This window comes from Melozone crissalis, unplaced genomic scaffold (genome assembly GCF_028551555.1).
Source record: "Melozone crissalis strain CALT ecotype California unplaced genomic scaffold, PUWL_Pcris_2 ptg000039l_1, whole genome shotgun sequence".
NCBI classification, from domain to species: Eukaryota; Metazoa; Chordata; class Aves; order Passeriformes; family Passerellidae; genus Melozone; species Melozone crissalis.
The window spans coordinates 7440994-7492307 of NW_026535817.1; the positions used below are offsets into that span (position 1 = coordinate 7440994).

The window sequence follows — 51314 nt, forward strand, 5'->3', positions numbered from 1 at the left end:
TCTTCAGGCACACAGGTCTACGTGGCTTTCAGTGGTCATTTTCCACCAATGCTCTTTGCTTCCTTTCTAATTCAAGTCTCTCACCGTTATTGATCAAAAGACAGAAACCCTTAATAATTTCTTCTTCAGCAAACCAGACAAGGTTTGATTTATTTACATTACATCATAGCACTTGCTATCAAATGCAACTCCCATGCCTTAACTGAGGATGCAAAAGATGAGGAAAACCAGGATCCTGTTGGTACTACACAACTTGCACAACTCAGTCACAGGTGACTGCTTGTTTCATGTGGCTGTGGAAATGCACCTGAGGGCTTATTTTTGGCAGATACTGATCTACTTTAACCAAAGGATTTTAAGTGTTTCAGAAATGCTTTTGTACATAGAAACCCTGTGAAACAGTTCCAAGCACCTCCTCTTGGTCCCTATCTCACAACACTGAGATTTGCTCTGGTACAAAAGCATGGGCAGGTGGAGGAAAACACGAGTCAATAGTGAGAGACTAATGCAGAAAATAAGTTGACAAGAGCAGACTGTGCAGGCAAGGACCACACCTCTGCCTGTGGCTCTGCTGTGAATGAGGTTAGATAGCTGGGAAAGAAAAGCCAGAGACAGAACTGCTTCAACATCAACCAAATCTGGTTCATTACAGAGGCATTTCTACAGCAATACTGGGTGATGTATCTGGAAGTTTTGGAAGTTTTGTTTTTGCAAGGGATGGAAGAACACACAGGTTTTTTTCTACCTTCAAAGAGGAAAAATCTCATTTCACAGACCTAAGAGGACTCTGATATGTCTCAATGTGTCAAGCACAATGTCTCAAGTTTTGCTTTGGGCAGTTCAAAGAACTAAAATGAAGGTTCGGACAGGAATGCCAAAATTTGAACAATACAACTGAAACTGAGGGAGAGCTGGGAGAAGATTTTGAGATTTTGGAACTGACCTTGAGAGGAGCAAGAGTGAAAACCCACAGTATTTCAAAATTATACTTGCCACTTTGTTAGATCTCATTATGCCCTGATTTAATACCACAAGGTTTATGTAAGACAACAGCACTTTGCTTTTGGACTAGAACTGGAATCTCAAACAAACCTCTCTGTGAATCCAGGAGCGACACGATTAATTAATCTCAATTCACTGTCCCCAAACAGTCCATAGGTCTCTGGAGGAACAGAAAATTGCTAGGGAAAGGCACACACTTGAAAAGCCCAACTCTCATAATTAAAAGAGCAGCAGCTATATTCACTTGTTCAACCTTCATTCACCAGTTGCTGAGTTCCAGGATTAGCCTTTAATTGCATGACCTTGGAGATTTTCCCATTGGATTCTTGCTATTGACAGAGAAAGCATTAAATTTATTCATCCTTCTGACTGTTTGCATTATTCTGTACAACAGATAAATCCAGCATGAGGTCTTGTAAAAAAATCCACAATCCTTTATGTGCTGTACTCATCCAAATGCCCTCATTCCTTACAAACACATTTGGTTTCAGACAGCTGTTAGGCAATATTGTGCTGTTTCCCCATGTTACTCATAAAGTACAGGAAAATTATTGGAAGTGAAGATTAACAGTAGTGATAATCACTCTGCTGCCTGATATAAAAGCTTTGGCCAGTGTGATCTGCAGAGTGCTTGCATCTCAACTTGTGCTGGCTGCAATCCACACCCTGAAAAAACCTCTTCTATCCCCCAAAAGCAAACCCCTTCAATTTTCTGTTTAGAATAAATCACTCCAAAACAGGCTTAAGGATTTTAGGAAGAAATATTCCCTGAGGATGATGCCAGGTTTTCACAGCAGGGTCTTTGCCTATTAACTCTTTTTTGTTTGACATATATGACCTCAGCTACACATCTTCTATTTAATGCAAATTTGGGGAATTTCGAAGTCCAACATCCAAATTTGAATCCAGAGGAATCAAGCATGGTCTATTTAAGCAGTAAAGTTTCTCACCTGTGGCTGGAGACTTCTGAATTATATCTTGTTGTACTGATATTCTCTATTTTATATATCTAATCCTTTTCAGTGTCACATCACACCTTTTAGCAATCTTTGCCCTGAAAAAGTGGGTGTCTCCTGCTTCCTGCAAAAGTTCATTCCAGTAACTTATAGAACTTAGGTTCATTCCAGTGCTCATGACCTCTGTATGTTTTCCATCTTGAACAGACCTTAAAAACTACGTTGCAAATGCCAGTGCTATCCTAATGCATTGCTCTTTTCTGTCTGATTTAGTTGCTGTGGTAAAGGTTCAACGTGGTTGATCGGATACACAATAAACAAATGTTCCTGTGAATCTCACTTCAATTCTGAGTAATAGAAGCCCCCACAAGCCAACAGATGTCTTTAATACACAGGCAGAACCAGTTAGGCTGAATTTCTTTTATTTTAAGAAGCCTCTTTGCAGACCTGTTTCTTCTCATACCAAAGAAATGCAGAACTGAAGATACAGGCTTTTGTTTGAAGCCATTGATGGAGGCAAATTGGTTTTTTTCCTTTGGACACTCTCATGTTAGTATTAGCATTTGCAATTTTATGGATCAGTAATTTGGAAGGAGAAGCCCACTAGAAAAAAGGTAAGACTACAGACTAGTGTCTCTAGTTTTGGGAAGACTTTAGCTCTTGCTTAAGGGGATGTTCCTGCTCTGCATTTCTAAGAGTGGAATCTGGATCTGCAAAAGAGCAGATCTTTCTGAAGAACCTGATGTGCAGACAGGTATATTCTGGATTAAGACTGATGGGTGCCCATATAGTTTATCTATTTTTATTCTTTTTCGTGGAGGTTACCAAAAGAGAGAAAAATATCTTGCAGTGGTGAATACTTCTACTAAAAATATTAAATTTCTAGGATGTGTAGACAGACTTGCCTAGCACAGCAATTCTTTTTGCATCTTTCTGACAGAAAAAGTGGTTAATAATCTCCTGCAAGTCTTTTTTCCCCCTAATTTAACTTTGTCTATATTAAATATTAGTGAGTGGTCTGCCTCTCACAAGCCCCTCCAGGAAACCATTTTCTCCTTCATTATTCAGTCAAAAAGATGATGTTTGAGAAACTGCAAGGCTGTAGCTAGAGACAGAAATCAAAATTAAGGATCCCTTCCGTAGTCCACTTAGATCAACACTTCTGCATACGTACTGAGTTCTATAATGTGCATCTAAATCCAGTGATTTAAAGGAAACTACTCTTTCTGGCAAAAGCTTATCTCTGGAAAAATAAGTATTCTTAATTGGAGCTAATTTGAAGTGAAATCCTAGTGGAGATTAGCCAGGCTGTAGTTATTCCTATAAGCTAGAATTAGGGTCCTTGGGGTGTTGTCTTCATAATAACAATGACAAAATCAAATGTGGTACGGTATATTCACGTTCCCTGACTCCCAGTTGATATCAATCTGCAGCCAGACCCTGTGCAATTTCCAACAGTAGAAATACACAGCCCAAACCCCTCTGATGCTCTTAGCTGCTCACACAAGTTCCCCTCTGTGCTTAGCACCCAGGACCTGTGTGCTACTCACTGACATTGAGAACAGACCCTGTCCCAAGCCGCTGCAGCCGACAGCAGGAAGTCTGCTTTGGCTCTGCTAAAGCGAAGCTGAAAGAAAGCCAGACCTGATTTTTCTGGCTGCAGATATGCTGAAAGAAATCAGTGAAAAATCCGAGGGCAACCTCAATCCACACTGTGGCTGTGGCCTGCAGCAGTCACCACAGCTGCTGTGGTGTGCCATGAATTCCCCCTGCTCTGCTTTCCTGCTGCTCACTCGCGCTGCGGTGGATTTTCTGCCCCAACCCTGCTCACCCTGGCAAAGCGGCACGGCCAACAAAACCATCCTGGATCATCTCCAGCTGCTTCTGATCAGTGATTGCCCCTGGGCAATTCCACACTGCTTAGGAAGAACATCCCATGCAATGACAGACAAAGCAAAGGCCAGCAGACAGCCCAATATTTCTGCGTCACGGAGACTCCGTAAAGGGCAAATTCTTCCATTTCTAAAAACAAGAATTCTTCTCTTCTTATTCTAGGTCACTTGTGGAACCACATAGATAACAGATCTCAAAAATATGTCACTAATGATAAGGTCCGGGGCTTTCAAAAGTCTTTCTGAAGACAGGCATTTTATTTAGGTGTCTAAATGGAGGAGGCAATTTTCACCCACTGTTTCCAAGACTCACTTCTGAAAGCACTGGCCCTGCTATCACTGTTATACTTGGCTATAGAAAAATCAAGCAGGCTGCTCTGGGTGTTGCACCAGGGAAAGGAAAAGTGCAGTGGTCGTTGTAAACACTGATTTGCTCAATAGGTTGGGACCAGCCACAGCACCCTGCATGCCACAAACATTGCTATTTTCTGACTGACTGTGACCACACAGGACTGAGTCACCTAATTCATAGCTGCCAGTGCAATGTAGGCAGCTCACAGGCTGGAAACAGCAGCCTGGATTTTATCCCAAAACACACTTCCCTGCTCTCTACTCCATGGAAATTTTTGTTGCAAGCTATTGAACAACTTGCAAATAACAAAGCCTAAGCATGCACAGGCAAAGGATGATTTTGCAAAATGTAGAATTGGCTGTGCTGTGGATTCTGGAGCTTGGCACCTGGATGGTGCTTCCCCACAATCTCCTCTGTGGTTCAGCCGTCCCCAGGGGAAAATTCAACAGTCACTATTCCAGATGGTAAAATAATTACTATTGGCTGCAGAAATTATATGCCACTGAGCCATAATCAAAATATTGTTTTGTTTTCAAAGAACACTTCAGCTCGAAGACCACTGAGTCCATCTCTGACTGTGCTGTGTCTCGACACACGGGAGGAAAAATACATAGCCTTGTTTCCACTTTTCTCTGTTCTCACCTGAATGACTGGATCAAGGTTGCACAACCGCAGACAGAAGGAAAAAGATCACTGAACAGGAATGGAAATGTGAAATACGTCAAATGGCATTCTTTTTTTTTTTTTTTTTTCTGGTTGTCAAAGTGCTCAGAGGTTGTGGCCAACCAGGCAAGAACAGGCAGGCTGTCTGCAGAACGGGACATTTGTCTCGGTGAAGTCCTAATGGGGTTTTTCTGGGACAGTCACATATAAAACAGCGAAGGAATGGCTCAGAACTGCGATCCCCACCTACAATGTTTCTTTTCCTTTACACTTACGGTAACGATGTTTGGGCAACAGTTTGCTTTTTTCAGTTCCCACCTACGATTCATTGTGAAACTTGGTAAGATTGGCCATGTTATAATGTACTCCATGAGTATGTGGATAAAGACATTTTTCTTCAACATCTTTTTGCTGTATTCATGAACCTGTCCATTGTTTGGGTCATTCCTTAGGGGACAGAACATAGGTGGCATTGCTCTGGCAGAAACCTTCGGCTATCCCTCTCATGTTTATCACTGTGTGTATGAAACGGATGATTTCTGAAAAAATTAGTCTGAAATCAAAGTTTCTACACTAACCCTCAACACAGGTGTAAAGGAAAGAAATTTTTAAAATTCTTATTTTAGGTTGCCTAGGCCTCTGATTCATATAAATGTAAATTTAAGTTACCTTCCCATTCACTGATGTTAAGTCACTTTATTCAATTCAGAACTTCATGGAATATCTGAGTCCTAGTCTGCTTAGTGAACCTCGAACTTAGGCAACAAAGTAAAAACCTCTTATGCCATTCCCAGCTGCATAAATAATACCTAAGGAAGCATCCTCTGACAAAGTCTTCAGGAATAAACATTTCCAGTAGACAGACAATATCATTTTAAAGGCAGCCTTGAAAGAGAACCTTTGACATCTGACAATCTATTTTTTAGTACCTGTGGATTACCTGCTGCTAGAAAACTCTCACGTGGCTGAAGACTGCTTTGGCAGAGGAGTTTGTCTTTAATTGTCTGTAATTAAGGCCAAATCTACAAAATACCTGTCTATACTACCCTCAGAAATACAAATCTGTGAGCGAATTGGTGTTAGAATAAAAATTCACTATTTGCTGTTCATGTATGGGATTGCAAAATGTAAGGCAAAATAGCAAAGTGACAAAAGATCAGCCTACATCACTTCATTAAAACAAAGGTACCTTCAAATCCCTTATTATGCTGCCTTGTTCTTCTTAGAACACTGCCTTATTGTCATTCACAGGCTTTGTGTTCTTGTGGGTAGTTACAGCTTTGGTCATCTCTTACTCATCATCTGGGGAGAGATGTACATTACCAGGGTACATTTCTAAGCTAAACACATGGCCTGGGCACCCACAGAAAGCACTGGTGAATGTCCCCAGGGCCCCTTTGGCCACAAAGCAGCACAAGGTTTCACACACTGACACGTGTTGGCAGGGAACAGACTGACACCCAGGTGTGAGCTCAGTGACCACAGAGCCCTCAGGGGTTTCTGGAGGTGCAGTTTTGACACTTGCAGACAGAGAGCTCCTGGCTGGGCTCAGGTTTTGGGTCACTGAGGAAATGGGGGCACCTATGTGCATGTGAAAGGAAATGTTAGTTCCTACCCTGGTAGGAACTGTAGTGCTCATGTTGCTGTAGCTTTTGTGACCAATGGGTGTGAGTGAATCCAGGTTTGTGAAAAGAAGCTTTCATTTCTGCCCTTAAGAGATGGTTGCTTACCAGTGCGACAGCTCATAGACTTAAAATACACCAAAAGCATGAACAATAAATATATTATTTTCTCTCTGTGATATATTCAGCTTGAAATTCAGTTATGGACAGGGGATTTCATTTTTTCCCCACATGAATATGATTACTCTTAGAATACTAAGAAGAATATCTATTATACACTAGAAGAACAGTAAATTCCCCCAAACAAAGGACACTAGTTTAATAATGTAAAATGATTTCTAAATAAGTCATAAATACATCATGTCTACTATCTTTGCAGTAGATGAGGTTAGTAAGTATATGAGATGTAGCTCTAATAAAGTGTGTCGATTGTGAAAATTTGGTTAATCTTAGCATAATACAATGGTTGGAAGGGACCTTAAAGCTCATCTAGCTCCAACACCCCTTCCATGGGCAGGACACCTTCCACTAGACCAGGCTGCTCAGAGCTACATCCAACCTGGTCATGGAACACCTCCAAGGATGGGGAGTGCATAACTTTTCTGGGCAACCTGTTTCATGCCTCACCACTCTTACCGTAAAGAAGTTCTTCCTAAATCTAATCTAAACCTACCCTCCTTCAGCATAAAGCCTTTCTCCCTTGTCCTATGCACTTGTGAAAAGTCCCTCTTCAGCTCTCTTGTACCTTTACATCCTAGAAGGTGCTATAAGGTTTTCCTGGAGCCTTCCTTCTCCAAGCTGAACAACCAACGTCTCTCAGCCTGTCCTCACAGGAGAGGTGTCCCAGCCCTGTGATCAAATCAGTGGCTCTCCTCTGGATTGGTTCCAGAGGCAGTTTGGTTGGCAGTGCTAGCAGAACCTATCTGGGGAAACTGTCAGCACGTGGAGTTTATGTGCAGCTGCAGATCTCACAGCAGCACTGCTGCCACTGTGCCTGTGCCAGCATGGGAAGTGTTGCCCTGCCAGCAGCACTGCTTCTGGCCACACTCAGCACTGATCCGTCTTCATACTGCCCCTTCCCACCACTTTCATAAGTATTAATTAAAAGTGATTCATGAAAAGCTTTCACCAGGCAGCAGCTGATTTCTAGTCCAGACATCCCTCAGTGAGAGAGCCAAGGAGCTCGGCCACCCGACCTCGTGTGCCCTTCCTGCAATTCACAGCAAATATGTCAGCACTGCCATAAATGTCACACCTCCTGTGACAGGCCTTCATGGCAGCCTCAACCGACTTTTGTCACCCTCTTAGTCACCCTTCCTCCTGGAGTTACCAGGCACTGCACTGACCTGCAGGAACCAGGGCCAGCAGCCAAGCAGGAGGGGCTCAGGAAGAGGCTCCTGCCACTTCTCTGCTCCATTGCTCTCACCTGGGTAGCAAAGTTTAGTTACTTCTCAATCTTCCCTGCAACCATTTTGAAAAAAGCCCGTTAGGGAAATGGAAATTTTTACAAGGTATTTCAGTAGCCTTTATTCACTATTGCACTTAAGTTTTTTATTTAAATCCAGTGCAATTTGTTGTGAGCTCAGGAACTTCCCTTACCGTCACGGACCAATCCCCCAAATGCACCCTCTCCCACCAGTCCAGAGTCAACTTCCACCAAAGCTCATCTGTGGACTCCCTCTTTGGGGATCATTTGATTACAGAAAACCGCTCACCATATAGAACTGGAAACATACTTCTGGTCTGATTTGATCAAGAGGGACAGGAACTTTGGTCCAGGTAAGGGAATCACTATCCTTTGAAGCCACAAGGAAGCCAATGTCCCACCAGATCCAGGCATCAACCCTGCTTGCCAAGCCTTACAGAGGCTGCAGAAACAGTCACAGCCTTTGCCCAGGTGAAGGGAACTACAAGGACAGATCCAGCTTGAGGGGACAGAAAACCAGCTGGGGTAGCCCTGGCAGCCTGTGGCACCAGGCACTACTCCTGCATCCAAAGGAATGCATGACAAGCATTGATGTTTTCTGTCTCCAGGTTTGATGTTTTCTTTTCACCCCTCTGCTGTAATTTAACTAAAGATGATGTTACCAGTGTGCCTAATTGTACTCAGCCTCACAAAGGTCTTGCCCTGATGATTTTGAGGTTCCACAGCTTGTCACATAAAAAAGCAGTGCCTCACACTGGCTTTAAGTGTGTTGCATTTTGACTGGACTTATTGTTATGTTTTATTATATATTTACTTTTACTTAAGTTTTCTATAGTCTGACATATGCTTCAAATACTTAATGAAAGAAGCAAAAATAACCTTCTAATTCACCAACAAAGTCATCTCCCAGAATTAATCAGTAAAAGCCATTTTCAAGTAAAATGATACCACATTGCCAGAATGACAAGCACAGAATTGCCTCACAGAACTGAATAAGAGAAACCTCATGTAGACTTTCTACTGTGAATCATCCTTTTTTTCATTATTTTTAGCTAGAGGCTAAAGATAGGGTGATTCATCCTATTCTGAAATTGTTTTATGTTTCAATACACTACAACTTTGTTTTCTGCAACATCTTTTAAGCAATACTGGGAGATCAGAATAAGACTTAAATCACTCCCAGTAGAAGAGAAAAACAAGTCTGGGGGCAAAAGGAGGCATTTTCTAGCTGAGATTTTAGAAGGAGTGGAGCAGCAATGAGGCAATGAGGCAGTTTTACAAAAAAAATCACTCTCAAGGCAACCAAAATTAATCTGTTTTAAAAAAACCCAAGGTTTTTGAAGACATGGAGAGAAATGGTCAGTATTAGGTGAAAAAGAGGAAATTGGGAGATATGCGCTTCACAAACAGTGAGGCCCTGGGAGCTGTTCCTTCACCAGCAGGGGAGCACAGGGCTTGTGATGTGGACAGGCCATAGCAAGAAATGAGCAGGATAAGTCAGGTTTGGGAGAGCATCTCTTGCCCAAAATGAGGATATCTGGCTTTGAGACTTGTAGCAAGGAAGCTGAAACAAACCCACAAGTTTTCTTGCCCAGACAGCCTGAGTGACTGTGGGTAGCCACTAGCTGTGACTAATGCCACAGAGATTCTTACCAGTGCCAACACCAGGCAGGTCCTGCTTCTTACAGCAGGTCCCACACGGTTGGCACTGAAGGCACTCACTCAGGTACCTCTTACCTACAAATTCAGGAGGAAAATATTGCCTGTACATTTAATTCTCAGAGCCTTGGGTGAACTAATGTATTTGGTGAAGTCATCCCAGGAAAACTGCTTGCCAGCCTTTTTAGTGTAAAGAACTGTCTTTAGCTCCTGGCTGCCCTCACAGGCAGTTTTGTAGCATATAAACAACAACAAGAACAAGGTATTAATGAGGTCAAGCTGTCAGGTTATTTACTTCCCTCCTAGGTAATGGGCTATCAAAATATAAATCACCCCACCCTAGTTTCAAAACACCAACATGCAGCACTAAGGTGGGGCAACCCAAGGGCATTCCCTCCCTGCTGTTTTCTTAACAAAACATTATATTCGTGATCTGTGCCCAAGCAAGAGCAGTTGGGCACAGAAACAATGTCTACAAGACCCACCTCAAAGAAAATCTTGATTGCTGCTTTATGTCTTGAAGCTCTCAGGGGTCAGGGATTATGGGCAGCTTCCCTGTGTGCCAGCTTTTTTCATTTCTAAGAGGCAACTGAGCTTTATCCTGCATTGCCGTGCACTCTATAAAGCAGCCAAGAAACAAAAAGGATGAGGTCTATTTTTTTAAAATTGATATGAAATATTTTAAATTTACTTAGATTTCTAAAGCAAATAAAGTGCTTTGACATTTGCAAGGCTGCTTGTTATGGAAGCAGTATCCAAAAGGAAACAAGCTCATTCTCTTGTGCCAAGCTAAGTTAGAGAATGTGACCTCCTGGTGATTACTCTTAGCTCCTAAGTAAATCCACCAAACCTTTCCCCTGAGCCTCACATCTCCCTAAATCTCAGCCTTGGCAAGGAGGGACTATGCAAGGATTTTGTAAAATCTTTTGTAAGAAGACCACATGGGTTTTGAATTGGAAGCCCTCAAGTCATTTAATAATTTAGAAATAATATGACAATAATTTAGAAATAATATGACAATTTGTCTTTCGAGTTACTTCCTACCGTATCCTCTTGATGAAATGAAGGCTGTACGCCTTCACAATTTTCCATTTAGACAGAATTCCACCAGTTTAATCAAAGTGAAACATTAGGTACTGTTATGGTCCTTTTACCTTCAGATTTCCTTACTGATAACCCACATACTATCCGTTAACCCATTGCATCATTCACAAGAATAAACAACCTGGGCTCTGCATACAGGAAGCTGAACAAAAAGGAAATAGACAATATTAGTTTTCATGTACATATTTTCACCTCTCAGAGATCAGACTGACATAGTTTTAGATCAAGGTGGTCCTTCAGATGTACCTGTTAAGTTCCCTATGGATACAAAAAGGCACTTCCTGTTTTTAAAGTTTCAGCCTTTTTCATTGAAACCACCATTACCTCACTCCCACTAAAGGATGGAAGCGATGGTCCATAAAGGTAGCAAAGGTCAGATTTATGCCCCATTCACAGCTATCATCTGTACTGCAATATTAAGGGTTAGGTGCTCGTGTAATGCCAAAGATCAGCACCTTGTGTGTTCAAATGTACACAATGGAAGGGACAATGGACAATATACCCATTTACTTGGGGACACAGACTACAAAATCCAGATTTTTTTACTTAATAAGGAAGTCTTTCCTCAATTTCAGTAAAAAGATAGTGTTTAATACTCTGCTCAGCAGAGGTGGAAGCCATTCCAGACTTTAGTTTAGCTCCTCACTTCAGTCACAGAACCACATACCCTCTTTCAAGGTACATAGGAAAAGGAGTCAGTGAACTCCTTCCCAATGGAAGATGCAAACAATTATTCATGAGCAACAAATTAACAATGAGAAATCGTGGACTTTGTCCCTGCCAGAAAAGAATGAATGTGATTTAGTGTAACCAGAGAATCCATAATCAAACCAGTTTTATCACTCTGAGTGTCCCAGTTCCAGCAAAGATGGAGTTGCCCTTCTTCACAGCAGTGCCATTGGGGCTGTTGGTTGGATTTGTGACTAAAATACACTCGCAAACACACCAGTGCTTTGTCTGTGGCTGAACAATTCTTGCACAGCACCAAGGCTCTCTCCAGAAGGCAATTTGCTGCACACTTAATTTTGGTCATAGAAATAAAGACTGATTTTTCAGACCCTCCAATAAACCTTTAGTGGGATTGAATCACATTACTTGGTCCCTACGTTATTTCAGGGGCTGTTTATGAAATATGCCACTGATTTTTGCTGAAATTATTGCAAAAAAAAGATTGTGACTGATACGTTTGTTCTCAAATTCTTTTAAAGATTATCCTTCAGTGAATCAATACAGGCAGAAGAACATTGCTTGGGGCACTTTGTAGGAGAATTCCTTGAAATGTAGTGGACAGCAGGCTGAACAGTGAGTCAGTGGAGCTGCTGGGAAGGTCAGGAATAGTAGTGCTGTCCCAGGGGTAGGGAGCTCTGCTCCATACAACATCCAGCCCCAGATGTGCTGGGCAGAACCTGCCTTCCCAAGGCCCTCTGTGTGCACTTATTTGACCTCAACCCCACAGAAATCATTAACCTTCCCCCTGAGAAAGCCCAAGGAGATCTCTTGTTCCCAAAAGTGAAGGTCCTTTGTGCAGCAGCTATTTTTCCCTCTGCTTTCCATGCCACCTCAGGAAATAGGCACTTGTACTTTGAACACCTCCCTCTTTTCCGATAAAACAGTTTCCCTTAGCTCTAAGATACTTGTCACTCTCAGGATGCTGAGTGGAAACAGTGTCCTCTGCAAACAAACCCACAACATAGAGACAATGAAATATTGTCCCTCCACAGCACTGGACAGGAGATAGCTTTTAAAGATGCTTCTGCATTGTTTTTTCACTGTAGCTCTGGTCTAAGTCAGCCACAAAGAGAGAAGAGGTGACAAGAAAGTGAAGCAGCTGAACTCACAGGTGTAGGGAGTTTCCACCTATCTCTCAGCAGAATATCTGTATTATTATTTTCTGGGGATAAGTGTACTCAGAGCTGCTGACACTATTCACAAGTCCACTAGAGAGCAGCTATGCCTCACACTCAGCAAGGTTGTGTTTTAATTCACTTCTCTGACATTTATTGCACTTCACTCAAATGACTAATCAGCCCTGGGAAGCTTTCTCAGTACTGGAGTGAGAGGCAACAGAGGTGTGCATTCAGCTGCTCTGATTTATGCACAGATATGTGAATCCCCACCCTGGCACTGAGCTGCTCTTGTTCATTGCACAGTGTCATTCTTGAAGAAATCTTGGCTCACAGGAGAAGAAAAGTAAATCAACACCCTGGAGGTGCAAGTTCCCTTGAATCCCTTCAGTAAGGAATGTGCAGATTTCTTGGAAGAAGTCCAGGGCAAAAGGCAGCCAAAGGGACTGTCATTCCAGGCAATGGATAAAATGGGAACAGAAAAAATAGCTAAATAAGGCTCTTTTACCCCATTTTCACTAGGTGCAATAAAGTGCTGTGTAGGTCTAAAGAACTAATAAGGCACAGCAGTCCACAGCAACCCATATTAGGCCATTTTCCACTAACTTATGGATGATTTTAAGTAACACTGAAGATTGGTTTACACTAATGAGAAGACAATGTATTGTATGAAATACAACTTTATACAGAGAAGACAATCTAATGTACAAAATACTGGCTTCTCCTGACCATCCTCTCAGTCTTAATAAAAACATTGAAGTTTTCTTTCTTTAAACATCAAGGAGTAGCATAAATATAATGATCGTTTGAATTCCAAAAGTTTCACTACTTTTCTTTTTGTAAGAGAAAAAGGAAACTACCTGTCCAAACAGGTGGCAATCCACATTCCCTAGCCCAGTAAGTTAATGAAAATTGTCCTGGCCCTGTTAGAAGCAGACAAAAATTATTAAGGCAGAAGTTCTTTTACCTTCAACCTGCATTATCCCTGCCCCTTATGAACTGCCTTGAAGTGCCTGGGTATTTCTACTTTAGCACACTGGCTTACTGACCTTCTTTTTCTGTATCAGATCCTGCATCAAGCAGGAAGGACAAGAACCAATCTCAGGCTTTTTATACTGAAGGTCTGATTTTACTTGTGTCCTTTTCCTTTGCCCACCATTTTCTGGAATACTGGTTACTCACTGTATATAACTCTGGCAGTGTTTGTCACCTGTGAAAAAACAAAAATTTTTCAGAGCATGTGTACTGAAACATAAAGATCTAAGAAAGCACAGAGAATGACTAAAAATATTAGGCTGATCATCTAAACAAGGGAGAGCATCTTTTTAATTTGACAGAAACCATACAAAATGGCATAAAACACACTGCAACTATTGAGATGAACAAGATAAAAAAAGCTCACTGCAGGTTGGATATTCTGCTTTAAACAATAAGAAAGGTTGATTTCCTAGCTTTTAAAACTATTTCAAATAAAACTCCATAATTAAATATAATTAATGGACAACTGAAATGATCATATGAAAGCCTCAGCACAGAATATTTTTATATTTCTAGTTATTTATTAGCTTTGACACAAATTGGTCGAACTTAATAAAAACAATCAGGATATGATGAACAGAGCTGAGAGGGGAAGTGTGCACTGAACTAGGTCTAGCAATAAAGGAAAAAACAATGCAGCTCAGACAATGAGTAAGGAGAGCTTCCATGGCATGTGATTATATCAGAGGGTAGAACTGTTTCATCTCTGCACAATTTAAAGGCAATTTAAAGCAAACGGTGACATTTCTCTCAGTGTGGCCAAATCAGTCGTGGAGAGGGCAATGGCAAGGGAAAGAGACAAAAAAAATCTTCAGGGTCTGTTGCTTCTCTACCATACTCTGCATTTTTCACAGCACATTCTTTAACCTTTCCTTGCAGATCCAGCACAAACAGTGTTTGAAAGCGCATCAGCCTCCTTTGATCTCCGGGTATTGTTTTGGAAATTACATCTTTGTCTCCTTTTTTCTGAGATTCTCGTGAGCTTTCCTGTCCTCAGGTTAAATGTTTCCACTTCCCTTCACATTTTTGCCCTTTGTGCAGCAGTATCAAGTACAAGCTTTTTGCAGCCTTTGGAGTGCCATCAGCATCTCTTCTGATTTTTCAGCTGTGCCCTCAACATAGGGGTTCAAAACTGCAGCAGGAGAGATTTAAGAGATGCAGCTATCCTGGGAGACTCAGCTACCAAGTAGAAGAGGCATTGACAGAGTTTTTCCATAGGTTGAATAACAAAGTAGTTGTGTAATCTTTATTATAGTCAGAAGAGGAGAATCCAGGAGTGGAAACTGAGCTATATGGGAATGAATGATGAATCCTATTGCTTCAGAAGAAAGCTAATCCTTGGTTATCTGTCTGCCTGCATATATTGCAGTGATAATGGGGAAAATGTGATTTTCAAAAGCTACCATTGCTCTGGGCTAGGATCTTCAGTGCCTCCTTGTTTGCCTTTTGGTTTCCCACGAGATAGCTCAGAGAAACAGGACTGTCCTGCTCAAGGAACAGGTATCAATTGTAAAGTGTGCAAGAAGCTCAAGCAAAATGTCCTTGACCAGAAGAGTACTTTTAGAGACCAGTTTTACTATTTTCTTGTATATTCACTGACAGATGCAGACACCACATTTGCTGTCTCCGATTTATGAAAAGAAAACACAAGCAGGACAAGAAACCTTAATTTGCCAGTCAAACATACAATATTAGAGTAACATTTTAAATTTTTTTCCTTGAAAAGGAACAAGTCTCCAGGATGGACCAATGAGATAGTAATGAGGAATTAAAATTTATGGTCTTCTATCAATGTTTTGATATGGAAATTATGGAAATTACTGAAAATTATTAAGATGAATCTTGCAGTCATCCCTCTGAAATAGCTAAGTGGGTGATCACACTTTCAATCTTTATTCAGAAAGAATGCTTTGACTAATGTTTTCAGACAGATTTTGGTACTCCCACAAACACACTGAGTCGTTGTTTCTTTTCACACAAATAGTAATTTCACTTACATATCAGCAAGAAACTTTGTTTTATTGACTTGAATGTTATTTCTCTTCTCCTTTGTTTTCAATCCAGAGGTCTTTGCTCATGTTTAATTCATTCCCATAGGCTCACTCAGAGGGAATGGTGTACATGTTTCTGGGAACTTGCCTGAAAGAGGCAAAACTGTTGTTGGTGAAAACTCAAAAGTTTGGGCAGTCACTGCTGCCAACAGTGAAGGGAGTGGGCTTTGCCAATATTAGAGGTTCAGGCGTCCTGTATTGCTGCAGCTCAGCTTTCTGGGGAGTTATAGGACGGGAGGCACTCACCAGAGCAGAAGGGAGGAGAGTGAGGGAAGGAGTAAAGGCTCATACAGGTGGTCCATGGCTCTCCTGGCTCCAGTTAAGTGATGATTCTGTCATCCTGAGAATCAGTTCACTGAATGCAGTGTGGAACTCAACTACAGAAGGAAAAACACCCAAGTGATCAAGTGTCCCACTGTGTTTTGTTGGAATTGCTACTGCTTCTGCTGCAGCTCCTTCTGTCTTACTTTTAGATTCTTTAGTCTTGGTTTTTAAAAATTTATTTACTTAGACCACCTTTTCAGACTAGAGATACTGCTGGTGACCTTAAATGGTACCAGCACCATCGTTTACTCTTAATTATTTTACTAAGCTGTTTGGGGTTTTTAAAATCAAATTCTCAGGTGGAAGATTTTTATTTTATAATTCCTCTGTCATTTTCCACAGTTACTTACTCTATTTGTCTCCACACTTAAGAAAACGCTTTCCTCTCGCATCTGGCTCTCTGTATTTAATTTAAAATTTCCTTCCTAGACCTTAATCATAACCAAGAATATCTCGACTTGTCTCACTTTTTGAGGTCAAAAATGCTCACAATGCATCTTAAAACATTTCCATTACCATTTCTACTGAATGCAAGGAAAATATGTTGACTTCATTAAAACAAAAAGAATAAAATTGAACCAGAGATAATTTTCATAAATTAGATGTACAGATTTCACAGCTCAGAAACAAGGATGTCGAATGTGTCCAGCCTATAGAGCCTCCTACACAGAAACCACAAGGTTTCAACGACAAGTCAGTGAAACCACAGCATTCAGCTTTTTATCCAAGACAAGCTCTACCCAGTGGGTGCTGCTGCCCTGGTGTGCTGACTGCTCACACAATAGTTTTTCCAAGGCTCGCTAAAGGTGCTGACCTGTGAAGAGAAATGAAACTCATTATATGCAAACAACTCTGCTATATAGCTTCTCAAATCTGTATGTGTGTGCACATAACAGATACATCTGCAGGCACAGGCACACACATCCATCCCTGCATTAGATACAGCTACTTACAGATGAAGAGACATCTGGAAAAAAAGAAAAAACAAGAAAGACTGTTTTTACAATGTTACTAGCTTATCTGTTAAGGATAGCATGAGCTAGTTACCTCAGCATTCTTCAGCCTCCTGTAAACAATTAAACAGCAGATCTAGTAATGAAGTTAGAAGTCATAACTAAGTGCATTTCATCACCAGAGCAATTAATGTATGAGAACAGAAGAGTATTCCCACTTAAGAGAATTTTAGACAAGTATAGCTACTTCTGCATCAGGGCTTTTATTGATGTAACTGCCTGAAAAGTAACAACAAATCCTGCCTGAACAACACCATACCTTCAAGAGTCCTAAATGTGCAGAGTTAAGAATCCCCTAAACACTCTTCCATAAAACAATTCTGCCAGAATAATGAAATGGTGTCTGCACTGGCACCAAACTGCTGTTCCTGGAATGATGCTCCTGAGTGGGAGCCACTGGCCCCCTCAGCCTCATGTGCTAAGGAGGCACTTGTTGCATAGCAGATCACAGTTGTGCTCAGTAGTAAAGCAGTAGGAGGGGAGTGTCAGGCTTCTAGCAACTCATTTCTATTTGCAAATTTGTCAGGTGTGCTAAGGAGAAAATAGGATTTATAGTGAAATGAGTGCAATTAAAACAAAGCTAAACAAACGATCTCTCAAGGTCTTTTCAAGAGGGATTTCACTGTATTGACCCAAGGCCCTTGTAACAGAGGCTCCTCAGATTGTGACAAACTGTGACAGAGAGTAGCAGTGACCTGAAGTAGAAATTTCTTTAAATGGCTTTGCTGCTGAAGAAAGCACCTGGACTTGTACTCCCTGAGAACTGCAGACATGGCTTCTGCCTCAGCCTTCACTTCAGCTGTGCAGTGTGACACAGAAAAGCCTCCCCTCTGCTGAAGTACAGCACATCTGGAGGCTGATCCAGTGGTCTGCAGCACACACAGCGGTGGTGCTCAGGGCAAGCTGAGGAGCTGGTGTGCAAGCAAGGGCTTGGAGTCACTCCAAAGGGATCCAGACTGCATCCTCCCGTGCAATGTCACAATGCTCCTCTGTCCTCACTACTTCTTGCTGTGCCAGAGGTGCCCCAGCACCATGAGATGTGACACTGTCCCTGGGAAGACACATAAGAAAGGGCAGGAGAATAATGTGACTGAGTTCATAGGATTTGGAATCAACACTATCATTAAAAATAATTCTATTAGAAACTGAGTATAAACAGTAAACACATATAGATAGAAGAATGAGGGTACAATCTGTGGTATTTTGGCAGTACCTGAAAACCAGAAAGCAGAACTAGTCAGAAATAAGTGGTATTCAGTCATCTGCTTCTACCAATAACAACCATAATAAAAAGGAGAAAATTGCATTTTATGTTGAAGATCACTTTATGTAAAAAGTATTATAAAGACCAAATCAGAGCAGATCTGCTGGAGGAGGGAAAAGGGCCCACAGCCCCTCAGTGGCTGTGCCCTGTGTTTAGCTTTTGGCTGTGTAAGGAGGAACAATGCACTGCTGTGGAGATCCCACACAAGCTCAGAAGCCTCACCAACCCCTGGGGGTGACTTCCAAAAGAATCTGTAACATCAAACATTGAATTCTTTTATCAAAATTGTAGTGTCATGCTGATCACCATGCAAGGCATAACAGGATACAGGGAGCCCCAGCTGCCAGTGGAATAGTTAGCTGTGTACAGACCGTGCACCACACACATCTTGAGCCTGTAAACGGTTCAGAGGCTGTTTTATGCTACTGGTATTGTAACAAAGAAATGTGTCAGTCTCTTCTGACTTCTGCTCCTTCTGTTCACTAATAGTAGTAAATGAACAAGGGAAGCATCTTGCATTGTTCCATTCTGCATCCTCCATTCATTGTCCAACACCTGCATGTACCTTTTCTGATTTTTCTTGCTCAACATTTGGGATGAACATGACACATGCTGTTGGGTTTCAGCATTACCACACCCCTGCTTTTCACACCATAGGCTTATCTCTTACTGGAATCATTGGGAGATGTGTTGGGAATGCTGGGAAACAGACAACACTCCTGTGGTAGAAAGGTGGTGCTCTGTGGGCCATCCTTCACAAGGAGACCTGCCATGCATCAAACCCCTGAGCAGCAGAAGTCCTGGCTGCCACACAGAGCAGGAGCAATGACTTGCCCCAACCTCTCCCCATCTGTGGCTTTCAGCTGAACAACTGCTTTCTGCCCTCAAAATTTTAAGAGAACTGTGGTAGCCAAACATCCTGTCAGCTGCTGCCTTGTCTTCTAAACGTGGCTGTCCTCCGGCATTGAGGAAAGATTATGAGCATGACTGTAAAGAAGAATGAAGCTCTCTATGAAAGCTGGAACACAGCTCAGGCACAGCTCTAAGCTCTCAGTTACAGGGATCAAACTGGTCAGGCCTTATGCAGGAGTTTGTAGCTGAGATGTGAAAGGAACTGCATGACATGGCTCAGTGCAGTGGCAGAGGAGCTCATTTGGTCACACAGTGAGGCTCCTTCCATCCCACATGCAGAGAAAGTTGTGACCCAGGAGGTGGGAGGCTGCTCCCAGCACTAGAGGATACTTAAAATCATGTGCCCACAAGAGGACAGCTCTGAATATCTGGCTCTGTGCAGGGTGGGTCTAAGCTTGTCTCAGGCTCGAGGTGTTGACAGGATGTTTCCTCAGTACAGTTTGTCATTAGTAGTTGGTAAGGACACAAATACATCAAACTATGTGCCTAAGAAGCATTACTGGAAAGAAATAGGCTACAAGTTAGCCCTGGAGGAACATTATGGAGAATGTAAATAATTTTATATTGCTGCCTATTAATATTTTAGTGTCTGTGTCTCCACATTCAGAGTTATATTACTCTCATTTTTTATAGCAAATACAAGTTAAGAATAAGGTTTTTTTCCCAAGTTAGGTTTTCTCTTTACAAATACAAAACAAAGTTCAAAGACCAAAGAACTACACTGAAGCTTATAATAGGAAAATAAGACTACAAGAGAGTAGAACTGTCTTGCAAAGCTATCAGAAATATTTTGAAGACAAGTTTTTCTAAATCTGTTTTACAGGAATCTTCTTCCTAGTCTCCCATTTTCCAGTATAACTCTCTCCCCTTATCTCCTACAATCCCTCAAGTCACGGACAGTACATACATGAAATTTCACAAACCTAAGTTATAAAAATTCTTTGAAAGCAGCCCTGTATATTGCAGACTTTTTTGGCTGAGCCACTGCAATGACTAAGCCATGGGAAAAGCCTCCATTGAGCTCTCCTGTAAAGGAAAATGTGGGTGGGGAACCGGGCTTTCGGGGTCGAAGTCATGCAGCTCTTGGGTGGCACCATCGCGAAGAGGAAAGAGGAAAGAGGAGGGCTCGGCCCGGCGGGCTCGGCCGGGAGGTTTCTCACATTTCCTCTTTCCAGCCATCCCTGCGGGGCCGGGCCGGGGCAGTGCGAGAGAGGCTGGCGGTATTTGACTCAGCGTGTTCCTAAGCCACAAGAGAGCACTGACGTATATAAAGAAGTTGCTGCTCGCTCTTATCTGATAAGGGGGATATCAAGGAGTTTTCTCCACTGCCTAGACAATAGAGGAAGTCCTCCTTTGTCCCTGCATTTCACTTTCTCTGTCAGCATGGCTTCCTTGATGCAGTTCTTGTGGCCTTACAGCCTCTACCACAAAACAGAAGTCTACACAGCAGCTCTAGAGACCTGATATGCAAACAAAAGTTACCACATTCTCAAGTGCCCGTTGTTCATTTTCCCATTTACTCCACCAGCTTTAAAACTGATCTCTGATGTAACTGATTTAATTTGGAGTAGTTTAGACAGAGCAGTCTCACCTCCCATGATTTTGGTGGAGATCTGCCTCTGCCCCTGTAAGCCCTGAGCTTCTGAAAACACATGGAGAGTTACCCTGTGCATTAACTAAAGTTTTGAAATGGTTCTGAACTTGTCTGCACCAGCAAAAACCTTCACTGATCTCTTTGCATGAAACACTGCCAAGCACCTCAAGATGTCACAGCTAACAGAGTCCTGTTACACATCCAAGTGGGAAGCTCCCAACCTATCAACCAAATAAAGATGTATTAATGGCTGACAATGCCACCACGACCACCTACTGTAGCTGAGCTCAAAGAAACTTTCCAGAAGAATCCACAGTTGAAATGCTGGCAATAAGAAGTAAAAGTAAACATTAGCACCAGCCTGTTTCTTTACCATGAACACTTCCAATCGTCAATCAAAAACTGGATTAGAGGATAAATGAATGTTCATCCACATTATCAGGCAACAACCTATGTAAAAGTTATGGTAAAGAGGAGCAAGGCAAGACTTCTCTTTGTGTAAAGAATACCACTGTTGGAAAACACCTCTCTGTTCTCAGCAGCCTCAGGCAGGTGTTAGACAAAGAAAAAATAATTCCGCAATGCTTGACAGGAATGGGATGGAGGGAGAGAAGATAAAAAGAAGTATTGGTCACCATGCGGCTTCTCAAACCAAAGATGCTGTTGACTTCCTTTAATGAACCCTAGCCATAAATTAACAGACATTTCAAATAAAAGTTAATTAGATCCTCTGTACTTCACAGTGCAGCTGTGCTGCTTATCTAAAATTATTTTAAGATGAATCCATAGGGGGTTAGAAAAATCATCACATTACCTTTCCTTCAAGAAATAAAAGTTCAGACTATGTGATAGAAGAAAGTATTTTTTCTTACTTGTTTCAGTTCTCATTTTTCAGAATTTCTCTTTTATTGGGTGTTAGTAGCTATCTCTTTCACCAGGAGAGAGTCTGTGTGTGCATGCATGAGACTGAGTGCAGTTATGTGTATTTACACATACACTTTCAAAATTTATTCCTTTAGGCTATTAATTTTCTGAATGGTGAAAAATTACTTAAGCACATAAACAGTATAGAGTAAATAATCATTTGCACATAAAAAAGAAACATGCCAGAGCATGTTAGATAGAGCTGTCACCAGCTTAAACACTCATTTTTAAATGAACAATGAACAAGTGAGCCAGCCTGACATCCCAAATTCACCCACCAGACAGATTTATACAGGGAATTTTATACCATGTCAGAATACTATCAGTTTACCAGACATCCAACTGCAGTCCAAACTCTGTGTAGATTTTGTGAAGCATCCCCAAAGCCATCTGGAATCTTCAGATTTTCAAAAGAAAATATTTAATTTGACAGGTACATGACCATCTTTTTATTCATCACAACTGAAGGTGCCCAAGTGACTTTAACTGCTCTCTACTAATTCCACATAGGAACCCTTCAGTGCCATTGATAGTAATTAAATAATGATAATACAAAAAAGCAATTTAAAGCTGGCTTTCTTCTCTTTGTGATGAAATATCAAGATCAGGGATTTTAAAATCAACTGATTCCTAGAGCTGGAAGTCCAGCAAGTCCCTAGTGCCTGCACAGACTTTTGTTTGGACTTCAAACATTCTTCTACATTCCCAAGGAAATTCTCAGCTGCTGAAGGATGTAACTGAATGTGTTTAGGTGCCACAAGCATTGAATCCCTGCCACAAGCAATAGTGTCCCTTGGGACTGGCCCACCAGGATTTAGTCCCTGCCCTTGGTCATGGCTGTGCTCCAGGGATTCATCTCTCCCAGGACAAGATATCTCCCTGCAACCTTCACTCCCAGTGGACATGCCCTCCACAATGCTGTTCATGTATCTGCTACTGGTTCCAAGCAAATATAAAGCAAGTTTCAGCTGGTTTAAATGCTAAGATGAGCTTTTACTCACAGCTCTAACACAATCCAAGCTGAGAATGAAAAAGCCACAGTTCATATATGTCAGGAGGAAATAGCTGACAAACACTCCTTGGAGCCATAAAGTGAGATAAATAAATTCAAATTTTGAAAGAAGTCCTGTCATATTTCTCCAGAACAGTACAGAAGAGCTGTAGATGGACGGAAGAGATTCATTGCTGTATGACACAGGAAAAAAAAAAGGCAGAATCTTTGTTTACTTAGGCCTGTGGTTTCTAAGTACTAACTTTTTAGTACGTTCATTTCTTGACTCAAAGTGAAAATGGGAATTCACCCTTTTCTCTTTTTTCCTGCCCAATGTGCAGATGGGGCACATTTTCTTTCACTCCATCAATCCCTGCCCCCCCACGCACAAGCCTGCATACATGCACTTAGCCAGTGGAAAAGAAAAAAGGGTTACTCATTAATCCATTCTACAAAGCTTTCCAAACTGAAATGGGTGGGTTCTCCATCTCCAGCAGGGAGCAATATATAGGTAGGTGCAGAGTTTACCTGAGCACAGCTCAAACTGGAGTGTTACACTTGAACAGCACAGCTTTGCTCCTGGCACATTTTAAAACAGAACTTATCAGGATGAAGAGAATGATTATTTTCTGCATGCTTTTCTTCTGCTCCACTATGATGCTGACTGCAGCTTCACCCAGAACATTAAAATACAAACAGATTAAAAAGAAAATTGAAGACTTACAAACAATGGTGAAAGATAAGGTAAGTGATGGCATTTGTCATAATATTGAAATTACTTTCAAGCACTGGACATTGCTTAGTGTGTATCTTATGAGAGACATCACTTTCAAATGTTAAAAATTTTCTAACTTAGATTTATTTGTTTTATTTTAGGATGCTGAATTGCTGCATACACCAGAAAACTTTGTGGTGAGGCTGCTTTAATTTTTTTTTTCAAAATTATATAATTTTGATTTTGTGCTGGTTTATTCTATTGACAAATGGGACAAGGTCTTGTTCTTCACATCTCTGACCTAGTACTCTTAATGCAAGCTAGACTGAGTAAGGAAATACTTCCTAAAAGTTCTTTTCTGGATATTTAATAGCAGAAGTGTTTCTATTTTGGCATTGGAATTACTATTTTGCTTTTTTATGTGTATCATAACCCACCAATAGATCCAGAGTTGCACAAATTCCATTTAATTAACAAATAGTGCTAAGAGTGAGGATTCAGAGATACCCAGCCAAGCAGCAGTGCTTTTGGGGATGCAGGTATTTGGAGTGGAAGTGCCTCCAGCTGCCATGAGCTCCAGCATGGCTGAGCTGCCCCCCTTGCCTCCCACTGCAGCCAAATGGCAAGAGTGGCACTGCAAGGCCATGTCAACGAGTTCCTCCTCTCATGTGCACTCACACTGCTCTGAGTCTGTTCGTGCAGGGACTGTGCTACCACCAGGAAGACAAAACTGCACCTGCCAATATTCTCTTCAGATTATAACCAGTTAAAAATACAAGGGCAGCTCCCTGTGAACCCTTTTTTAATACAGATACATATTTACACATTATTTAGTGCTGATATTTTGCATCTTCCAAGGTTAAGATCTTATATACAGTGAGTCACCAGGTTTGTGCACTCTCAAAAGTGGTAGGATGCAGGATGTACTGTGAATTTAAATGCTCATCATAGTAAAATCACATCTTAAAAATTTAGAGGGTAAATGCATGCTGCTTTGATAATCCCTCAACATGCAACTGAGATGTAGAGCAACCTGTGACTACCTAATATTATACTTACGTTATCAGCTGTCTTAAATTTTTGAGCCCTATCTTGTAGCGCAAACAATTTTGATTGACATGGAAAAGCCATCACCATGCACTACTATGCTGTAAAAGCTGCAGACATTCTTAAAAATTTATCTACTCAGGATTCTAAAGTCCCTTGCAAGCAGCTACAAGAAGAAAGGAAAAAAACTCACCTCATTTCACACAGGTTTTGGTTAGCGTCTTCCTAGGCTTTACAGCTCGGTGCATGTTCAACTTGCCAAAAAATATACAAAAGCATGACCAAACTAGATGCATTCCTTTGAATTGCTAGAAACAACTTCAGTGCACAAACTCATTGCTGGGCTTTTTCCACTAAAACTCTTTCTAACCTGTGGTGTCAAAGTGAAAAGGAGGAGATTATTAGTTGTCATTTTAATCCAGCGTTTGCTGCTGCCTCTGAAACTAAGCAAATACAACAACTAGTGACTAATTGCTTAATGAGGTTGTTGGGGTTTTTTTCTTAAGAAAAGTCATGCTCACCTCAGGAAGGAAAACAACAGCTCACTTGCAGCTGAAGGCTTTACTGTCTGGTTCTGGGAGGTCCTAAGTGCCTCCTCTGAATACTAGAGAAGACAGAGAATTCTCATATTTAGAAGGTATTGATACAGGTTCAGCTTCTAATGTAAAACATGTAAAAAACCATTAGTGGGCTAATAATAATTATCACCAGCAACCAAATCAACAAACTTCTCATCCTACAGGGTGACTGAATATGTAACCCAGTGTGCTAAAGTGGCACTCGGTGATTAGGTGCCATCACAGCCTAGTGAAACTCAATTTAATAAAAAGTTGCTCACAGAACTGTATTTCAAATACCAAAATATTTGATTTTTTTTATTATAACCTGCTCATTGCAGATTTGCATTTGGTCTTCAATATTCAAAATTCAATCACCTATTATAACACTTAGAATTCGGTGGTTTATCCTGATCTATTTTGGCTTCCTTGAGGTTCCTTTGTGTGTACTGTTAGCCCCTATTCATTCCCACATAATTTCCTTGTACCCTCAACAATGAAGTATTCTTTCCTTTGAATAAAGAGAGATTAGAGGACGTCAATTCAAGGGAAGCCAGCAGTGTTAAAAAGTGAAAAAGCAGTGTTAAGGCTGAGCTAATTCCAGCCTGGAGGGCAAATGAGCTCTCCTGCTAGTGACTGGCAGTGCAGCTGAAGTGACACTGAGTGACAAGATGCTGAAGTGCCCTGGATCTGTATCTCGCCCTGCTGCTCGCTAATTCCGGAAGCAAGGGCTCTACGGGCTCATCTGTAAAGCCAGTTTGAGTCAGATGCAGGGTGCTGCTGCCAAGTGCCACTGATAGAAATATTTTACACATTTCTAGCTCCCTTCAGACATTTCCAGTGGTGTGTGCTCCTTCATGCCTCATCCCCAAAGTGCTCGGCCCATGACAACCCACCGGGCCCCACAATCCTTGTGCTGCCCTGCTCGTTGGCTGCTGCAGCTATAAGTGACAGCTCAGCAAAACAGAAAAGGCAGCACAGATGAGAAATGCTGGTTTCTCAGCTCAGCACGGATGAGACCAAAAACGTTTTCAGTTTCAGCTGGAAAATCGATCTCTTTAAAAGACAAGTAGTGTTTTTTTTCCAGTAAGCAAGGCCGGTTACGGTAAGGATGCTTGAAACAACCATAAACGCGTGCTTTTTAAGGAAAATAAAATGTTTTATCTGACCAACACAGAATGTTGCTAGAAAAATTTGCTATAAGCAACATCCATGAAAGCTGCCTTGTCCTTGCCCAAGCAGCAAACTGCAGTGACAACTCATAAGGCAGATGAGACTCAGCTTGGGTAGCAGTAGGTATGCAAACAAGGATGGCTTTGGAGCCTTTCTAATACGTGTAATCAGCAGCTTCCTTCTTTGGAAAACAGAAAGCAACTTAAATTGGCTGCAGTAAACATCGCTTTCCTTTCTCTGTTGACTGTTAGATTAGTTTTGGGGATAGTTTCTGTATCATTTCTGATGCTATCACATAACATTTTAATAGCATTTCAAAACAGGCAGTTCTTCGTCAATTCTAATTATTAACCCAGCATTATTAGAAAAGGCACCAAAATGAGGAAGAAAAAAATATATTATAGTAATTTAGTAAATTACTAAATAGTAATTTACTATTAATTACTATAGTAATTTTTAAAAAAAAAATTTTGCAATAGTAATTTTTTTTAAAAATAGTAATGCTCGTGCATTAGTAATAGTAATTTTTTTAAAAATTAAAAAAATTTTAGTAATTATAGTAATAGTAATTTTTTTAAAATAAAATGCTCGTGCTTTAGCAGGTGAAAACCAACTGCACGTAACTGATCTACTCTTCAGGACTGTTTTCTTTCAAATGCTGTCATGATTAATAGCCAAGTGGACATTTATTTCATTAGGAAATACTGAAGTAATTATGCAAGAACAGCCAAAGTAAAGCCTCAACATCACCTGCACGTCAAAAACTAATTTAAAAAAATAAAAAAGGTACAGCTGAATATTCTCAGTTAATACCCTGGATACTTTCTTCTGCACATGGACCACAATCTAACATGAGCAGGAAAAACAGCTGCAGCAACACTGGTTTTAACCAGTTCCTTCTTCTCCTGCCCTAGGAGGGATGCCTGTCCACAGCTGTGACCTGCTTCAAGAAGGGCGTCCAGAAATTACAACCAGCGAGCAGCCAAGATAAGGTGGCGTTCCACAAAGCCATTAGAATTGTGAGCAAACTTACCTACAGAGACTCTGCAGAGGTAGGATTTCCTCACAGCGCTCATATTAATAGTAATGCTCCTTATTTTCTATAGCAGCTGCCCCCTGCAATGGGGGAATTGTAGAAAGCAAGTCTGTTAGAAACAGTAATCTGCCTTTCATTACTTTGGAAATCAAAAAGTCCAATTTTTGAATTTTTGGGAGAAGTGTTCCCTGTGACCATAAAAATTCACATACATGTACTTGGCAACCACACAATGTGCTGGCAGAGGGACAGGGATCACTACAAAAAAAGTGAATGAAAGGTGTCATTACTAAATTCCTTCCCTTTTGGAAGAGCTTGTATCAAAGCTTTTCCAGCTAGAAAAGGCATTGATTACAACCCTCCGGATTTTTCAGTGAGAAAGCTTGAGGATTGATTAGGGATTGTGATGTGCTGTTTAGGAGTGCCATGATTCTCTTTATCTTCCAGCACTGTGAGTCTTACGAGACGAAAACATGCGAATCTTATGAGAAGAAAAGCCCCAAAGAATTTTTGAAGAGCTTTGAAAATCTTATGCAAATGGTAAGCAAAGTTCATTCCTCCTGCATGCTTTCTGACATTTTGCAAATCATTACAGATATCCTTAGTTTACATCCTTACTAACAATGTCTCGTTTTTACAGCTTTACAAGAACTGATCTAGGACACACCACAGCTGAATGCTACTGAAAATCTATTTTTTAAAGCAGACACTATGTTATATTTAAGATGTGAAAAATGTAAATACTTCCCAGTGCTATTATGATGTGCTCTCTGTGTGTGGTAAGTGAAAGCTTCTCCCAAAATATTAAGGAGTCTTATTTGGCTGGGGATTTATAAGATGGGTGCTATTTTGCAACTGATTCTAGCCCCACCTTACAGGGTAAAATAAATTCTAATTTCACAAAAACCGGCTCTTGTAAGGGACTTAACTGTCCCCCTTATGCTAAACTAGAAATACATGACATGGTTCCTTTTGTATTTTTGCTTTGACCTTAACCGAATCCCATGCAGAGATTTCTGCACATTTTTAAAGAAAATTAACAGAAAAATTATCAGGGGCTTTGAAGCCTCAAATCAGCCTGCTTGGGCTGATTTCCTTATTTACAATAATACCACGCACAGAGCTTTATTTATAAGTTCTGAGACTGCATTTTAGCTAACTATGGAAAAATGTCCTACATTTAACTGCCTTGTCAATACTGGAAAAAACATTTACAAATCATACTGTATGGCTGTGATTAACATCTTGAAGCTAATGGCACATTTGCCATGGGATTCAATAGGAAGAGGTGTAACCCACATGCTCTAAGTGGAGATACAGGATTCTGAGGGGAAATCCTAAGTTTCAGAAAATGAAATTTTGTCTACACTGCCCCAGCTTAACCTGACAGATAGAGCAGAGGCATGACAGGCTGGTACAACCAGCCACTGCAAAATGTCTAATAAATACAGTCATTGATGCTCAGTCAGAGTGAAACAGCTCAAATGCATACTGCTCTTTCTCAGAGGACAACATGTACCCTCATACTAATGTACCATTAACACTATTCATTCTCCCTCCTCCTGATTTATTTTTACAGTTTGTTATTTGCCATTCTTTCTTTAAAAATCTGCCAAGTTTTTTGTTCAGTGGAAACCTTCCTGTCCAGCTCCTGAAATCCTGAACATTTCTGTGGAACTATGGCTAGAGATACCTTTATTTTTTTTTTTTTAATCAAAGTGAGTATCACAGCACTTAAAACTAGTTTTGGCAGCTTAATTCTATACCACCATATTCTCCTGGCAAGGATTCTGAACCTCTGGGTTCTTCCATCTGAGCAGTAACTGCTAATTTGCCCCAAACAGATATTAACCCCACATGAGGAAACTGATCTTGGAAAAGAGCATAATGCCTTCCAGTAAAAATTAATCTTTCATCTAATTTTCTCTCTACTTAGTAGAAATGTGGTAGAGAGAGGAAACTGGAAAACTGCATCTAGTGTTAGAATGGAAAATGACAAGCTTAGTTACCTCCAAAAATAATGCGGTAGTATTAAAAATATTTCCATTCCTACCAATGTCATCTGCCTCAAGGAAAATTAATACAAAAAGTTTTGCTGCCTCCACATTTTTACTGTCCTGAAACATGAACCTCCTCAAAAATGTACATCAGAAAGAGGAAGGAAGATGCTCAGGGCACAGCAAACCAAGTGAACTCTCCTTGTTTCTGGTGATGGTCATTTTCATTTAGAACATCTTTTTCTTCTCTTTCCCTTTTCTGTTTCAAAACTTGCTTTAACTCTGTGTAATGTTCTATCTTATACCTCGATGTTTCCATGTTACTGCATCAAAATTAACATTCTAAAAAAGAACTACCACTCATATGTAAGTAATCAAAGTACTGAGTTTCAATGATGGTCTTCCTGCACCTTCTATCCCCATTTCTCTGACTCACCTACCCATGAAGTCCCTTCATCACCAATCAGTGAGCACTATGCAATGCAAAGCTGCTGCTGCAACTGCAACAGATTTAAAGTCTGGGTAAAATTTCATTCCAGATTTGGATAAAAGCAACTGGGGAAACACTGCAGCATGTCCTGCAGTTGCAGCATACCTGCTGATGTTTCTACATTTGTATTTTTATGAAGGGGTTTTAATGGAATGCCTTTATCATTAATTAAGTGCATTTTTATGAGTCCTAGAAGGACAACCAATAAACCAGCACTTCTGATGCAGCTCTGTGGAATATTTGCATGTGCAGAGTTTTGGAGAAAGAGCTTTATTTTTGTTCAAAGAATACAGTATGTATTTCTTTATCTGTAAATGTCTTTTCCAGTAACTTGTTAAACGCATTGAAATCATTGTTCTAAAAGAGCCTGTTAAAATCCTTGTTGTGCATAGCAAATGGGATTAGCATGCCCTGACAAGCACAACATTGTGTATTACATATTTATTAGCAATCATTACAAAGCACTGAGAAGCAACTTTTGTACCTGAGATGGACATTTTATGAATGAAAAGCAATTCCCTCCAGGAATGTCATAAGCTAACTAGGTAGTCCTGCCTACACTGCAGCAATGCCTGGGTTTTGTCCAAGAGGCAGCATGTAATGCAGCAAGTAATGCACCTACTTCTGTTTAGTGACTTGCTTCACTGGTTTTAACTATGGATTTTATTACACCAAACATAGTGCTAAAGCTTATTTTTCTTGTTTTAAACACAATATACTTGTTTATTAACTGAGGTTATTTCTTGTACCTGCAGAACAACTTAATTTAAAATGCTCACTTGTAGTATTCAAAAAACTAGTGAGAAACTGCAACAAATGTAACTTTAGAGGGTTAAGTGCTCAGAGATCTTGCTGAAAACTGAAATTATTGAACAAGCAAGTCCAGCTACATATGGAGAACATTAATGACAAAATTAGCACGGGTGATTTTGGCCAACACCACATCCCTGGGCAGCGTCAGCACAATCACTGAGGGACACTGTGCACTTAAAATATGCATTGATTTACAAGATGTGAGACTTGGATTTGCCAAGAGTGATCAAAGACTGAGTGCATTATTCAGGGTGTGCTATTTGAAGAACAGGATGAATGAAGCACAGGAAATCTGTGCAGGACAAACCAGTGTTCGAGAAGACATCATCTTGTTCTGCAACAGCGTTCTCAGAAGCAAAAATGAAGATGCCCCAGGAGGAACTTTTGACCTTAGGAAGGACCAGACATCACAAATATAAATGTGTACACCCTCTAGACTTATTTCTTTTCATGAGATGAACTCTGTACTAAGTGCACTCTGCAGAAACAATGTGTGTTTCGTTAACAGAGTACATCATGTAAGCCATAAAAGCTCATTACCTCCCAGGGAGGCTTTATAATATATTTATGATTTTGATCATAAGTGCCCTTTGTAGGCACTTCGAGATGTGTTTTAGCATGGTATATACAATTTTGTATAATATTTACTTTTCCTGAGAGGATTCTTTATTTTTATACCAACTGATTAATCTAATTTAATTATTTATTGCATTTCTGTAAAGGGAATGTTCATACTAAGGACTATGTGGTCTGATTAATTTATATGCCTGTGATAGTAAACAATTTTAGCTACTACCATTTTCTCTTGTTCTTTTCTTCCAAAAAGTATTTTTGTAGTTATCTGTGTGAGAACTATTCCCTGTGGGTTTTCCAGCCACTTGTTTCACAGACATGGTTTGGAGTGGGGTAAATTGTTCCTGAGCATTTCTGCATCTCACCGAGAGAGATGAGTCAGACTTGACTAACAGCTAATTCTGGATGAATCCCAGCATATGTGATTGCTGCAGCTTTCTTGTGTGCAAAGTCAGAAGGGATCCCTCCATCTAGTGGGTAAAATCCACAGGGAATAAATCTCACTACAAATAGGTAACTACAAAACTTCCCTACAGTGTTCTCTGCTTTGCACTCGTGCCGATGACCCATGTTGTAAACAGGAGCAAAGGTGAAAGAGAACATTTCCTACTCAAACATCTTTGCCCAAGCTGCTTATCTCCATTGCTGTACTGCCACCTTTTGATGGCAGTTTGGAAATTCAGAGCAGTTCCAGACACAAAATGGGCAAGCTGAGTATCACTGTCATGACAGTGAGCTTTGAGATACACCACAGACATAACAACTAAGTTCTCTACTTCCCATTTAGTTTTCCCTTTTCCTCTTCAGACAGCTGAAGGTCCAATGGTGTTACTGTTGTAACATCATGAAGACCATGTCCAAAAACTTCCCTTACCACACCAGTCAGGCTCTTCAGCTGCTCCTTTCCCTTTGTAAGAAGATGTACAAATGGATGCTGTGTCCATTGTCCCTCCATTAAGTGTCCAACAACTTACCAGGACATTTTCTGCTCTTTTTAGACTCTTTGTAAACAATCTTCTTACCTGTTTCCATTTTTTTAAAGATGACCTTATTATTAAACTTCACTGCCCACCCCTGGTTTTCCATCTTCCTCCCATCCTAATTCCCAACACTTGTTTTCCCAATCCCAGTTCATTTTCTTCCTCCTGTTACACTTCCTCCAGCTTCCTTTCTATTATCAGGGAATTTTCAGACACTCAGATGGTGCAAGATGATCAGCTGCACAATTCCATTAAAATGGAAAAAGAGCTGAACATAATGCTAGTGGCCCACATAAAGTTTAATTCCTTACCATCCACAGAACATCCTGACAACCAAGAAGTCAGAAAGATTTTCCCTTCTAAGCCAAAGAATTGAGGGAAGCACTCATAAACCAACTGTAGCAGGAAACACAGTAAGTTTCATATCAAGCTTATCACAACAGATCAGACAAACACCACGACAGAGCAGCTCTCTCCATTCTCCCTTAAATCCTTGAAAAACGTAGAGACAATGAATGACAGAGGGGTCAAGGCCAGTGCCAGCTGACATGAAGACAGGATCTGCAGGGGGTGAAACACAGAACTGTTTGAGACTGGCACCCCAAATCCAGCATTTCATCAAACCGAGAAGCAGCTCCAGGTTTATGAATGGCAAGGAAATGCACCGGTGTAGAGAGCAGATCATTGCACAAGAGGGCAGCAGGCAGCTGAGAAAGGAAAGGAGATCTTCACTCTCCTCCTTCTCCTCCTGACCCCGCCCAGCTCTTAACAAATGAATCTACGAATCCTCAAATGTGGCCACATACAGTCCAAAAAGGGGACTTAACTAAAAGTTAAACACATTAACTAAAACTAAACACATTTCTGTGTTCTCTTTTACAGGCACATTTCAAATGCTGCCTACTTAACAATTCCTACTTCTTTCTATATTCTATTCTTTCCCAGACACTTTACTCCTCATTCATTTCACTCCTCCTTTCTACCCTCCATCTCTCCTTTATTAGTTATGCCTGACATTTACAACTCTTGCATTAACACCAGACAGGACAAAGCACTTGAAAATCTTGCCACTGTACCTCAGAGGTACCACTAGAAGAAGCATCACCTAAAAACAAAGATTAAGAAAAAAAAAAAAATTACAGGATCTGTGCTATTCCTGGGAGATTTACACTTCCCTTCAGCATGGAGCATTTAGCCCATTTCTAAACTGCTAACCCAGTACCTGCAGATGAACAGTTCCAAGCACTCCTTATGGACTTACTGCCTCTCCCTTCAGGTGTGCCACACCCTGTAAGATAGCTGCTACACTCTGCTGCCCCCTGTTTTACTTTTGTTAATTAATTATTTCCTGGTTTACACCCTGCAAAGAGCTGAACAAACACCAGGTAACATGTGGAATGCAGCAGGTGCAGCTAGAAGTGGTGGGAAAGGTGTAGTACGAATTCCCACACACCTGAGCTGGCACTAAGAATTTTTTATGGCACTGAAGAACAGAATACTGGGAACCTACTGCCTCAAGCTCCTTTTCCACCTCTTGCATTGGGCAGGGTTGGCTTAAACCATTCCCACTTCTTCCCCCTACCAGTCCCCAACAGTTGCATTTTTGGGGGGAGAGGGTGAGGTGACAAATTATATTTGCTCTAGGTCAGTTCTCTGACCCAGACACTGCCTTTTAAAACATGCCCTCATGAAGTGTAAGTGTTCTGCATCAGAAGACTTCCCTTAAAAAGATGTTGTTGTACAAGGCAAACTCAGAAGCAGACTGAGTTGGGAATTTTTCAGCGCAAGTTCTTCCACTGGAGGATGACAACTTTTTGAAACTGAAACTTTACAACTTTTACTGCAACAGTCTGATAAAACTTTGAGCAAAAACCTTTTCTCAGGTCCAGGATGGAATTTTTTTTTATAAACAGAAGCATGTAAACAAGAGCAGAGCAAAATGCAGGGTTTTGGGATAGGAAGTAATTGCTGGAGTCAGGCTCCAAAGCTTGCTCTGCTTTATTTGGCTTCTCCATGGGGACACACTCCAGCAAGGTGCCAGAGGAGGTGCCTACTCCACAGGCTGCTGATGGCTGTGGATCAGGCTCACATTTGCTTGAGTGCTTTTTTATTAAAACAGCTGAGAGTTCTCAACATCATTTCAGAGTGACACAGAGGGGAATAAAGGTCAAAATTGGACAAGTGACACTTCTGTGAGATGGGGAAATATTTTCTAGCTAGTTCTATGTGGTTCTCATGTGATTTGTCTCAGTGTTTGAGACAATTCTCCGGCAAATTTCCCAGTCTGACACATATGCCTTTTTTAGGCTTTAAGAACAACTCAGTGGGCAGCAGAGCAATAAAGGTCAGATGAAGAGCAGCAGAGGTGCACAGCAAACAGTAAATCCCTCTGTGGAATGAAAGAAACCGCAGGTTGAAAAGTCACTGGGAGAACAAAGTTGGATAGTAATCTCATTTAAAACTTTTCCCTCAGTGAAAGTTTCTGTATGAGTACTGATCCATCAATAACCCATTTTGCAATCAAAAGCACCCAGGGTGCTTTCCCAGGCCCCACAGATCTCCTTATTTTCCATCAAGACAAGGCACCAACACTACAAGTTCAGTCCAGTGAAACTCTCTGTACCAACAATCAGATATCAGCAGTCACATGGTTTTGGATAATCCATGCTCAGTTTTTCAGGTAGGGAACAATGATTCATGTCTTAAAAGATATGACAAACGTATTTTCAACTCTCTAAGTGTAAGACAGATACGTAGTCCCATACATTTGTAAAATACTATTTCCTAATTGTCATCATAAATACGATTAAAATTTCAGTTCTTTTTGTTGCTCTGTTTGAATGTTGCTTATATATAAAAAACTATTCTGACAGCATCCAGCTGAAAACTGGCCATGTTGATGGGCTCTAGCACATAACCTTAATAGGAGTCTGAGAGCGATTATAGCTCAGAGTTTTGATACCCAAAATCATACTAGAAGTGGCCCACCTTTTTATTATTATTTACACAGATTTCATTTGGTTTAGCTGCTTTGCAACATAAACATGGAACCAGCTTCCCCGTCACTCTATACTTATGTCTTATTTCACACAGCATAGGTTTCAATTCCCAGCTTATCCTGCAAGACTGAAATGGTGAGAACAGGTTCTCTTCAGTGAAAGCAGAGGGATGTGAGCTCAGAGAGAACACAGACTACACCTGGTACCTGATGCAGGGCCACCGGCAGCGGCTGGAGGAGGAGGCACCAGCAGATGGGGCCTCACCACAGGTCCTGTATCACCTCCTGGGGTTTCCTGAGAGCCACTGGCCCAGCCCCAGCAGAAATGGCTTCTTCCTCTGCACAGCTCTCTGCACGCTGCTCACAGCACCCAGTGTCCCTGAAAGTCTGGAGCAGATCATTTCAGTCCCCATCATTATCAATTTCCAAAGTACCAATTAATCTAATTTAAAAAATACTTGTATTAAAAAAAAAAATTATCACAGGGAAAGCTTACAAACAGCAAAGCTCTTTTACAAGAAATCCTTCAGAGACTATGACTAATGCACCTGTACTTTTTAAATATAATAAAACATTGAGTCAAGGCCAACTCATACTCTTACTTTTTTTTTCTTTTGTTGTTTTGTCCTTACAACGTTTCAATAATTTTCTGTATGGAAAAAAACATCAACTTAGTTTCTGAACACAATGTAAAAGTCCTTTCACTTGTACTTAGAATTCAGGATTCTCACAAGTGCTGCAGTGCAAGAGGCCCCACACAATCCTTTTATCTATAGTAGCAAAGGAAATACTTTTCACTTTCAGGGCACTGCATAGTAGGTCTGGAGTTTTCCCAAATACAATGATCTTGAACTTGCTGTTCATTGGTTTGGTTTTTTCCTGCCTCTGCTTCTACTGATTTGCTAAAAATGTCCAGGCACACACAGATGTAAAATTTGTGTCAAAATTCTACATGTGGAAAACTACTACTAAGTGTCCAATTAACACTGATATGCAGGAGTTGGCAATTATTACAGAATATAAAGAAGAAGAAATTCCATTTACAGCACAAACTTCAGAAAACATTAGTATTGGAGTTGTCCAAGAGTGAACACAACTCCTTTTTTAACACTGGCTAAGCTACATGGCTACAGGACTGGTTGATATACCTCCTTATCAGCTGTTTGGCAAATGCATTAAAAATTATTATTTCTTTTCACATACATATTTTCCAGTTTACATATTAAATTAGGTGCCTTAAATTATTTTAAATAATTATTTTTTTATTATTTAATTATTTTAATTTCCCATAAATATACTAATAATCCTTGGGGGTAAAATGAGTGACAAAATGAACACATGTACATCTGTAGAGTTATTAAAGATGCTTCCGCTAATATTTCTGCTGAATATTTGTGCTTCCTGTTTAACATCAGAAATTTCTCTCCCACACACTGTGTTTTTTCCTTGGGCACTTAAGTGGAACCTTTTGACATTTTTGTTTAGCCACACATAGCTATGAATTCTGGAGGCAGTAATAATACTACTCTATGGAATAGATCATAAATTCCAAAATGTGTCAGAAAATATTCTCCCTTTTTTTTTGAATGTAGAACCTAAATATATAGATTTTCATAGATACCAGACAAAGAGCAATTGTAAAATTTTACATGGATATAGAAACCAGCATAAGGGAAAAAAATCATTTAGCCACATGGCAATGCAGGAGTAAACTGGAATAAAGCAATAAAATTACTTTTGGAATGGAGAGATGCTCTGGAGATGAGAGTGTTTTTTCAGAACTACATGTCATCATTCCTACTATTATTAAGCCAAAGTGCATTATTTTATCACCAATTCCATTGGGGGGAAAAAATGAGCCAAAATCAGGAGACAGACGTATAAGGTAAGTGTTCCAAAGCCGTACATCAAAATGAAGAAATTCATCAATGCAAATCAGTTCTTGGTTTCTGTGAGATCAGGATTAACAGTGGATTATTCAGAAGGAGGCACCAAGTTCCTGCAAAATGCAGCAGTGAAATTTCACTCTCATTTACTCATGAAGATTCAAGCAGAGTCAGCACCTTCCCCAGGCACGGGGGAGGCAGTGTCATGGAATGACAACATGGGAGCCTCTGAACCACAGCCCTGCTGAAGGTCACACTTTACCATTTACCTTGTAGGTAATCCTACAAAAACCCATCAAGACTGGGCAGAAAGGAAGAAATTAATATGCAGTCATCTAGGAGAACAAGAAGAATTAAGATTCTATAACCCAGCTAAAAAACCAGGAGAGGGAAAACCCTGAATTACCACAAGCAAGGATCTACTACACAGCACAGGGGGAAACCCCTATGTTCTACCTATGAATCACATTCATTAATAAGGAAATTATAACCCAGACCACAAGAGGTACTCTGTATCCTAACCTTTTTTTTTTTTTTGTTAAAAATATAGGAAATAAGGTCAGAAGTGCTACTGTTTCTCATGCTGTAAGAGAAATCTGTCTCAATCACAGGCTTTGCACATTTAGATTGTGAGACACTGGGAGATCAGTTTTGGAAGATAAAATTTGCAATAGTAAGTATTTGAAATTAAGCAAAATTTAGATAGATGTTTAAGTCAAGGTACACGGAGTCACAGAATGTTTTCGGTTGGAAGGCATTTAAAGATCAACTAGTTTTCAACCCCCTTGCCATGGATAGGAACACCTTCCACCAGACCAGGTTGCTGAAAGGATAATAAATGTGGAAAAAAACAAACAAAAACCCCCAAAAATCTTCCCTTGTACTAGAGCTACCTTCATTACACACCACCCATATGCATATCCACTCTCTAAAAAGCCTCCTGAAATGGTAGCCAATGAATAGCATGAGATAAGTCATGATCTCTCATTTCACAAACAAATGCACTCAGTCTTAAGTGCTGAAAGATTCAAGCTGGGAAAACTGTTAATCCTGATCTCACAGAAACCAAGAACCAGCTAAAATCTGATCTAAATTTCTACTATATGCCATTTCTACATTTTCTCTACCCTATGCTTTATCAACTAGAATTTCTCAGCATAACTGGGCTCTTCCATGAATCTAGCAACATAGCCCAAGGCTAGGCTTAAAGAGGGGAAAGGCAGGGAACTCTTCCTAAATTTTTAATCCTCGATCAGTGTTTTCTGAAGAGTGACATTTTTTGGTTTGGGAGTAAATGCAAACAAACAAACAAACAATCTACCATAACCTTTTGTACCGATGTCACAACATGCCTCAGGAAAATCTGTACATCTCTTACTACTCTGTTTTCCACAGCAGCTGAGTCCTTTTCCAAGTAAATCCAAATCACAATTGTTCCAACATGATTTTGATCACTTCTGGTCACTTCTGATGTTTTTGGCAGAAGTAACAATTTCGCTATTACACCTTCAAAAATGGAAGAGAGGTGGTGTAGTAGGACTCAATAAAACTCAGTGGTTCATTTTCACACCTCCAAAATAAATAGGAAATGGATTCTTGGATTTAAGAAGTCAGAAAATCTTCTTGCCATGCTTAGGTGTTGCCACCCTAAGAAGTGACATCTTCCCAAAACTTCTTCCTTCTATCCATTAGATACTCTTCTTGGCTCTACTTTTTTGTTTTAGGAAGTTGGTCAATTAATTCAGCAGTAAATCTTCTTCTTTTCTTAAATTCTTCTTATTTTTAAGAGGTTTTAATGTTTTTAATAATAATAAATTTTAATATTTTAAAATAATCACTTGGTATGATCTCCCCTTTACAAAGGGTATTATAATGACTTGCCTCTGCCATCAGGGGAAGTAGTTTTCAGCCATTAAGTGTTTTACCAATTAAAAATTCCAAAACAAAAAAACATCTCACCAGAAAGGGAAAAAAGATCACCAAAACCACATATAATTCTACTAATAAGCTTCAATTTTCAGATGCTCATGCTAACAATAGCCAATTTGTATACTCCATAACCAATTATTCCATCTTGACAGGATCAAGAAGAACCATCAGCATTAAATCTCTTTAAAACAGCAAGATTCAAAATTTGATGATAAATTCATATCAAAGGATGAAAAAAAATCATATTACATCAAAACAATAAAAAATGCTTTGAATAGCAGATGTTTCACAGCAAAAATGTTTCATTTCCTTCTGGAAATACCACGAGCTTTGTCTGGGGCACTCAACAGCTGATCAAAGCCTCCTATTTTGCATGGAAAGCTAATTACCAGAAAAGGCTTCTGGAAAGCAGGGATTAGGAACCAGTGACAAAAGCCTGGTACTTTATTTCAATATCTGTCTCAAATCTTTACATCTCCATTTAGAAACAAATGGCTTGTGCCAGATTGGTCATTAAAGGCCAAAAAAATAAGAGTGTTTTGCAATAAGAAGTAATTATATAAATTTAGCACAAATATAAAAGCAGTTTTCTAGAACCAAAATAATAACAAAACTGCATTTTCACTTCTCTTTCTGCAGCCTAAATCTGAAAAAAATCCACTGAAAATCCTTTTATCGTTATTGTGATAATGCACAGTAGCAGTTTCATGCAGCGAGCTTCTAAGGCGTAGGAAATCCTCTATTTCCCTACAGCAAGTCCTCACGTGTCCAAGATATTTATTTGCATTTGAGGTGACACCTCATGAGGGTCTTCAGCATCCTCGCAAGGGGCAGGTGACGATTCCTTCCTTCTCATGACCAGGGACAGGACTGGAAGAAATGGCACAAAGTGAACCAGGGAGGGTTAGGTTGGATATCAGGAAAAGTTCCTTCCCCCAGAGGGTGGTTGGGCACTGGAAGAGGCTCCCTAGGGAAGTGGTCACAGCACCAAGCCTCACAGAGCTCAAGCAGCATTGGACAATGCTCTCAGGTACACAGTGTGACTCTTGGGAACGTCCTGTGCAGGGCCAGGAGTGAGAATTGATCCTGGTAGGTCCCTTGTAACTGAGGCTATTCCATGATTCTGTGATATTCATGGACTACATCCTGCAGCAGATTGAAATCCTTCACTTTTCCCTTGTCCACAGGTGGAAGGTGCATTTAGTTATGTTTTCATATGGGTTTTTTTGGTCCATCAAATCCTCCTCTCCCACCTTTGTCACTCCCCTTCCAGAAAGCAACACCTTTAGCACTTGGATGTGAATGTCACTCCATGGCCAGCAGCATATTTAGGTGATTACAGCAGAATAAACCACAGTACTTTTCATACTTGGTTCCACAACTGGTGTTTTCTGTGGTTAAAAAGGAACTTCTCACCCATCACACATTTGCTGGTCCCCAGTCTACCTCCTGGAAGCCAGTTTTTCTCACATGCTGTATTTTGGATATGCCAAATCCAAAAGATTCTTTTCTTAAAAACTCTGAAATCCAACAGGCACAAAATGACACATTCAGGGACTTCTTGGCTCCTGCTCACTGATATAAAACCCTTTGAATTACTACAAGTTTTAAAACAGGATCCAGACAGCGCGAGGGGACCAAGCGCTTACTCTCAGGCATTTCATTATGGAATATATGACTGAGGCTGCTGTGATGCACTTGCCACCAACAAATCACTGTCAATCTTTCCCTCAGCGAGATATGGAAAATGAAAAGCACAGTAATTTGAATAACGGTGGGAAGACCAATACCCCAGCAAATTTCTCCATTGCTTTTGCTTCCATTGCCAAATTTGTCATGAAGAAAGTCCAGAGACCAAGTGAGAACCCAGCACCAAAATTTCAACCTCACTTTCCACAGTAGGTTCTACTGACCTTCATATCTGGCTATTGAAGTAGAAAATCGTCTAATACACAGTGCAATTGTGTAATTTAAACCTTGTACTCTGTGGTTTAATAGACTTCTCCTATTCTATTAAGATTGCAGAAACCAAGGAGGAGTGTAAACTCTAATCAGATCACTGTGGTCCCTTATGAAACCTCTAACTACATGATCAAAGTTTCTATTTCCTGCACTTTTTAATACTAGTGAGCAAAAGTAAATGGTAATAGGCGTGATGAGGTCACAGACCAAATGGTTTTATGGTATTTGGATACTTCAGCCCACTTTTCTCAGAGTACATTCCATTGCTTCAGAAGAGCAAGGGTGAACACCAGACATATTCTTTCTGCTACTGTGCTGTTCAGTCTTGCCTTGCTGTAAACAGACTCCAGAGCTGCAGAAGTGTAGAAGCATCTTTCCCAAACTCCAGGAAACCTTGATGTGCAAGATTTTAAACCTTAATCCTGCTGAACTCAAGTCTTCTAGGAATTATTATTACCCATAATTGCTCAGCAGTGTGTTCAATGTAACATGACAGCAGCTTCCGTCCTTCTGTATTCATAGAGCAAACAGATGGAATTTGGATTTCACTCATCATGGCCAGGCATTATTGTAATGTGAATAACAATAACAGTGCATGCATTTCAACAGAAAACATGTTCTAGGTCTGAAGTGTTTCACACCTCTTGCAATTCTGCCACCCAAAAAGTTTCCACCGGTTTGGAATTTACTACTCTTTTTCCTAACTGGCTGAGTAGTGCAGAAACTTACCCTCCCCATTCCAACACAACCTTGGAACAACTTGCTTCTACCAAGATCCATGGATTTTCCAGAGCCTTTAGTGACGCTCTTTAGGGAACCAAGGGAAGAAGCATGCACGCTGTCCCGTCTGATTTCTCCGCTGAGGCTGCGAGCTGGGCGGGAGCTGACACAGGTGCTACCCCAATCGTCCAGATCAGAGGCGAGGCAGAGCACCCCATCTCCTCTGCAGCCCACGCAATGCATTTCCTTTCTGAGAAAACCAAGCTGCAGGAGGGAGGGTGACGCACGCCCGGGGCTCGCTCGGCTGCGGGGTCACGATGTGGCTGGGGCAGACGTGCGGCTCTAGGGGCAGGGATTTCTAAAATCACCACAGCATTTGAATTATGAAATATGCTCATACCATACTGAATAAATTTCATTATGTCTCACACTTATTTCTCAGTGAGACTTATTTCTCACACTGAGACCTTGGGTAGGGTATAAAATTTAGCTCTGATCCCTGTACTGATGTTCTGGCACTAAATCAACTGAACATAATTTTTCTATACATGAAACACTTGTGTTGAGTGTTCTTGAATGAACTGGAGATACTGAACTGCTGTGCCTAACAGGAACAGATGTCAACTCCTTAAAACTGTCATTTTTGGTAGTAACAATGCATTACAGACATGTAAGAAATTCAGGTTGTCTACTACAGCATTTACATCAGGACCAAAGATGGCTCTCCTCCATCTATCTTAATAAAACTATTTTCATCATGAGTAAAAGTTAAAGAACCAAGAATACTCCTTAGCTCTGAATCCCACGGACACAGAGGATTTTCCTAGCAAAAGATATTGTTTCTCCAGCTTCATGTTCAAATGCACATCTTGCCAGGTCACTAGTATTGAAATTTACCCCTGTAATCACAGATAAATTTGCATTTGTATTCATTATTTCAGAGGAGTATCCCTTATAACTCTCACTCAAAAATAAAGCAAATGCCAACTTGAAATTGTTTTTGTGAAGAAGGGAAATGGATGCTGTCCCCTCCTTTCAAAAGGACAGCAGAGCTTCACAGGGCTCAAGCAAGGGCAACAAACACAACCAAATTTCTGTTCTTTTGTTCAGCAAACAAGTAGGACAGTAAAGAGAGGCTAGAAACGAGGCAATTCTTGTGGACAAAGTTCCACCTAATTTTGAGTGCCACAGCACAGGTAGACAGGAAGACACACCACCTCTTCCAGTACCAGGATCAAAAGATAAAACCATCAAATAATCCCAGCAGGACCCAGGATCAAAACATGCAGAGCCACAGTAGGCTGATGTGTGGAACCTGCCAAACATTTGTGCTGGGGATCCTAAGAGTGGTTCAAGGAAGCACAGGAATACCATACTGGCCTTGGACAGGACACTGGAAAAACAAATCAGTGTGGGCAAGCCCCCATTGCTCCCCAGTAAATTCCACACAACCAGTCTGAAGCAAGCAAACGGAAAATGGAATCAAGAAAGGGAACTTTGAGAGAACAGGAGCAACATCATAACAACTAACAGCTGTGCCTTCGCACAGCTGGGAGCCAGCCAGCGCTGAGGAGGTACCTTAACACCTTTTGTCCCTATCTAGTGACAAATCTAGGCCATCTGCTTAGCATGTGCACTGTCACAGCTCGCACAAAGGCAAGACACACGGGTTCTTTCTTTGTGGGCTGTTAGCATCCTGTATGGTTATAACCTGACACTGGCCCTTTGACCCAGTAGGGCAATTTCAGCTTGCATTTTATCATACATTTCTTAAATCCAGACCCTGAGAACAGTTTGGCAACAACCTGGCTTGTCAGTGTATGTACCAGCCTCTTTTCCACTGCAAAACAATAATATTGAAAATCAGAAATTCTTTGCTTTTGGGCTTTTGCTTCACTTCTCATTCCAAAATAAAAACAAGCGTTGTTCTAATTTGAGCTGCCCAGAGTAACTGACAGACCTCAGTTTCTTCCCAGCCACAACAAAGCACTTTTTCCTATTAAGTTGACCAGGATACTCTGATTTGATTTCCTCTTTGCAGGACACCTCCATTTGGCTTTCCCTAACAGATTTGTGCCTCATCAGCTGTGCATTTGTATTGGTCTCTACAGCTCTGCAACTCAAGAGAAGTGTGAACCAAAACTAGCAGAGGTTAACACTTGTATTATTTTGTGGGTATACCAAGAACACTTTTAGCAGGTTTGGTGCACATTGTACTAAGAGGGAGTTGGTAACTAAAGCTTTGGCAACATTTCACTATGGAGACAGCCTTACCAAGTCCATTTGGATGTAAAAGGAAAACATGAGTAAACAGGACTAATCACCCTTGTAAATATATGCCGGACCTCCTGAAGATAGATTATTCCTAGACAAAAAGAAGTCACTGAAGTTCACCCAGAAATCTTGCAAAAATTGAACTATTTCCTCTGTAAACACAGCACGGAATCTTAACATGCATTACATCCAACCTTAATCCTTACCCTTTATAGATCAACCTTCCCAACTTTGCATTCAGCCATAATTCTCACAGTAATTCTTCATCTCATTCAGACTTCCAATCACACCGAATCTCATCACAAAATCACCAACTTTAAAGTTCATAACCTTTGTAAAATTACTTCTGAAAAGTAGACTACAGTGACAGGAAACACCATCCACACCTATTCAACAATCACAGGCAAGATTTTTAGAAAGATGAAACTTGTGTGTCACACAGCTCCTAAGGAGAGATTGAAGTTACTTTCCCCAAGGACATGCTCTTTTATAACTAGAACATTTTTTATTTTTAAAGTGTTCCCTCTTAATGCTGGTCCTTTCAATGGAAGATTACATCAACCATTGGTTTTGTGAAGAGATTCCCAATTGTCAACTATTTCCAGGCCATTTGAGTCAAGCCTCCAAAACCAAAAGCCTTTCTTACAAAAAAAATCCCCACTGTCATCCTTGCAGGAAAAATTCACTCTAACAATTACTCACTTTGGGGTCAGATTTTTTTGGCACTTTCTCCTGAAACTGTGTCCCTGATCAAGTACAATATTCAACTAGCTAAATCCATTATTCACTCCTACATTTAAATACTAATACTTTAGGGAATCCACTGCATTTATCTGGAAACTATTCTACTTGTAGCATCTAGCACAAAGATGAGGAAAAGAAAAGGGTGAAGAAGAAAAGTGGTAAATGTCTCCTTTTGATGGTGTAAAATCAAATGAAAAAGAAATGTCATTCAACCCTTAAATGAAATATTCAACATGTTTCCATGAGCCTCCCTACTAAGCACAATAGGAATACTAAAGGTTTATTTTCTATAGGTTATTGCTTAAAATTATGAGATCTGCAAGCAGAAGTCAACCTCTGTTCCCCCCAAATTCTCTGAAACACAGCTAGAAAGTGTTAAATCAACAGACCATGATCAAAAATTGGTTATTGCTTTCATCAGATGTATGAACTCTGCTGTGATTCCTGTGACTATCGACAGTAATTCTGTACTGTAATAGGAGTTTGAAAAAAATCTGCACATGAACTCAAGTACCAACCAAGACATTCACTTCACCTGAATACTGCTTTGTTCTGGGGATGGAGAAAGGAGGCAAGCACCTTGATCAACAAGATGCCAAATGCCTCACTGAAACCACAACCTGTCCCCAAAATTCACCAGTCAGCAGGTTTGCAAGGGCAGAAAATGAAAAAACAAAACAAAACAAAAAAAACAAAGATGGAAGTTCTCAGATTAGAAAGACAAGTAAGTCTGAACTGAGAGGAGTCAGATCCTATGTAAAAACTTTTCCAGACTTTGAAGTTGTACAGATTAGGGGTTTAGTCAGTGTGTGCCATTTACTTTTAGTCACTTTCTAAAAGAGAAAATCAGCCCTTTTTCTTTAAATTACACACAAGTACTACAAGTACAAATAATCCACTAAAACAAGAATCTTCTCCCTTTCCCAACCCCTGACTCATAAACACCATTTCCCTTTAAAATATGTAGCTTACTGCTAATTAATCTTTCTTAAAAATTTAGGCAAGGCTTTCAGTGTTTCTTAAAGCTTTTCAGGCAGGGTGCATTTTCTTATATCATTGTTTTAGTGTAATTAAATTTGGAGATAAAATGAGATATCAATCAACTTACCTTTCATAATAGTGCATTAAAACAAAGAAAAAACAAGAAAACCACTGTATGATATGGTTACTGGTACCTGACCCCAAAACTTTAAAAAGTCAGGACTTTTCCAGGTCTGCATTTGTAGCATTACTTTATCCTGTGTGATTCCAGGACAATTTAAAAGAATAACTTTATTTCCTGTTAAAATGCTAGCAACTCTAGTGAAGTAAAGCTGGGAGGATTAAATCAATGAATAAAAGCCCAAGTAATTCCCTGCCCAGTAATAAATATGAGCACAGACTGAGCAGGATAACTGAAATCTGACCAGCACAGCAGAGTTGTGTGTTAACACTAACTGAGTGTTAGTGTTAACTAACACTCACTCAGTGTTAACTAACTAGTTAGTGTAACACTAACTGAGTGTTAACTGTTTCTCAGCTCATCAATATACTCCAAGCCATCTCTTCCTCACATCCAATAAAAATGGTCAAAACAAGATCTCTGTTGCTTTCTCCTGTTGGACCACAAATCCTGCAGCACAATGTTAAGCAGAAATGAATCACTCAAACTCCAATGCACAATTTATTAAATGCTGCATATTAAGATTCCATCCTCCTGCCTTGATGTGCAAGTCTCTTTGTCTTTGAAAAGAATGAACAGATAAAGAGCTGTTTCCAATTACACCTAGACTACAACTAGAGTAGTCTATGTTGTACTGACCTGGTGGCAAACTTGCTGAAAAGTTCTGACAGAACGCTCAGGCTTTCTTTTTTTCCTAAGATCTCCAAGACCTGAAAAAGAAAAGAGCAGGAAGCTGAAGAAAAGTTGACAACCCAGTGCTCAGTAACTCACCTCATTACATATTGGTTACTATCAAGAATAAATACAAGATGCAAATATAAGGTGCCAGAAAAAGTTTGCAACTGCACAAATATTACAATATTGCAAGCTCAGATAGCTACTAGGACTTGTTTATGACCATAGACATGAAATGTGCTTATTTCAAAACCAGGATATTAAGATGTTCTCTAGAGCTGGGATGGCACTGCTAATTAGCACTGAGTTAATGACTAAGGGACAGACACACACTAATAAAAAGAATGATACTAATGGCTGTGTTTCATCCAAGTCAAAGTGTATTCTAACCAACTTCCAGCAGCTGATCCACATCCCCTCTGATTGCAGGATCAGAACATGCAATGTGGGTTTCCATAATGCAATGGCAGGTGAAACAGTTACCCACCCAGTCCTGCACATCCTAAATGCTACAAAACTTCAAACAGCAGCAGTGTGCAAACCAGGATTTATTCCACACAACTTCAGCAGGTGAATTCACTGAGCAGAACTGTGTTTCACATAACGGCAGAACCTGCTGGGCAGCAGGGGGAGTATTTGGCTCAGACCTACACTCAAAGTGAAGGAAACCATTAATTTGAAGCACTTCACATCCCAAAGAAATCAGCCAACAGGCACATGAAGCAGAAAACAATACTATCTTTGCTTGAGTTCAGTGTCAAATGACTGCCTACTACGAACTTCAGTGCTGTGATACACACCACAAGATGCAGCGGGTTAGGTATCAGCAATAAAATCTGTAAACATTTTACAGTGGTACATTTTCATTTTAAGCTGCAGAAAAGTGAAAGCTGCACACAATGAAAAAAGAGTAGTGTTAAGATAAACAGCAATAGAAGGGAGAGCTTCTCATCCCCAAACAAGGGATTTTGATGCATTTTTTTCATAAGTGTTTCAAATTTGATGCTATAAAGACTGAGTTAGCCACCTAAGCTTACACTGCCTTTGCGAAAGATGACAGGTAAAAAAACCACCTTCAGACAGGAAGCCAACTTTCTTCCTGTTGTTTAATCAACAATTACTAAAATTAGAAGGTTTCTTTCTTCTTCACTAAAGTCATGATTAAAATATACACCTTTAGGACAACATTTTGTATGGCAGGAGTATACTCTGTGGCCTATTCTATGGGGGAGTAGGACAGTGCAGGAAAAAGTGTTTCATGCAGGAAGCACAAAGAGAGGCTGCCAAAAGTGAGTGTGGGCTTCTCTTACAGCAGTGAACGTAGGTAAAATCCCTTCTGCTTGATAAAAATTCCAAAGTGTCATCAAGGGAGGAAAAACAAAAGTAATGATTCTTGCCATACAGGTAGAACATATGAAAAAATGTGTAATAAAACCTCTTCTTCACGACGCCCCCATCTTTTTCCCCCCCAGAAAGAAGAGTATAAATACACTAAACAGCTTAATGACAACTTATCAGCTCTCACCATCCATCCCAACTCTAATATTGGCATCCAGATAACACTGACACCATGTGCAAAGCCCTCATCTTTGGCTGTGTTGCAGCAGTAATTCTCATGAGTGCAGCTTATGGAGCACCTCTTAATTGGACTCAAAAAGCAGCACGTCTTGAAGCTTCAATAGCTGATTTAGGACTCCTGAAAGACTTTGACAACGTAAGTGGCGACTTTCTGTTATCTGAGGATTCATTTGTATTTGTTTTTTCTATGTAATTTCTTCAGAAAAATTAACTTTCCCCCCTCCTTCTCTACAGGATTTTCTTGACTTTTACACGCCAAATGACAGACAGGTGAGTTTGAATTTTCTGTTCGGTTTTAATTCAATTTAGGGAGTGCAATTTCTTAAAGGAACTTCTGATTTTGCTTTTTATTCTCAAGCATTGAAAGGTTGACATGCAATATTATCTCATTGCCTCTGTGCAATAAGGAACACAAAATTAATACTTCATTCATCCTGCTCAAACATGCTTGAATTCATCAGAAAAAAGTGGTTCATGAAAATTTAAAGATGGTATAAGATTTGCAGGAGGCAAATAGCTCTAACACAGGAACAATTCTGAGAATGAAACCAGACTTAGAAATAGATTAAAGCAATATCCACATGAAATCACCCACATTTTATCTAAACTAGAGGCAGAGCCACTGGTTGGTTCTGTTTAAGATGTTTAAGTTTTCTGCACCCCATCAATGATGAAACTCAGGTATGCTCTACTTAATTCTCTTCATGAATACAACTTAACCAAGCCCTTCTGGATGCATAAGCTGTACATCATGCTGTATAGCACTGAGTTAATAGCTGAGGCTTATTTGCACAAGAATACCATCACTGGGGTCACCTCTCTCTGAAACTCAGCTCATCAGTGTGCAGAGAGTATTCCAAACATAGCTGTACTGCAGACAGGCTGCTGATTTGTACTGCCTTTCATTCAGCGTGCAAACAGCCCAATAAACAAGAGCATTAATTATTTAGTACTGGCAAGTAGTTAAAAGCTTCACACAAGTTATCTGTTAGCTGCTTTGAACCTCTGGTAAGTTTCTAATTCAGAAGACTTCTCACTTAAAAACACTTTTGTTTCAGTATAGATTTAAAGTCAGATTCTGCAACCACTTCCTTATCTATGTCCCTTTTCTCATCTGCTGGCAGCATTAAGACCTGGCTATCTCAGAGCTCCAAGTCTTAAATGCAAATGTTTGGGGCTGATCGGTAAGGCAGTATCAGTGAGTGCCTGAAATAGCTTGCAAAAGTGGTGTGTAAAGTTATTTACCCTGTTCAAAAACCAGCTGCGATACAGACATTAGATAGAGCAACCAAAATGCATCAATTCAAGATGTGTCTAGGAGAGGCCACCTGTTTGCTAACCCGTGATTTTCAGATAGCAACCAGGAGTAAGGCTCGCTTCAGGAGTAAATATTGCAGCTTTGGGGCCCCAAGAGATATTGCAACACTTCAAGTGTCTTGTAAAAGTTACTTTTCAAAAGCTACAGAATTAAGGCCCCGTATAACATCTCCCAATATAACTTTGAGGGCAACAAATGAAGTGTAATACAGTGCAGAAAACAATTTTTTATCCTGAGATGAGGACAAAAAACCCAGGGAACTGAGATTTTGAAAAGTGGAACAAGGAAAAAGGAAAACAAGTCATTAATGTAACAATTTCACTGACTGTTCTAGGAGTGCAACCACACAACTCTAGCATGTTTCCTGAAAGAACTGGAGGTCTTGAAACAAGATCTGGAAGAGGACAAACAGCGACCTGTAATAAATATCCAGAAGAATCTTGAGGATTTTATGGTAGGCCATCTTTTACAAGTGCTACCAAAAAAAAAAAAAAAAAAAAAAGAAATAAAAAAGTGTTTCACCATTAGTGAAAAACCATGCCAGAATCAGCATGTTCATGTATCAAGGTCTGTGTTACCAACCCATAAAATACAGGGTTTTTTTTTTTTACAAAAATATGCTATGATGAACTATGTGAAAACATCTATTTGCATGGTAATCTAATCCAGTAAAATACATTTGAGCCCTACAGGTCATACAAGCCAACATTTAACTAAAGATGGTATTTTCTTTGCTGAATCATGCCAAGCATCTTATGCTGACAAAAGCTTGCTTTTAGGAGCATAACAAATATTTACATAGCAATGGCTTTGAAAACTGGGCAGTTTTCAGAAAAGTTTATGACTGGAGAGCTCAGGGATGAATGCAGTACACTCTGACATACTACTAGACTAAAATCCATGGCCTAGATATCCTTGTAGCATTTTATGAGTACTCCTCAGGCTAGAAATATTAAGGGTTGTTTTTTGTTAAAGAAAAATCTTTATAGAAGTTCAAGTATCATGGTTAAAACCAGCTAGCAAGGACGTTATCATCAATCAATAAAATTCTCTGTATTGCAGGACCCTAATTTCTCAAACCCAACATGCAAGAAGTGTGAAGCCAATGAGAAGAAAAAGTTTCCTGAATTTCACCAAGAAATGACCAGATTCTTGCAATCTATGCAGAAAGAAATTGTATAACCATTTTTATTTTTACTGCTACATTATTTATTGAAATATTTAATTCTGAATAATTTATATATTTTGCCATGTGGCATACTACTAGCTTGTTGTCCATTTTGGGATCACTAAATGTTCTTATTGTGGGTGGTAAGACAGTCTGTTCTAAGATCACACTTGATCCTTTTTGTAAGCCCTAGGGGCTCAATGTTCTTTGGAAAACTCATTCATTGTCACTTTGTCATCAACCTGAGACAACTATTTATTGAAAAAGCTATTAAAAGTTATTGTGGATTATATTTAATAAATGTCACAGACATATAAAAATCATGTCTAGAGTCTTCTTTGTTATGATACTGTCCTTTTAGAGGGTCACTTAATACTCTATTTTTTTAAAAAACACACAAAAAACCCCAAAGAAGCATTCAGCAGCATGCAAGTGTGCAGGTACCAGGCCCAAAGCAAGACATCTGCAGATAACCTTTTTTAAGCAATATAAAATGCCAGTTTATGCTGGCATACAGCACAAGGTTTAGAATACTAAATTGCTTCCCCTCATAAAAGAAACCTTCATTTTTTCCTGAGCTGTTCTACTTAGCTACACAAGCTTCCTGCAGGACACATTTTTCTCATTGGTGTAAGCAAAATACGTACTTCCCAAAATTCTTCAGAGACAGGGAAGCATTATGGAAACAGTAACACACTTGAAATAACAACTGTGCAGGTAACTGAGGTCCCAGAAAACAAAACTGACATGAAATTGAAGATTAATGTATAAATCCGAGTGAACACACTGCAATGTCAGAAATCTTTCCATGGAACCTCAGAAATGTCCTTACTCCCAATGCAGATGGACTCAGTTCTGTGGCAAAGAAACAATGTAAGAGCACTTTTT

The 51314-nt window shown here is 40.1% G+C and overlaps 1 protein-coding gene across 1 annotated transcript; it reads left to right on the forward strand.

Moving 5' to 3' along the window:
• The first annotated feature begins 23240 nt into the window (after positions 1–23240).
• On the forward strand, positions 23241–27814 carry IL21 (interleukin 21). The gene is made up of 5 exons (XM_054283766.1): positions 23241–23375; positions 23508–23543; positions 27038–27175; positions 27607–27699; positions 27800–27814. The coding sequence occupies exons 1-5, from the start codon at positions 23241–23243 to the stop codon at positions 27812–27814; spliced, it is 417 nt and encodes a 138-aa protein (XP_054139741.1).
• Positions 27815–51314: the final 23500 nt, after the last annotated feature.

Bases quoted from the DNA above. Each gene is read 5' to 3' on its own strand.
- IL21 (XM_054283766.1), top strand. From the start codon at position 23,241: ATGAAGAGAATGATTATTTTCTGCATGCTTTTCTTCTGCTCCACTATG. The intron at 23,376-23,507 runs GTAAGTGATGGC...GTTTTATTTTAG, and splicing joins AAACAATGGTGAAAGATAAG to GATGCTGAATTGCTGCATAC. The intron at 23,544-27,037 runs GTGAGGCTGCTT...CTCCTGCCCTAG, and splicing joins ATACACCAGAAAACTTTGTG to GAGGGATGCCTGTCCACAGC.